This window comes from Hevea brasiliensis, chromosome 14 (assembly GCF_030052815.1).
Source record: "Hevea brasiliensis isolate MT/VB/25A 57/8 chromosome 14, ASM3005281v1, whole genome shotgun sequence".
Lineage (NCBI taxonomy): Eukaryota > Viridiplantae > Streptophyta > Magnoliopsida > Malpighiales > Euphorbiaceae > Hevea > Hevea brasiliensis.
This window is the reverse complement of record NC_079506.1, coordinates 28,954,159-29,026,247: the sequence shown is the minus strand read 5'-3', so window position 1 is coordinate 29,026,247 and position 72,089 is coordinate 28,954,159. Positions and strand designations below refer to the sequence as shown.

General features: G+C 34.3%; 3 protein-coding genes across 3 annotated transcripts; 1 reads left to right on the top strand and 2 right to left on the bottom strand.

The window, feature by feature from the left end:
* Nucleotides 1-20,767: 20,767 nt before the first annotated feature.
* On the top strand, nucleotides 20,768-22,477 carry LOC110669151 (protein FAR-RED IMPAIRED RESPONSE 1-like). The gene is made up of 3 exons (XM_058134559.1): nucleotides 20,768-21,180; nucleotides 21,259-21,456; nucleotides 21,526-22,477. The coding sequence occupies exons 1-3, from the start codon at nucleotides 20,768-20,770 to the stop codon at nucleotides 22,475-22,477; spliced, it is 1,563 nt and encodes a 520-aa protein (XP_057990542.1).
* A 15,781-nt stretch (nucleotides 22,478-38,258) lies between these two features.
* Nucleotides 38,259-40,103, bottom strand: LOC131172929 (disease resistance protein RUN1-like). Its single transcript, XM_058134558.1, has 3 exons — nucleotides 39,909-40,103; nucleotides 38,916-39,824; nucleotides 38,259-38,729 (listed from the first exon to the last, which is right to left on the bottom strand). Exons 1-3 carry the CDS (start codon nucleotides 40,101-40,103, stop codon nucleotides 38,259-38,261), a joined length of 1,575 nt encoding a protein of 524 aa, XP_057990541.1.
* LOC110641709 (TMV resistance protein N) lies at nucleotides 39,269-42,188 on the bottom strand. The gene is given in 4 exon segments (XM_058135300.1): nucleotides 39,269-39,824; nucleotides 39,909-41,409; nucleotides 41,606-41,853; nucleotides 41,855-42,188. Coding segments are annotated over 3 exon segments (1,635 nt in total). The 5' UTR covers nucleotides 42,116-42,188; the 3' UTR covers nucleotides 39,269-39,824; nucleotides 39,909-40,283.
* Between the last annotated feature and the right edge of the window lie 29,901 nt (nucleotides 42,189-72,089).

Sequence of the window (72,089 nt, the reverse complement as noted above, 5' to 3'; positions counted from 1 at the left end):
GTTTGAGGTGACATTGGGGAGGGAACCATTTCCCTCGATCTTCAACCACCCGTTCCGGATTAAAGCGTGCACTCTCCCTCTGAGTGCCCCGCAGTTGTCGGTTGAGTGCCCTTGTGCTCCTCCATGGTATTCACAACGAGCAGTGGCATCATACCATCTGGGATATGGGGGCTGGATTGGGTCCAAGGGGACTGGTACAATTTGGTTTATACCGACAAGGTATCGGTATATTTCACTGAGAGGGAGGGGAAGAGGTGGATCAGGGTTCCTTGGAGGTCTTGGGTTGCTTTGTGGTGGTCTTGGTTGAACGGGAGGAGGAGGTGGTCTTGGTTGAAAATTTGGAGGTGGGGGATATTGTGGGCGTGGTTGCGGATAATTTAGAAAAGGAGATGGAATGTTGGCGATGGTTTGGCCATGAGAGGGAGAATACGGCCGGTAGTTATTTTGGGGAAGTTGGGGGTAATTATTTTGACGGGTGACAGAATGCACATCTCCCTCCTTCTTCTTGCCAAAGTCGGCCTTCTTCACAGGGTTCTCAGCCAACTCCTGTAGTCTTCCTATTCTCAGATTAGCTTCAATTCTCTCACCAGCTTGGATGATATCTGAGAAGCTGTTAGAGGTATTGCCGATCATCAGGTTGAAGTAAGGAGCCTTCAATGTTTCGATGAATAGGGAGCAGAGTTCATTGTCGGTCACCGGAGGGTATACTTCTGCAGCCTTCTCCCTCCATCGTTGAGCGTACTGCTTGAAACCTTCCCGGTCTTTTCTCAGACGTTCCGAGGTCCTCCTTGTGGGTGCCGCATCACAATTGAATTTATACTGCTTTAGAAAGGTATCGGCTAAATCCTTCCAGCAGTGCAGCTTGCTCCTGTCCAATTGTATGCACCATCTCGCAGCCGCCCGAGAGGCTCTCGTGAAAGAAGTGAATGAGAAGTCTATCGTCTTCTGTTAAGGCAGACATTTTGGCGATGTAGGTTGCCAGGTGGATGCGGGGATCTGAGTTTCCGGTGTACTTGTCGAAATCCGGAACCTTGAATTTGGGTGGTACCACCACATCTGGCACCAATCTTAGTGATGACACATCGACTGAACCATACATGTTCAGCCCTCATCGCTTCTCAATCTTTCTTCTAGGGCAGATAGTTTCTCGATTTATATCGCACTATGTTCTCCTTCCACTGTATAATACGCTCCCCCAACTGGGAGCTGAGGGGTGGAGTAAACTGGAGGGATCGGGATTGAAGGGTGAGGCTCGGCATTTGAGACAGCCGGGTAATAGGAAAAAGGTGGGTCATTATTTATGGTCATCGGATTGACAGTGACTGTCGGGTCCGGAATGGGAGACTGAAAGGTAAAAGAGGTTGAAGCTTGATGAGGATCATTTGTTGTAGGAGGCGGAGGAGGTAAAGGTGGGCTAGGCTCTGAAGTAGGTTTATTCTGAGACATTTCCTTCATTAGTCTCATAATTTGAGCGATCTTTCAACTCGAGACCTGCCCGTAGGTTCTCAGACTTGCTCCTGATTTTCCATTATCTTTCTTGTTCGAGATCTTGTTAAGTACACTCGCTTGGGTTGAACCGTGTGCTTGGTCAGACTTGCCTTGTTTGAATCAATATTGATTTCCTGTGAGGAGTAAAAAGAAAATTTTAAATAAAATTTGAATTTTTTGCAGAGAAACTAAAAGTCCTGGTCCGGACGAAGGATACTGTGGCATTTGAGAGCCTGGTTGAAATCTGTAAAAGGATAATCGCATCTACTTTATCATGGCATCGTTCGATAGTCTGACTGCGAATGACGGGATTGAACGTGCATTTATGATACCTGTCCATATAGCGCATTTCAATTTTTCACATAACCCTAGCGAGGGAGTTCCTACGGGAGTCATATTATTCATTCACAAATTTTGCTAAACAATGGTCCAAAAATCACTTCATTAACTGAGTAATTTGTACATCGTATCTTTTACATTGGCCTAGGCTCTGGAAGGTTCTTTATAATAAGATGACACTTTCTGAGATACTCAAATAACCTTTCTCCTTGCCTGGCAGGATCGAATGCTTTCAGGGCATACTCGGATTCCGGTAATAGTTCTTGTTTTCCCTGTGCTATTGTTCTCTCCAACTGATCAACATTCTTTTTCAACTCTTGGTAGAGAGCAGCTTGCTTTTCTTTCTCTTTCCTTTCCTTAGCACACTCCTTCAAGATATCGTTGATGAGTAGTGCTTGTTCTTTTAATTCAAGCTTCTTCTTTTTGCTTTCTTGCTTATATTCTTCGACGAGTACTTCTTGGTATTTCATCTTTTCTTGAAACTTACTATTCTGTACTTTCGCTTTTTTTACCTCAGATTGGAGAGAGTCTCTTTCCCCTTCCCACTGTACCTCTTGCTCCTCGAACCCCATCCTTTCGGCCCTTACCTCTTCCTTAAGTCTTCTTACTCTTCTTTTAAGTTTCTGCTGTTGGTCCTTCAGCTGTTTTATTTGTTCCTGCAATTGTGAGTTCTCAGTATTAGCCCCTCGTAGTAAGTCATCCAGATGGCCATTCGTTTCTTTTAATAGGACATCTCGGGGCGGGTTGCCGTCTTCGAATTTCACCGTTGAATGTTCTCGATCCCTGTCAGCCCTCCATTTAAGATAATCGCCCGAGGTGCTAGGGCCTTTAGGCGATCTCTCCATCAGAGTGACGTTTTCCCAAGATTTGCGAGCATTTTTCAACCCCTCTTCTCCTTTGAGCTCGTGGTAGAAGCGACCTTGGTGGTATTCTTCAATGTTGATCACAGATTGGGTTGAGCCGAACTGCCTCATTACCAATGCCGGAGTGTAATTTGTGTATCCGGTTATTCCGATCAGGGACACTGACTGAATACCGCCTGTACCGATCAAAACGGGTTGGTTTGACGTCCACAGCTTCCTCCAACAGTAATTATGGCTATTGAAACTCAGAATCCGTTCCCACCACTGCCGTTCATTCTTCAGACTGATTACTAACCGGGTCATTCTCTCGATGGGAGTCTGGTCAAGGTACCAAGTCAATCCTTTTGTCTCCACAGGACACATGTGACTGATAGTCCAGAGGTATAACAACTGAGAGCAGCACTTAATGGACCCTTTCCCCTGTTGTCTGCAGTAAGTTAGGGTTAACAAGGTTTCTGCAAGAATTGCTGGTATCAGATTGATCCCCTGCCTTTCTACTGTCCAAAATACCTCCACTGCACTGCAAGTGATGATCCCCAATGGTCCCGGGAACAGGATCAGACCATAGATTCCCAAGGCGAGTGCCACGGAAGCTTGATCCCACTGTTTCTCTTGGAGGTAATGATCTAACCGCTTCTCAAGGTACGTCCAATACCATCCATGCGTGTTCCCTTTGATCGCTTTCTCGACTTTACTTTTCCGGGGAAAACCCAACATATGTGCCAACCGTTTCCAGGTCTGCCTATGCTCGAGGTGTAAGTAGATCCGGTTCTGCAATGAGTATGGGATCCCCAGCAATGCCTGATATTCTTCCATAGTGGGGACCGTGTCAATGTCATTGAAAGAGAATACTCCGAACTTAGGATTCCAAACCGACAACATGGCTCTTAACGCCGGGATTTGGACCTTGACTTGCATTAAGGTTGCAATCCTTCCGTACTTTTCTTCAAACTGTACTTTGACCTGATCGGGAAGCAACCTCCATCTATTAGACAGACCCTCGAGGTTGTTCATTTTGACCTCTACTTTATCCAGATCCAGTGAAGGTATTGAGCTAATGTGTGCCTCGGAAACATCATTTTGCGAGGGTACCGACCGATGAGCTGATTTGGACCAAAGTTCAGTATTCTGAACCTTTTCTGCCGACTGACTCGAGGATGCCATGATAAAAATGATGCCTATCCTTCTACAGACTCTTGGTTTGGTAACGCCTGCGGGAAAATTTGTTAGTAAGACAAATTAGGGTAATTTTGAATCATACCGTTGACAGGGTGACACGTACACATTTATCAAAGTAGGAAAATGTGTAGGTGTTTCAGTAGAATTCAAGATTACCCTCACAAAATGAACGAAAGGAAATCAAAGCAGAGCAAGGTAAGAGTAAACATGTCCCTTTTTGTCTTATAATAGGGAGACTCCTGATACCGGATAAGCGCTACCTATTTGGGATAGTTCTATCTTATAAGGTAGTTTACTACGGCTTTCAACTATCGTGATGGTTTAGCTCAGGATCTAATTTTTCTAATAGCCACAGGTTCCCAAATTGCCCCTACTGTAAACAGTAGAGCCCCATTCTACCCCCATGATATTGTCGGGAAAATTCCACGGATATCACGGCAAATAGAATGAGTTTCAATTTGAGCAGAAGCCTTCACGGATACTAACGGGGTAAAACCCACGGGCACCGCTACATGACCCCCTCCTACTTTCCTAAAAGGGTAAGAAAGCCCGGGTTAGGACCATAGTGTGTGAGGACATTGCGTGAGTGTTCAGTGTGTGAAGGGACACTTTTACCTCTTCCCAATTCAGGGGGATTTTATTTTTCTATTTTTCCTTTTTTTTCTTTTGAAATGAAGAGCACTGTGAAAGATAGAACAAGCAAAACAAAATAGTTAGCAATAACAATAATTAACATATAAGACGTCACCGAGCGAGCCCATCTAACTATGATTTGATCGGACAAAAATTAAATCTAATTTTGGACCACTAGACCGGGTTAAGTCGGTTCGATCCCCAGTGGAGTCGCCAAGCTGTCGCAATGGGATTTTGCGGTCGCCCGGACGATCACTCACCGAAGTGGGAAGAAGTGAGGAGTCGCCACCTTAGTTTTGAGGGAAACTAAAGAAAACCATTTGAGGAGTTAAATTAAAAATGAAACCACTTCAAAACAGAGATTCTAGGTTCGGGGTCCATAAACGGGTGGGGAAGGTGTTAGGCACCCCACCTCGTCCCTTAATAAGGGTAAATAGATTTAATTTTGCGTCCTTTGTAAATCAGTTAGGAGGGCTCGAATGGGAATGTTAATCCTTTTGGTAAAAGGAATGTTTGATTTTTCACTGATTAGGATTACCCAGATACATAAGTAAATGAGACAGCCTTAGTGAGTCGGCGTAACGAATCGTTTTGGTTTTGGGATTATCTTGCATACGGGTTGAAATTTGGTGTGAGAATCGGATAAGAACTCTCCTCCTATCTCTTTTAAATGTTTATTAAAATTTGAGTAGAGACCGGATAAGAACTCTCCTCCGATCTCTTCTAGGTTATTTATTAAAATTCTAATTGGAGATCGGGTAAGGATCCTCCTCCGATCTCTTTGAGGTATTTATAAAATTTTGAAGACGGGAACCGGATAAGAATTCTCCTCCGGTCCCTATTTAATAGTTAATAGAATTTTGAGTTGAGACCGGATAAGAACTCTCCTCCGATCTCTTTTAAATTAGAATTTCGAGTTGAGACCGGATAAGAACTCTCCTCCGATCTCTTTTAAACTAGAAAGGAGCCTGGAAGGATTTTTTGATCTCCCGAATTTTGGTATCCTAAGAACTTAAAGATAAGGATCCTGTAATTTAAAGATGTTGGGGATAAGACTCATCAATAACTTTTGGCTAGATGGGGATAATGAGACTTAATTTACCGACCTCTCATGTATTCATTTTTACCAATATCTATTAATAGCCGATCTATTCTGTTTCGTTTACTTTGGTTTTAGTCCACTTTATGGCATCTTTGCCGAACTGCCGTTTCCTGACGTGTTATTCATGTCCTCTCTTTAAAAGAGACCTCTAAGTTGCAATTACCTACGTTTACCCAACCATTTACATACTACTGGGAGTTAGAAAACTTGCTTTCGAAATGATGAAGATTAATAAAATGAACTGACATCAAGAGATGATTTGGGAGTGTCATTCTTTGGGGATCGTTTGTGCAAAGATAAACTTGAAGAAAATCGCAGATGTAGGAAAAACAAGGAAAATGCGGAAAATAAACGTGGACACTTAATAAAACAGTAGCATGAACTCCTGCAATAACATCTTTTGAGGTTCTCTTGTGCAAAATACTCTTGAAGAAAGTTGCAGATGTATGAAGAATAAAGGAAGTGCGGGAAATAAAAGTAAACAGCAGTATGAGCTCTTACCTGTGAGGAGCCGGATCTACTAAAATAGTTACGGGATGGCAAACAGGGATGAGACAGGGAATTGATTAGCCTGAGGGTGGTGTTCTTCGTGAACTGGAGGGTACTCAACTAAAATGCGAGTGATATGAAGTTGAGCTTAGAGATGATGGAAGACAGAAAATGAGAGTGCGACCAGATAATGAACAAACTGGAAATGTAGAGTTCCAGTATTCAAAATCTCTTCAAGAAAACACTTCAGAAAACTAGTTTCCAAAGTCTTTTAATCAACACTTCTAAATAGCAGAGTAACAAACTAAATGAAATTTCAGAGTTCCTCTTGCTATAATAACAGCCTCTCGTCTATTTTTTTTTTCGTCCCTCTAACAGTTTTTCATGCAGGTATTTATAGGAATCGGGCGCTCTCCGTGAAGGGTCAGGATTTATTTTGAGAGAGATGGAGGGTCAAGATTTCGAAGGACATGATCTGATGTACAGGAATTAAAGAGAATCAAAATGAATGGCTGAGATCTCTTCAGAACATTTGTCCTTTTCTTCTTTCCATCTGACGGTCCCAAATCTCCTTGTCCGGAACGATCTGAGGGCTAGGAGCGAAAGACGCTGGTATTGTCGTCTTTCTCTTGATCCAATGGTTCTGGTTTAGTCCTTACAAGTGAGATCAACGGTAGGGATTGGAATGTACAGATCACATGACATACTCGGCATTTGTCAAGATTATGGCGATTCTTGGGCGTGCGGTGGAGATCTCGTCTGCAACGCTTTAACTACCTCGGCTCTGATTCTGACGACGGTTATTGGGATTTGTCTTATTCCTTTTGTCTTCCGACCCCCCTCTTTCCGATCTCTTTCTCATGTTCTTTCCGACCTCTCATCTTCCGATCTACTATTCCGACCTTTTCCCTTCTTCAGGTCCGGTCTAGTCAAAGTATTAATTGTCCCTCGATTCCCGGCGTTAGCCGCTTTCTCGCTCAAAGAATAAATGCTCATTTTCCCTATATATACCCCGCGACAAAGACATTTTTCATCCGATTTCCTCTCTTCCTTCCTAGTTCTAATTGCTCGTGGTGGTTCCGCCATGTTTGTGGTTTTGATTCCTCTCCGATGGATTTCCTTATTCCTCGACTGAAAATTTATGACCCCGGTGATTGCTTCCTCAAGTTCATTCGGCTTTTCATCGCATTGAGTGTTCCGACAGCGGTTTCCTCCCACATTGGGTGTTCCGACAGCGGATTAAGCTTCCGGTCGGCAATATCCTTGGGATCAGTTATAAACTGATCCTTAAATCGGCCGAGTATCCTTGGGATCGATTATAACCGATCCTTAGATCGGCTGGGAGTATCCTTGGGATCAGTTATAAACTGATCCTTAGATCGGCCTCTTCAGATAGGATTTTTCACCGGTCTCTAGAGATCGTCCAAATGATGTAATTCTTCAATGTAATCAGATCTTTAGAGATCGCCCACATGATGTAGCTAGACCTTTTTTGTAATCCGGTCCCTAGAGATCGCCCAAATGATGTAATCCGATCTTTTGAGATCACAGAAATGATGTGATCCAATGTTAGTGTAATCCGATCCCTAGAGATCGCCCAAATGATGTAATCCGATCTTTTGAATATAAAGACTTTATTTTGTCGGTTATCATCTTATTATTTTTGCATTGATTATTTTCCGATCTCTAAGGTGGTTATCCGATCTGGTTCTTTACCTGAATGACACTTAACTGATTCTTTATTCAAAATATTTAACTCATTATGCCGATCTCCAATTAACCGATCTCAGAACATTCGGATATTTGAGAGAAGTGTCAGAACAGCTGTCTAGTCCCACCAATCGATGCGCTGCCTAGAACCTTGCGAGCATTAAATGCTCGGACTAGTATAAATAGGGGCGAGGGGCTAGCCAGTTGTTCTCTCATTCCTTTCTCAGCTTCTTGTTCGCAACTTCGAAGCTCTCTCATTTTCTTCAGTGTCTCCGACGCCGATCAGACTCCGGTAAGGACTTTGATCTTCTTTTTTGTTTGAGTTCTTTGTTTCTTTTGAAAATGAGCGGTGCCGAAGGTCAGAGAGCGGCGAGCCCTCCTTCCATTCAGTTCTCATGGTCATCGTCTGATGAAGAAGAGGCAGTCGGGCCAAGCACGCAACCTGAACCCCCTAGGGTCCCTGCTCCAGCTCGGGGGCGGATCATACCATCGAGAAGTGTTCGTTCCTCAGGGAGGGAGACTCTCCCCATAGACGAGCTACCGGCGGTTCTTCGAGAATCCGATCTTCAATCGTTTAGCCAAGAGTATAATATTAGCCCTGATTCGTACGAGCTAATCAAGTGCCATGGCGATCTTCGTGTCGATCACTCCTTTGAAAGGAACGACATGGTTATGGTGTATGAGGAACAGTTAAAGGCCGGTCTTCGATTCCCCCTGGATGACTTCTACAAGGAGGTCCTAAAACTTCACCAAGTGCATCGCTCAAATCCACCCCAACTCATGGCGGATTTTAGTAGCCTTCCGAGGCCTATGCCGAGCTAAGGGAATCACCCCACGGCTAAGGTGTTCGCCGAGTTGCACCGCTAACTCGAAAGGACGATGACCACTGGTTCTTTCAGCAAAGCCTCGCTATGGCTCTTTTCCGATCTGCCCTCGTCTCTTAAGAATTGGAAGAATCGTTTCTTCATTGTGAGGAGCAAAGATCCGAGCTGCTTTGAGGACTTCCCCCGCAGCTGGTGGTACCAGGGACCCTTGCTTCCGAACCACATTACTCTGAGCCAAAATGAAAGCCTAATAGTGATGGATTTGAAGAGTGAGGCTGCCACTAAAAAGTATTCTTGTTTGGATGCGGTGACTGCCGAGCTGCACCATTGGACTGTTCAGCTGCTCACTGGCCAAGACCGCGAACTTTCGCTCTCTAACCTCGGCATCGGTATTTTCTATATCTCAGTTCTCATGACCTTAGCGATCTCACTAACCTTTTCTTTGTGCAGGTATGGCGGGTGGTGAGGGTTCTAGGAAGCGGAAGAAGGAGAGAGAGATCTCCCGGAAGATAAAGGAGATAAAGCGTTCGGAACGACTTCGAACACCCGGTCATGAACCTGGGGAGATACAAAGAGACCCACCTCAACCTTCGGGCCCACCGACCATTGAAACTGTCAGATCTCCTCCTAGATCGGAAGAGCAGCCTCCGACTCTTGCAGTTGTTCCAAGCACGGAAGGGGGGCCTACTCAAGCTTCTGGGAGGACCTCTTCTCGTGGCGCTCAAATATTGATCGACTGCTTGAAGAATAACTGGACTGTCAGGGAGAATCCTGATTTTGCCAAAGTCCTGGGGTCTTCCATCTGCCTCCGAGAGGATCGGGACAGGCTATCCCCGAACAGCCTTGATGACATCTTGACTCGAGCCATGAGCCTAAACGTAGAGTGTCTGGTGAACCAGACCATGGTTCGGGAAAAGATTCAGCGTCTGGGTAAGGAGGTCGGGAAGAAGAATCAGGAAATGGCTTCCCTCCGATCCCAACTCTCATCCGCTCGGGATTATATATCTCAAGTCGAGGGACGGGCAAAGCTCCATGAAGACCGGGTGGCCGAACAGAATCGTATTTTGGATGAGAGGGACCGTGCTCTTAGGGAAGTCCAGGCGCTTCACGCCAACGAATCCGCTCAGGTCGCTCAACTCATAGAGGAACTCAAGGCGAAGGATAAGGAGCTTAAGGAGAAAGACGAGGAGTTGAAGGAGAAAGATGAAGAGATGGTGGCAGGAATAGCCGGGGCCTATGTGAATGCTCATAAGGATCTCTTGGCCGAACTCCAAAAGCGCTACCCTGAAGAGGACTTCTCCTGGATGGACGACCTGGCTCCCGAGGGCGATGGCGAAGATAGTGAGGAGGAAGCCGAAGGTGAGGGAGAGAGGGAGAGTGATCCAAATGTAGATCAGGCTGGGGGTGATCCCCCAGCCGAATAACTTGTACAAATTATGACATGAAATGGAATGCCTCTTTGTTCAATGAATGATTGTGATCGGAAAATTTTTAAACCATTGTTTGTCTGAGTATTTGATTGTATGAGCACAGCAAAACTAAATGTGATTATTAATCTAAGTATGAGAGATCGGAAAGCACTTTAAGCATGAGATCGGTAGGAAAAATGCTGAACGGAACTTGATTGAAAATTTAACTCGAACACTTAAGATCAGAATCCTCATTAAATCGAACCAAAACTTTAGCTCTTAAACTTTCGGAAAGGAGGTTGGCAATAAAACTGGTAGGAAAAGATCTAGTGCCAGTTCATTTTATTTATCAACAGAGATCAGGAATATTCTTGACAGGTCCGGAAATTCGACAACGGGTTTGAGAGGACGGTAAATGATTTTGAGAGATCGGCGAGGCTTTAATGAATGTGAGGACTTAGCATTGATTCAAGTCTTTGCGAGGAGAGGTCAGAATTGTGACTGCCTATCAAAGAGGGATCGGGAATGTAACTAGCTGTCCAGAGGGGACTTAGTACCAGGGATCGGATTCAAAGTTTTATTGATTTTGGGGATCGGCCAAAATATGGTGTCGAAAAGTGGGAATAATTGAAGAAATGAAAAATTTGAACCTAGGGCAGAATTTGCACACTGAGTTCAGTGTGTTTGACAGCCCATAAATTGAGCTACACAACTCTAATTGGTATGAAACCAATTGAAAATGAAACCTAAGACATAGTAGAACATTTCATATGAAGAACTTGAGGCCAAATTATGGACTTAACCCAATCAAATTGCTGAGCAAAGTTGAATCACCGAATCTGCAGAACTGCAGATTTACCATATGAACAGTAAACTTTACATGGCCATAACTCTCTCTAGAAAACTCTGATTTATGCGATTCTTAAACCGATGGAAACGTAAGACATAGTAGAACATTTCGTATGAAGAAAATTAGACCAAATTATGGACTTAACTTGATCAAATTGCTGAATGAAATTGGATCGATAAATCTGCCAGAACTGAATCTGCAGGATGAATAGTGACGTGAACAGTAACCATATTTTGGTCATAACTTGAACTACATAGCTCCGAATTAGGCGATTCAAAAAGAAAAATAAAGTTAAGACCTAAATGAACAATTTTCATGAAGAACACCTCACGAAATTATGATCAAAACTAGGTAAAAATTGGGTTCAAAGATTGGGGCACCAAGCTATCCCAAAACCAAAATATTCTAAAATTTTCAAAGCTAACTTGGGATGCATTAGACATGCATGTAATGAGTTCTTGGCAGCAATTGAGATTGATATTGAGGTATTCTATTTGTATATTTTCAGTAGAAAAAGAAGTTGGAACGGACAAGGAGAAGTAGGTAACAAAGAAGGAGAATTATTAAAGGTTTGTGCACAACTAACCTTTTCTTCATTTTTAAACTTGTAAATTGCTTGGAATGTGTTAAATTGAATGAGTTTGCTTTGAGCAAGTTTATTTTAACTGAAATATGATTTTTCTATTGCATTTAAGAAATTTGGGTGTTGCCACCTTTATATGGATATTATGATGAATTTAAATGTGTTTATTGGTTTATAAATGTGATTGTTGAGTGGAAAATTTTTTGGAAATTGTTTTGAAACCACAGTTAGCATGACAGTCCCTTTCGGAACTCCCCAGTAGTAACGGCTACTTGGGGTTGATAATTGATATTGATTATGTCTCCTATTAATAACGGTTAGTGGGGTAAGACTACATGAGTACTCATTAGCTAGCTAGCCCTTCCCTCATTAATAACGATTAGTGAGGTTGAGATTGCTTTGTCGTGGTGTACAACACGGCACTGATTGTGAAATTTTGTCTCATGGCCTAAACTGTGTGTTGATGTTGGCAACACTAATGCTTTGTGAATTGTGATTTATGAAGTGTGATTTCTCATTTGAAATGTTATTCCAATAAATGGCCTTTATGGACTTAGAACTATTGTGAAGTTTTCATGCTTAAGAAAAATGTGATTTATTATGCTTTAATAAATTGTGTTTTATCTTAAGTTTTAAAGTTATTAGTTGTACACTACTGAGTGATATACTCAGCGATAGCTTCTTTATGCTACCGCAGGTAAGGGAAAGGAGAAGGCTGCCTAGTGAGAGACTTGAAAGCAGCATTTTGGTCTTATTTATGGGTATTTACGTTAGGTATACCCTTGTGATTCCTTTGGATGTATTTTGTACCTATATGTATAGATGTACGGACATTGAGCAGTTTGTATTTAAAAGCATTGCATTGCTATCACATTTTGAGTTTGTAACTATTTGTATTTTACTTTGAGACTTATGAAAATGTAACTTTTACAATATTTAGTCTATCATTATTTTCAATGAATGTTTATATAGAATTTTAACTATTCTTATGTAGTTTTCCGCAAAAGAATTGATAAGATAAAAAGCTATGGTTTGTTTTAAAATCCTTTGTAGCATAACTAATGGGTTATCGGTAGGTGGAGTTCGGTGATTCATTAGGTATGCTATGGGAACATGTCGTGCTTTAGAAGGGATAAGGTGTGACATGTTTTAGTGGTATCAGAGCTTTGGTTTTTATACAAGTTTTGAAATTGCATGTTTGAAAATTTTTGATAAGTACAACTGCTCAACTGTCATTAATTGATACATATAGTGCATTACATCATAAATATGGACTAATGGAGGGAAATCTCCTTGTGTTGGTTGTCCAGGGAGTAGAATTCTTTGTGATTCAGTATGGAAGAGGGGGATCACACAGTAAAGCAATCGATGGTACCGAGGCACAGGGGAAGCCTCCTCGGTAATGCCAGTGGATCAGCTGCACCCGTCCCTCCCATGCAGTTTTCTGCTTAGTTCGCTCAGCAGATGACTGCATTATTTCAGCAAATGGCTGGCAATGTACCAGTCCAAGCTCCTGTGCAAGTATTTCCAGTGCAACCACCATCTCCAGCCAGACAATATGACAAGTTAATGAAGTATGGGGCAACAGAGTTCAAGGGTACAGTGGACCCATTAGAAGCTGAGTAATGGTTAGAACGGATGGAGAGGTTCTTCAAGAAATTACACTGCACAGATGAGTTGAAGTTTGAATATTCAATTTTCCTGTTGCATGGAGATGCATATGAGTGGTGGAAGACCATTCCCCACAGTTTGGTTGAGCCGCCAGTGCTGACATGGGATGACTTTCTAAGGGAGTTTAGACAGAAGTATGTTTTTAATACCTATGTGGATATGAAGCTACAGGAGTTTCTCAGTTTGAAGTAAGAGAATAAGACTGTAGCCGAGTATGAGAGAGACTTTTCCCGCCTCAGCCACTATGCTGGAAGCCTACTCACTACCAGTAGAGACAGATGTAAACGGTTTGAGGCCTAGTTTGAGATTGCAAGTGGTTGGGTTTCGACATGACAACTTCTCTGTGTTGATATCACAGGCCCTTGAATTAGAAAGGATAGAACTGGAAGGGGCATCTGAGAAGGTAATCACTGAAAAAGAGAAGAGCAGTAAGCCTACAGGTCAGAGTCCAAGTAATAATTCGGGTAAGAGGAAGAGCTTTGGGGGACCAAGTAACAGAGGATCTAGTAGGAGAAGATTCTCAGGGCAGAGGCCACCTAGATTCGGACAGCAGACATCTAGGGGTTCCTTTCCCACCCGTGCTTGTGAGACTTATGGCAGGACTCATGGAGGAATATGTTATAAGGCCATAGGAGCCTGTTACAACTGTGGTGGAAGTAGGCATTTTGCTAGAGATTACACTAGTGCCCGCAGATCTGGGCCGCCTACCACCATTGAGGGATCTGTTCAAGGTTCTGCTTTCAGAGGACAACAGACAGCTAGTAGAGGCCGAGGCAGGGGTAGAGGTAACACTTCTGGCAGCCAGGGCATAGCGAGCCAACCAGAGCAGAGTGGTGCATCAGCCAGGGTATACACCATGCGCCAGAGGGAGGAAGCTGAGACATCAGATGTTGTGGCTGGTACTTTCTCCATCTTTGGTAGAGATGTATATGTGATGTTTGACCCTGGTTCTACACATTCTTATGCTAGTGCCAGTATTGCATGTTCTGTTGCCATTCCTTGCTTGAAAATGGATTATGATGTGCTAGTGACTAGTCCCTTAGGACAAGAGGTTAGGGTGAAAAAATTGTATGAAGATTGTCCTTTAGTGATCCAAGGACATACATTCCGGTCAGACTTAATTGAAATGCCCTTCCGAGATTATGATATCATCTTGGGCATGGATTGGTTAGCCAAACATCATGCCATGATCGACTGTAGACTGAAGACAGTCACTTTTAATCTTCCCGAGTATGCAAACGTAGTGATACACGGGGAGAGGCAGTTATTGCCATCCAACATCATTTCAGCTGCACTTGCTAGAAAGATGATTAGAAAGGGATGTGAAGCTTATCTAGCTCATCTGATAGACACCCAGGTGGGGAGTCTAGATCTTAAAGATATTCCTACGGTATGGGATTTTTCGAATGTCTTTCAAGAAGAATTGTTGGGATTGCCTCTGGAAAGAGAGGTGCAGTTTGAAATTGATACTATGCCTGGTGTGGAACCAATCTCCATCACTCCTTATAGGATGGCACCTGCTGAGTTGAAAGAGTTGAAGGTGCAATGGCAGGAATTGTTAGATAAGGGTTTCATCTGCCTTAGGGTGTCACCTTGGGGAGCACCAGTATTATTTGTGAAGAAAAAGGATGGTACTCTCCGCCTATGCATAGACTACAGACACTTGAATAAGGTGACCATAAAGAATAGATATCCTCTGCCACGGATCGATGATTTGTTTGATCAATTGAAGGATGCAACTGTATTCTCTAAAATTGACTTGAGATCGGGCTACTACCAGTTGAGGGTGCAGGAGCAAAGTATTCCTAAAACTGCCTTTAGGACTCGGTATGGCCACTATGAGTTCTTGGTAATGCCATTCGGGTTGACTAATGCTCCAGCTGCTTTTATGGGCCTGATGAACACTATCTTCAGGCCATATTTAGACCAGTTTATTGTGGTGTTCATTGATGATATTTTAGTGTACTCAAAGAATGCAGAGAAACACGATAAGCACTTGAGGATAGTATTGCAAACTTTGAGGGAGAAGCAGTTGTATGCCAAACTGTTGAAATGTGAGTTTTGGCTAAAGGAGATTACATTTTTTGGGCATATTGTATCTGCAGAAGGTATCCAGGTGGATCCTAGCAAAGTAGAAGCCATTCTTAATTGGAAGCCACCTAGAAATGTCACGAAAGTTCAGAGTTTTCTCGGTTTAGCCGAGTATTACCGAAGGTTTGTGAAGGGATTCTCCATGCTAGCATTTCCACTGACCAAGCTACTTAGGAAGAATGTAAAATTTCAGTGGACTAATCGGTGTCAGGAAAGTTTTGATGAGTTAAAGAGGCGTTTAACTGAAGCTCCAGTCTTAACCTTGCCCACTTTGGGTAAGGAGTATACCATATACAATGATGCTTCTCATAATGGATTGGGCTGTGTGTTGATGTAAGATAGGAATGCCATTGCCTATGCTTCACGCCAACTTAAACCGCATGAGAGAAATTTGTAACACCCCAAAAAAATTTTAAATTTATTATTTTATGAGTAATATTGATATTTTAATTTTATTTAAATTTTAAGAAATTATTTGAGATTTTTCGGATTTTAAAAATCGGGTTTGATTTTCTGAAAATATAAACTTTGATGATTTTAAAAAAAAAAATATTTAAAGACCATGTGGCAAAACTAAAAATATATTTGGAGTCTACGAATTTTTCTGAGTTTTCTGGAATTTTTTCAGAATTTTTGGACCTCTTTTTCGGTCCCGAGGCGGAGTAAAAATTCAAAATTTTGTATTCTGAATCGAACCGATCGAATCGAACCGGACCAGATCGGACCGGTCGAATCGGACCGGCTTCTTTCTTTTTCTTCTTCCTCCCCGCGCGCGTCCCGACCCCTCTCCCCTTCTCTCCCTTTTTCTCTCTCCTCCCTCCTCCCCTTGCCGCGTCACCGCCTCCCCTGCCACCCCAGCTCGCCGGCGCCCATCCCTAGCCGTCCCAGCCCACCGGTGAGGTAAGCTCTCTCTTTCATGCTTGATTAAACAAATATGCTTTGAATCAAGTTTGGGTGTGATGAATTTACATGAGAAAGCATGAAATTTCATAAGAAAATGAAAGAAAACATGTATGGAATCTAAACTAGGGTTTTGGCCAAATTGGAGAAAAGTTAGGGTTTAATGTCTTTGAATGAAATTTATGATGAGATTAATCTTAGTTGAAGTAGTATACATGATTAGGGCAAAGAAATTGCATGAAATGTATATAAATTTAATTATGGGAGATTAGGGTTCATGGGAAAATTAGAGTTTTGGTACTAGAGAGTGAAATTGGTGTGTGTAGTATTAAATTATGGTCATTTGAGGTTTATTTAGTTTGAATTGACATTGGGTTGATGAATGGAGGTAATGAAATGGTAGGATTAGGGAAAATTACAAACTTTGGTATTTGAAAATTGTGGGGTTTGTGCTAGGAAGTGCCATTGATGTATCAATGCTAAATTATAGTCATTTTGGGTGAATTAAATGTGAATTGAGGCTGGTTATTGGGAATAATTGAAGAAATGAAAAATTTGAACCTAGGGCAGAATTTGCACACTGAGTTCAGTGTGTTTGACAGCCCATAAATTGAGCTACACAACTCCAATTGGTATAAAACCAATTGGAAATGAAACCTAAGACATAGTAGAACATATCAAATGAAGAACTTGAGGCCAAATTATGGACTTAACCCAATCAAATTACTGAGCAAAGTTGAATCACCGAATTTGCAGAACAGCAGATTTACTATATGAACAGTAAACTTTGTATGGCCATAACTCTCTCTAGAAAACTCTGATTTAGGCGATTCTTAAACCGATGGAAACCTAAGACATAATAGAACATTTTGTATGAAGAACATTAGGCTAAATTATGGACTTAACTTGATCAAATTGCTGAACAAAATTGGATTGATAAATCTACCAGAACTGAATCTGCAAGATGAACAGTGACGTGAACAGTAACTGTATTTTAGTCATAACTTGAGCTACACAGCTCCGAATTAGGCGATTCAAAAAGGAAAATAAAGTTAAGACCTAAATGAACAATTTTCATGAAGAACACCTCACCAAATTATGATTGAAACTAGGTAAAAATTGGGTTCAAATATTGGGGCACCAAGCTGTCTCAAAACCAAAATATTCTAAAATTTTCAAAGCTAACTTGGGATGCATTAGACATGCATGTAATGAGTTCTTGGCAGCAATTAAGATTGGTATTAAGGTATTCTATTTGTGTATTTTCAATAGAAAAAGAAGTTGAAACGGACAAGGAGAAGTACGTAACAAGGAAGGAGAATTATTGAAGGTTTATGCACAACTAACCTTTTCTTCGTTTTTAAACTTGTAAATTGCTTGGAATGTGTTAAATTGAATGATTTTGCTTTGAACAAGTTTACTTTGACTGAAATATGATTTTTCTCTTGCATTTAAGATATTTGGGTGTTGCCACCTTTATATGGATATTATGATGAATTTAAATGTGTTTATTGGTTTATAAATGTGATTGTTGAGTGGGAAATTTCTTGGAAACTGTTTTGAAACCATAGTTAACATGACAGTCCCTTTCCGAACTCCCCTGTAGTAATGGCTACTTGGGGTTGATAATTGATATTGATTATGTCTCCCATTAATAACGGTTAGTGGGGTAAGACTACATGAGTACTCATTAGTTAGCTAGCCCTTCCCTCATTAATAACGGTTAGTGAGGTTGAGATTGCTTTGTCGTGGTGTACAACACGGCACTAATCGTAAAATTTTGTGTCATGGCCTAAACTGTGTGTTGATGTTGGCAACACTAATACTTTGTGAATTGTGATTTATGAAGTGTGATTTCTCATTTGAAATGTTATTGCAATAAATGGCCTTTATGGACTTAGAACTATTGTGAAGTTTTCATGCTTAAGAAAAATGTGATTTATTATGCTCTGACAAATTGTGTTTTACCTTAAGTTTTAAAGTTATTAGTTGTGCACCACTGAGTGATATACTCAGCGATAGCTTCTTTATGCTATCACATGTAAGGGAAAGGAGAAGGCTGTCAAGTGAGAGACTTGAAAGCAGCATTTCGGTATTGTTTGTGGGTATTTACGTTAGGTATACCCTTGTGATTCCTTTGAATGTATTTTGTACCTATATGTATAGATGTATGGACATTGAGCAGTTTGTATTTAAAAGCATTGAATTGCTATCACATTTTGAGTTTATAACTATTTTGTATTTTACTTTGAGACTTATGAAAATGTAACTTTTGCAATATTTAGTCTATCATTATTTCCAATGAATGTTTACATGAAATTTTAACTATTCTCATGTAGTTTTCCACAAAAGAATTGATAAGATAAAAAGTTATGGTTTGTTTTAAAATCCTTTGTAGCATAACTAATGGGTTATCGGTAGGTGGAGTTCGGTGATTCATTAGATATGCTACGGGAACATGTCGTGGCTTAGAAGTGATAAGGTGTGACATAATTTTTTTTTTGGCATAAAATAAAAATTTTTGTACAAATATATTTTTTGTTAGTAAATTATCTGTAGTGTTAATTTTTAGTAATTTTTTTGATAATATATATATAGTAATTTTTCATTAATAATGTATTATTTTGGTAATTTTTGAAAAATTTATTTATTTGAATTTATTTATTATTTTGAAATTTAATTTTTTTTAAATAAATGATTGACTTTTCAGTTGCAAAATTAGTTGCAAATAGCAATCGATTTACAAAATAGTTATAAAATTACAAAACAGTTATAAAATTACAAAATTAAAGAAACCAAATTTTTTGCAACTAATTATATTAGCAATCAATTTAACAACATACTAACAATCGATAATTTTTTATCAAAAGTTTTATTTTTTTAAATTTAATTAATTTAATAACCAATTTAATTGTTGGTTGCTATTTACAAATAATTTCGTTACAACTGACTAAATTAATTACTAGGTCAATTAATAACCGATTTTAATGAATTAATAATCAATTCAATCAGTTGATAATTTTTTTTTTTAATGAACACTAAGCATAACAGACACTTTTGTTCTGACTACATCAATTATTGAGGTAACTTATCTTGCTCTTTTTTTATCATTCATTTTAATGAGTCTTAATTAAAATAAATTTATATCCAGTACAGTTAACTACAATAATTAAATTTGTTAATCATTTATATTATAGAAAATTATTATTTATTATTATTATTATTATATATAAGAAAAGGAGAGTGAAATCTGAATGTCCAAGGTTTAATATATGTGTAGCTATCGTTAAATTACACTCACTGCTGCAAAATTATCATTATTTATTAATTAATTTTTATATTTTAATATATTATTATATTTTAAATTTTATTTTATTAACTAAATAATGCTCGTTCAATTTTTTGTTTTTGCTTTTATTCAAGAGTTAAAATATTTTTATTTTTGTTATTGTATATGCAACGATTTAATTATAATTTTAATTATGGTAGAACTCACATGAGATCTATCACAATCAACGATTATAATGAAATTGTTGTACATATATCGATTTCATTATATAATTTTTCCTCGTTCACACCCTACATGCTTTATCCGCCTTTATGAATCACCCAATGATGAATGCAGAAATTTAATTTAGAGGCTTAATTAAAATTTATAATTTATTAATCTATTTATATTAATTAAATAGGTTGATTAACTGGTAGAATTGTTTCATAAAAATGTGTCACCCAACTTCCACTAATAGAAATGATGTATTCTGAAATCAAATTTATATATAATTTCACCAATCAAACATAAATACATGCCATAGAATATAATTTCTTAGCTAAATTTCTTAGCTAACAGATAGAATCGAGCTAAGCTAACCGATATTCGTACTATTAAGACTTAAAACTATGTGCATACACGTATCTTCTCAATGAGGTTGAATAAGAGAAATTGGCATATAATTCATTAATTATATAAAAAAATTAGTTTTGTAATTAATTATTACAATCGACTGGAATCAGTTGGTACTAACAATCAATTTTGTAATCAATTTCAGATTATATTTTTTATAAAATAGTTAATTTTTAAAAATTTAGCAATCGATTTAAAAATCAATTGCTAAATTTGTTGTTATTAACAATCGATTCATAATCAGTTGCTAATTAGCAACCGATTTATAATTTGTTATTAAAATTGATTGCTAATAACAATCAATTTGAGTCGTGTAGCATTTTTGAATTTGAGTGCTGCTAAATAACTCAATTTGAGTTGGCTCAAATGGTATTAATGTATGTAGTTTTACTATTATACCCTTAAAAGAAAGAGAGGAAACAATTTAAAAATGGCTTCAAAGCTTGGAGTTGGTAAGATAGCTCATTTCATGGCTCATGCAAAGGAAAGCGTGCATGCAACAAGCTATTATTGCTTGCAGCCATGCACACCATTCAAGAACTGATGATTCGATGAGTGTGTTTACTGCATTAATGCATGCACATATGAGCTAATACATGCAGCAGTGATGAGCATTCCTTATTTTTGCCTTCCTTAAAATATTTTCATTCTTTGTTTTTGCCTTCCTTAAAATATTTTCATTATTTGTTTTTTCTTTTAAAGTTGATTCATTCTCTTACTTTTTTCAATTTTTTTATGGCGGGGTTAAGTCAGGGAAGGTCATATCGTACCCAATTGTTTAATGAGATATTTGATTTTAGTGAAGATGATAGTTTGTTCGCTGAAGATGTGGAGGAAGATGAATCAGCTGGTGATCAAGATATGAACGAAGGAGGCATTGGAGCAGTAGCAAACACTAATGCTATTGAAAAAGGTCCTCTAACAGGGATGTTATTTCCTTGTATCAGCACTATGTTCAACTTCTATAAAGAACATGCTAGATTGAAAGGTTTTAGTGTTTTCAAAAGATCAGCAGTTAATGTACAGGGTGGATCTGGCAAATATCAAACAATTAGTTGCGATAAAGGAAGGAAACCAATTGGTGCGAAATCATCAAAAAGGATAAATTGTCCTGCAAAGATTAATGCAATCCTAAGAGAAAATGGAATGTGGCAGATTTCAAAAGTTATTTAAAGTCACAATCACGAATTGGAACCTTCTATGTCTAGATTGATGGTTGCTCACAGGTCACTAAATATGGATATGAAGAGGAGATTGGAGGCAAACGATATAGCTGGCATAAGACCCGCAAAAAGCATTAGGTTGCTTGAAGTTCAAGCAGATGGACCAGAAAATTTAAGTTGTTTGTCAAAGGATTGTCGAAACTTCATTGAGCGAAAGAGGAGGCTGCGACTTGGTGATGGTGATGCTGAGGCTATACGTAAGTTTTTTGTGAGAATGCAATGAAACGATCCTGAGTTTTTCTATTCATTTGATCTTGATGATGATTCCAGGCTTTCAAATGTTCTATGGGTTCATCCTCGTAGTCGAGCTGCTTACGAGGAATTCAATGATGTTGTTAGTTTTGACACTACTTACCTTGTTAATCGATACAAGTTGCCATTTGCCACCATTGTTGGAGTAAATCATCATGGGCAACCTATTTTATTAGGATGCGCCTTGATCTCACATGAAGATGTAAACACTTTTAAGTGGTTTTTCATGACGTGGCTTGAAGCAATGGAAGATGTTCATCCTAATTCTATTCTTACAGATCAATGCGAGAGCATGAGGAAAGCCATTAGGGAGGTAATGCCTAATACTAGACACAGATTTTGCTTGTGGCATATATTATGCAAGGTACCTGAGAAGTTTAAGGGTGTTACTGATTATGATAGTGCATGCCTTGAGTTTAAAGCTGTAATATATGATAGCTTAACCATTGAGATGTTTGAGAGAAATTGGAATGAGTTTGTGGTGAAGCATGGGTTGGAAAGAAATGAATGGCTTTCCAAACTATATGTTGATAGGAAGTATTGGGTTCCAATTTATCTCAATCACACATTTTGGGCTGGAATGGTTTCGACTCAAAGGAGTGAGAGCATGCATGCCTATTTTGATGGGTATGTTAACTCAATGAGCACACTAAAGCAATTTGTGGAGCAGTATGAGATTGCAATGTGTGACAATAATGAAAAGGAGTTCTATGCTGATTTCAAATCAAAAAACACAGTTGTAAATTGCATATCTGTTTTTGAATGGGAACAACAGTTTCAAAAGGCATTTACTAATTCAATATTCAAGCTCGTTCAAGAGGAGATTAAACGAATGTGGTATTGCCATGTCATTCAGCCAACTGAAGAGGGAGGCGTGAAGCAGATAATGAGCCAGGAATTGAGAGAAATAAAATTATGGAGAAATCCACAATCAACAACTGGTTTCGTAGGGAGTTTGTTTATGATGTAGAGTACAGGGAAAATGGCCAATATTTCAGCTGCAATTGTAAGAAATTCGAATCAAAAGGAATATTGTGCTGCCATATCATGAGGTTGATGTCACTCAAAGACATAAACTTCATCAACGAACGATATTTGCTTAGGCGATGGAGAAAAGATGTTAACCGTGTCCATAGTAAAAAGTTTTTTCACGGAGGGTACCCACATATGACAGAGGAGTTTGAGAAATACAGGGAGATGGAGAGGTTATTTCAAGAAGCATCCGATTTGGCTTACGATGACAATAAGATCAAATTTGTGAAACAACGGTTGGCTGAATTGAAGCGGGATTTATTGAGCTGGAATGATGGAATGATTGCTCCTACCAGTAATGCACAGGTTACTATTGACACTAACAATGTTGATGAAAACGAAGAAAATGAAAGAGTTATTCTTAATCCACATGTGACTCGTAGTCGTGGACGGCCACAAATAAACAGGCACAGATTAGTAAGGGAGATCACTCAACGAGCAAATTCTGGTAGGAATAGAAACAGTGGAAGCGGCAGGCGTAGAGGTCGACCAAGAAACGATATTAACTCGAATATTGCTGAGTAGGTATATATATATTTTTTTAAATCAGTACTAATATTATTTATTTCTTTTTTTTTTAGATATTTCATGTAACTTGTGTCCTTTTACATGTAAAGGTTGGGCCGCATAATAGCCAAACACCAGGCAGCCAAACACAAGGAAATGTTCCTGATGCTCTAATTAATCCGATTGTCAGTGGAACTATACCAAGCCATCATAGTATTAGGCATTAAGGAACCCATTATACTACTAAGCATTACAATGGAACTGGTTAAGAAATTAGAATAGTATCATCAATGTAATAGCAATTTTTTTAAATTTTATTACAACTTATCTTATGAAATAGCCATAGTTGCGATTATAACTTATCAAAATTAGTTAGCTAATTTTAGTCTGCTTCTGCTTCTTATGTAAGCAAGACGTAGCATATTATATAATTTATTATAACTCGTGTAAGATCATTTTTCTTGTTAAGTTGAGATTACATTTCTGGATTATAATCATAGCCATGGTCGGACAGTGCTAAATGGCACAAATTGTAACAGCCCGATCCTTCTCCAGTTAGTATTGTCCGCTTTGGCCCATGGGCCTCACGGATTTGTCCCTTGGGAGGTTTCATTCCCAAAAGCGCGCTGACCAGGTGAGGAAGGCTCCCACATATATGGCCCAAATCTTTTCTTCCCGTTTCCGATGTGGGACACGAAGTTTCCACCCCAGTGCGTAGCTGGTTGAACAAGCACGTCCCAACCCCATCCCTGGGTCGTGACAAGCCCACCAGCTTCCGCCTGGTGCGTCCTCGCACCACACACCGTACTAGAGGGCCCGGCCCACTAGTGATATTGTCCGCTCTGGGCCGAAGCCCTCACGGTTTTAAAACGCGTCACTAGAGGTTACGAACCACAAACTTATAAACCCAGCATCTCTCCCGTGTTTTGTCAATGTGGGATTTGCCTAGGGTGTTACAATCCACCCCCCTTATGGGACTCAGCGTCCTCGCTGAGGTTTGCCCCACCATCGCTCAAGGTTGCGCGAGCGCTCGATACCACAAATGTAATGGCCCGGCCCACTAGTGATATTGTCCGCTCTGAGCTGAAGCCCTCACGGTTTTAAAACGCGTCACTAGGTGTTACGAACCACCAACTTATAAACCCAGCATCTCTCCCGTGTTTTGCCGATGTGGGATCTGCCTAGGGTGTTATAATTTACCCCCCTTACGGGACTCAGCGTCCTCGCTGAGGTTTGCCCCACCATCGTTCAAGTTTGCACGTGGAGCAGCTCTGATACCACAAATGTAATGGCCCGGCCCACTAGTGATATTGTCCACTCTGGGCCGAAGCCCTCACGGTTTTAAAACGCGTCACTAGAGGTTACGAACCACAAACTTATAAACCCAGCATCTCTCCCGTGTTTTGTCGATGTGGGATTTGCCTAGGGTGTTACAATCCACTCCCCTTATGGGACTCAGCGTCCTCGCTGAGGTTTGCCCCACCATCATTCAAGGTTGCACGCGGAGCGGCTCTGATACCATAAATGTAATGGCCCGGCCCACTAGTGATATTGTCCGCTCTGGGCCGTAGCCCTCACGGTTTTAAAACGCGTCACTATGGGTTAGGAACTATCAACTTATGAACCCAGCATCTCTCCCGTGTTTTGTCGATGTGGGATTTGCCTAGGTTGTTACAACCACCACCACCACCCACCACCACCACTATCACTCCACCACTGCCACTACCACCACCACTCCATCACCACCACCATTATCATTATACCACCACTATCACTCCACCACCACTACCACTCTACCACCACTACTATCACTCCACCATCGCCACCGCCATTATCGCTCTACCACCACCATCACCACCACTACCACTATCACTCCACCACTACCACCACCACCACCACCACCACCACTATCACACCACAACTATCACTGCACCATTACCACCACTCTATCACCACCACCACCACCAATACCCTATCACCACCACCACCACCTCCGTTGCTGCCACTATCACACTACCACCACTACTTCAACAACACCACTCCACCACCGCCGCTATCACTCCTCCACCACTATTAAATAATTTAATATATATTCTTAAATTGATATATATAATTTATATATTGAAATTTATATCATATTTCAATATTTTATATATTGAAAAAATATAAATATAACTAGTTTAACCGTCACCCTATCCACACTAATCTAGCACCTCCATCATTATCACTCCACCACCACTATTAAATTTCAAACCAATTTTAATATGATAATTACTTTAATATCAATATTTATTGTTATAATATTTAATTTCATTTTTGAAATGCTATTTACTTCACTCAAATTAATATATATCAAATTTATATCATATTTCAAGTTAAAAAAAATAAATATAACTTATAGTATAACTTATCATTAAAAATCAATATCTCTTATCTTATAACAAACATATTATATGTCATAACTTATAGTATATAATATCTCTATATTTGCATATTTCCCATAGCATTAAATCAAAGATATTAGTCGGATTGAATAACGCAATTCCCTTGCTTTTGGAGATAGAACCACCATAACTCATCTCTTATCTCTACTCTCTCCCTATTATCATTCTACGCTCCCTATTATCATTCTACGGTTTCTCAATTCCAACAGAGCAGATAGTATTAATTATTATATCTTTATATATTAAAATAATATTTTTAATTTATTTAAAATATAAAATAAAATAATTAAAAATTTAAAGAAAAGTTGGACGGTACTATAAGTAGTGTCCAACTTTTCTTAAATATTTTTAATTATTTATTTTTTTAATTTTAATTTTTTATTTTATTAAATTTTAATTTAATTTTAAATTAAAAAATAATATTTATAATAAAAATATTATAATATATAATATTATATATTATAATTTTATTTATTAAACTAATAATTATATTTTATTTAAAATATAAAATAACATAATTAAAAATTAAAAAAAAGGTTGGACGCTACTTATAGTAGCGTCCAACCTTTAAATTTTTTTTAATTAATTTTTTATTATTTAAAAGAAAGCTGGACGCTATTTTGAATAGCGTCCAGCTTTCCTTTAAAAATTTTGATGCGGACGCTATTATAAATAGCGTCCGAACCTTAAAAATGCTATTATAATTAGAGTCCCGCACTCATCTCGTCCAGCTCAGCGTAACTCACCCCTTTTTGGTAATTATCTTCGAACGCACCTTTTTTTGGTATTATTTTGTTTTCGATTACACCTTTTTGGTCAAAAGCCCCTTATTTCAGCCTTGTGTGTTTTCTTTGTTTGGCTAAGGGACAATAGGATTATTTTAGTTGGATGTGATGGGTTTTTAAACTATCTTTCATAAGACAATATGCTCTGTTTTCCTTTGTTTTTTAATGTCAATGTCAAACATTATAAATAATCATTGTTGTTACTTCTAATGTTCTTCCTTTTCTTTTATAACCAGATAATCCATTGCTTATGTTAGTAAATCATAATAATTGAAAAACTATAATTTTTCTACTTGTTTGCTATAAAGCACTAAGAGCACCATCTGCTTATCTGGCATTCAACATTTCTTTATCTAATTTGAAAGTGGTGTTAAATATCTCCTGAAGCAAAGATTGTAGAAGAATATTGAACTAAAGCCTAGCATAAAAGGCACATAAAACAACAACCATAACCAGGTAAACCACAATAATTTTAAAACAACCCAATAAAGCACACCAAATGCAACCAATAATAACAGAGACTCCACCAAATTAGAAGAAGCAAGTACACACCAACAAGCTGACAGGATGAGAAAAGCAAACAAGTGGATGACAAACAACCTAAGGACACTGGACAAAAAATAGAAAAAACAATCTCATAACCATAGAATGAATAAGCCAACACAATCAACAAAATAACTTTTTCATGATCTGTTTCTCATAAGCATAATAATTAAAATAGAATCAGTATATCCACCACAATGAATGTCCATTGCATGTTTATCATACATGCACGTTAAACTAAGCTAAGAACCCTATATGAGAGCTACTGTACTCCAGCCACCAACATGTCTTATTAAATCTCACGTTAAACAATGAAACATTCATTCCCAGTGTAAAAGTCTCCACATTCAACATATATATATGGAGATTAACTGAGTTTAGTGGTATCAATCTAATTACATTCATTAGCTCAATTCTTTCCCATGGATACAACACCACAGATAAGGATTAGGAGGTCCATTAACTTGCCTGCATCTCCGGCAACGCTGGAAACAATGTACAATAGCACTAAGCAACAGTTGGAAGAGCTAAAAACTGAAGTGAATCAGCTACTGAAAAGATTGGTTCTTGATCTGGGTAAGGAATACATCACTGCTACCTTATTGGATGAGCCACCTCTCTTGAAGTCTTATGATATCTTCCTTCAGTTGCCTCAAACAAATGGAAATGCAACAAACAATGACAACAATGTTATTGTCATCTCTGATACCTCAGCATCTGCTCAATCATTACCCGGTGTTGAGTCATTACCTCATGCTGAATGAAGAATGTGTCAAGTTGGCGTCTTGTGTGAAGCTATGGAAAGGATTTGTTTTCTAATTCTATGTTTCGTGGATATGTTTTGTTATCTATGGTTATGTTTCAAAAATTAGCTTGTTATCTTGTTTATCTTATTCCCTTGTCATGTTTCTCTATTATCATGTTTCATTTGTGTTGTTTTTGTGTTTACTTTTTTGTTAATGAAGAGCTATGTTCCATGTTGTGTTAAATAATGTCTTATTTTGCTCAAACATGAAAAATGATTATGTTTTATAAAGATAAAGATTTGAAACTCTAAATGTTATATGTAAATATAAAACTAAGACCTTAAAATCTAAAAGCTATAGCCCTCCATGATTCAACAAGAAAGATTAGTAAGGTGATCCTTCAAACGTGGCTATCATATTTTTTTTTACAATTGTTTTCCTTGTAACTTGCTTCATTTTATGCAAGCAATTTTGAATTGTCTTATAATCTCCTATGCTTCTTTGGCATTGTAATTCAAATCATTTTGATTGTAAAAAAAAATAAAGAAACACAATTTGCAAAATTTTTGCAGATATTTTAAATTTAAGGAAGTCATACCACAATTAAATATTTCTAGAAAATGAGAAAAATATCATGACAAAATCTTTAATCCACCAAAACAATTTCATAATTTAAATCTACTAATATATACATTAGGCTTTAAGATAACACATCAAAAGGGTAATCACTTCATTTTTTCCATCACTATAAACTACATCAAGTAACATCCAAATAAAACCCCAAAATGATCCAAAGAACAAATCCATAGAAAAAAGCACTATAATCCAATTTTTTGGACTCCATATTTCTTAACTGCAGATTACTTATTGAAGGAGATTCTTCACGTGGGTCTTCCTTTCCAAACATTAAGGATTTCTTTGACTCCATATTGATTTTCGAAAGATATTGTTGACATGGCTCTTCATTACCCAAAGTTGTTGAGATTCCAGATGAAGCAACAAGAGACATTCCATCACCACCACGATATGAATTCATAGGCAGATTGTTAGCATGATTGAATGCATGCAAGGCCTCCTCCATTGTGTCATATGATTTGTACAAGCTCCTGCTTACAACAATAACATGTGGGGCGCATTCTTGCCATGAGGTATAAATCCAAGGTTGAAGACCATGGAAGACAACATAAAATTTTTCTTTTCTTCTGTTGCTTGTGACCCTCATATTTTGAGAGTACAGTAGGATATGAACGTTAGATGAATGGAAGAATGAAGGTTATTCATCTCCATAAGCCATGAAGTAGGTTATAGTCATAAAGAGTTTTCATGGAAGCTTTCAATTTTTAGAGTTCCAACAGCTACAAATGTATTAATTTGACATTGAAAAATGTTGTTTGGTAAGTAGATATTAAATGAACAGACTTTATAGTTAAGTGGCTTATAAATGAGCTAAATGGCTTATAAATAGCTAAATGGCTCACAAGTCACCCTAAATGGCTTATATCTTAAAAGGGTAAAATGATAATAAATTTCAATTTAATTACCAATATGCCATTTTAAGCTACCTCAATTTGAGTCGTGTAGCATTTTTGAATTTATAATTGGTTATTTAAATATACAATTAGAAACCGATTTTAAAATTAGTTGCTATTAGCAATTGGTTAAGAAATCGATTATTAAAATCTATTATTATTAGCAACCGATTAAGAAATTGATTGCTAACCCCAATCGATTTAGGGAATCAGTTGCTAAATTAAAGAATTATTTTAATTGACTTTAAAGTTAGCAACTGATTTGTAATCAGTTATTATTTGCCATTGATTTCTTGTCGGTTGCTAATAACAACCGATTTTCACAACTAATAGTAAATCGGTTGCTAAATTTTTCCCTTCAAAAATTTCTGCTCAAGTTTATTTCTTTTTATTTACAACCGATTTGTAAATTAATTCCTAACAACAATTAATTTTGTAATTGATTAAAATCGGTTGCTATTAGCAATCAATTTTGCAACTGATTTTTTCTCCTAAAGATTTTCACTCAATTTTTTTTTATTTGCAACCAATTTATGGATCAGTTGCTAATAGCAACCGATTTTTGAAATCAATTAAAATTTATTACTATTAGCAATCTATTTTTCCCTTGAAAATTCCGTTTATTTTTTTTTATTTTAATTTGTAACCGATTTACAAATCGATTGCTAATAACAACCGATCTTTTCCTCCCCTAAAAATTCCTGCAAATTTTTCTTTTTTTTTTTTTTAATTTTGATTTGCAACTCATTTGCGTTAGCAACCGATTATGAATCGGTTGCAAAATTTTCCCCACAAGAAATTCCCAACAAATTTTTTAAAAAAATTAGCAATAGACAATCAATTATTAAAATCGATTATTAATTCGCTTATGTGAACAACTACTCATTTTCTTTTCCTACTATTTTTTTTTTCTCTTTTTCTTTAATTTTTTTATCATCTTTTTCATTCTCGTATATTTTATTCATCATCTTCTCCTTTCTAATATATTTTTTTCATTATATTTTTCTTTCTCATCATCTTTTTCTTTCTTATCTTTTTTATTTAATTTATTTTTCTTGGACATAAAAAAAATTTTGTATAAATATATTTTTTGTTAGTAAATTATTTGTAGTGTTAATTTTTAGTAATTATTTTGTTATAATATATATATAATTAATAATTTATTATTTTAGTAATTTTTGAAAATTTTATTTATTTAAATTTTTATTTATTATTTTGAAATTTATTTTTTTTAAATTAGCAACAGACTTTTTAATTGTTAAATTAGTTGTAAATAGCAACCGATTTAAAAAATGATTGCAAAATTAAAATTTTGAAATCAAATTTTTTGCAACTGATTATGTTAGCTGCCAATTTAGCAACATACTAGTAACCGGTAATTTTTTACCAAAAGTTTTATTTTTTCTAAATTTAATTAATTTAGCAACCGATTTAGTTATTAGTTACTATTTACAATCAGCTTTATTGCAACTGACTAAATTGGTTGCTAGATTGATTAACAACTGATTTTAATAGATCAGCAACTAGGGATGACAATGGATAGGGTACCCACAAAAATCACCCTACCCAAACTCAAACACGATAATATTATTAAAACCCAAACTCGTCTCAAATCTGTTTAAAATTTATTCTCAACTATTCAAACTCGTCCTAAACTCTATTATTATTATCCGGAAAAAGTCCAAACTCGTTTAATTTTATGTATTTTAATTAATATTTTGTATAAAAATTATTTTAATTAATAATTTATATTTTAAAAATTTAAAAATTTTATAAAATATTTAAATTTCATTTTATATAAAATAAAAAATATAAAAATTTATAAATATTATTATGTAAATATATATTTTATATTTAATTAAATATTTATATAAATATGTTCGAATAACAGATACTCAATATATAAAATTCGAATCTGATCAAAATTCATCATAAATATTATTTTTTAAATTTAAACTCAATTATATAATACTCAAATTATCTTATTAAAATTTAATCAAATTAAATATCTATAAAAATTTAATCTATTTTCACCTTATCAGCAACTGGTTCAATCAGTTGCTAATCTAATTTTTTTCAAGTGAACAGTAAGCATATGAATGGCAAGATAAGCCCTTAATAATTGATGTAGTCAAAACAGACACTTTTGTTCTGACAACATCAATTATTGAGGTAGCTTATCTTGCCCTTTGCATTAAAAGATAATTCCACGTAGCCCTTAGCATGTCATCTAGAAGATTTTAAAATTTTGCTGACATTTTGGGAAAATCTCCCATTAAAACTCATTATTACATCACTACTCAATAAGAATTCCCATACAATTTCTACACAAGTAAATTATTTAAAAAAAATAAATAAATTACCCGTCCAATTTAATAATTATTCACAACTCATTCTTTTAAGACTTATTCTTCCTTTATTTTCCAATTTAATAATTATTCACAACTCATTTCAGAATCTAGTCATTCAGTAACCCTTGGTCATCAATTCATGTTAAAACATGTTTGTTATAACTATCTTCACACATTTAACTCCATGGCAAAATTTCTATAATATGGTCTACTTATATAATTTAGTTCTATATAATTTTCTAATTAACACGAAAATAATAATTTATTCTCCTTAATTTCTTCCAACATCACAACCCAGCATAATTAGCAATAACAGAATAAACATTTACCATTTTATTGTACACCACAATCTCATCAATATTTTACCATGTAATCATAATTCTTCAAGAATCACTAAATTTAATAATTTATTTTAATTAATTAACTTAATATTTGAATCTCTAATAATTTTTAAATCCATGATTCATTAATTATTTCAAACCGCATAATGATACAAGAATTAAAGATATTCATAAACATGTATACAATCTAACAAAAATGTTAAAAAATAAAATTTTTGCGTGAGATCTAATTTCTTTTTCTAACCGAAACTATTTATTTCTCTCTATAAAACCTACGATCTCTCACGATAAACTCTCATTTTCTACCCAAAATTTTGTTGATTGTCCGTGAAAATGAAGTTTAGAAATCTTTTTTTTTTTTTAATTTTCTTTTCTTCTTTTCTTTTCTTATCTTTCTTCCTCTTTTCTCTTTCGGCTCCACATTTTTCTTGTCTCTCCTGAGACAAGAAAAAATGCAGCCATGTGCTGAAATGAATGATAGAAAAGCTGTCAAGTGTCAATCAATAATAATAATAATAATAATAGCAGCAATAGGGAGCAGAACACCCATTTGGGAAAGTGTCTGCCGTCCCTTTTGTGAGCAGAAAAATAAAAGCACTAAAGACCTCAAGTTTCAATTTCCTTTCTTCATTCACTCCTCACTCAAGCCTTAAATTAAACACTTATTTTCAACACAAACTCTAACTCAAAACCATCTTCCACTCACAAAAGCTAATAGTTTCTTTCAAGCAAGTAAATTCTTCTTTTCGTCCTCTCAATTTCTCAAGCTTACTTTGATATTCCATTGTTCTATGATAATTTTTATGGCATAAGACTAATAGGGAGATGAATTTTATTTTGGAATAATGGGTGCATATGGGTTAAAAGAGATGTGAAAATTCTAACTTTTAGGTAGGTGCTCTTTAATGGGTTGAATTGAAAGATGGTGTTTCTAGAGGAAGAGATGAAGTTAAGTTGGTGCAGTAAGGATTAAATTTAATTTTAATTAGAGAATATGACCCATGAATGAACAAATTTGGGATGGATGGTCAAGTTACTAATGGTTTGATAATTGTTGAGTATATTAAATCTTAACTAGAAAAATGCAAGAAATTTAGCATATTGTGTACATAAGAAATAGAGTTAAATATTTTTTCTCTAGTATTATTGGAAGTTATAAGCTAGTAAAAAATTTTAAGTGTTGTTAGAAATAGGAAAATTTGTGATTGGAGAGGTGGATTTAAGTTCTATATCTTAATTGTCAGGTGGATAATGAAATGTTTAAAGAATGATGTGATTATTGTGGAGCTATTAATAGAGATTAATTGTAATTAAATTTGTAAGAATTTTATGTAGTGAAGGGGAAATAATTTTAGCATGAAATTCTAAAGGAAAAGAAAAACATGTCGAATGGAGAAGGAGAAATAAATGGAGAGAATGTGAAATTTGTTATATTATTTTGTGTAGGCCACCAATGAACATTCTAAATTCATTTGTGATGTATTGTGGCTTGTTGAGAATCAGTTGAACTATTGAAATTTTGGGAAATGTTCAGGTTATGCCGAGATGCTGCTGGTTTTCTTTTAAAATTCTCATACATAAATAATGTATTTTATATTCTACAGTTTCAGATAGGATTTAAATTCTTTTCTTAATGCCATGTTATCTTTTTAACTTTAGGCGATGATCCAGCTCTTGTAGTAGATACTAAGGGTGCTCCAGTGATCTAGGCCTTAATTTGTCTTCAGTACAAGTGAGTGGATAAATATATAACACTATTATTTAATTAAATGTAAATTATTTATATTATTATTTTTGGGTATGAAAATGGGAACAAATAATGGTAATTTTATGTTTTATTATTGACTAAAACGAGATTTATAATTACGGCTGAATAAATGGCTGAATACTGTAACACCCCTGCTCTAACCACTAGATGAATTGTCCGCTTTAGCGGACCCCATCCTGAGCCTCACGGTTTTGTCCCATAGGTGGAATGGAGAACTTCCTAGGAGGTCACCCATCCTAAGATTTCTCTCAAGTGAGCACGCTTAACCCCGAAGTTCTTCCAACTCTCTAAGCTATTCTACCAAAAGGCGCCTCTAGTGATTAGTTTCCCCCATTTTAATGTATGATTTGATTCATTCCTGTGCTCTGTATTCCACTACCCTAAGTAGCCTCACCATCCTAGAAGCCTGTCGGGAGTTTACTCTCTTATGCCACTCTTCGCCCTCATCGGACTGCCTTTCCGGGTCAGGTCATCACAAATACACTCAATATATGCACCAAATAGATAGCAACTTGATGACAAGTGAATTTCTTTTAGCTCAACTTATATTTATACTGTTTTTGGGACAACACTTGATATACACATAGCCTTTGGGCGCGTATATCAGGTGGTAGCCCTTTGGGGATAGCTCTGCACATGTGTATGACCAGCATGTTTATTACTCTTGGGTTATTATTGTGTCATTATAGAGCTCAAGATGCTAGCATTGCTCTCAGACTGTCAGAGTTTATTATTGTACCTGAGATGCTAGCATTATCTATAGGAAGCATATTGTGAGTGTATAAGGATATTACAGATTTTATGATTTTAATATATTTATTTCAGTAATATTATTACAGCATGAATTTTTTTTCAACTCAATTACATGATTTGGATTAAAGGATATTTATTCAGCTGACCTGTTCTAATATAGTAGAATTGGTACTATTAAGTACCAAAACCTTATTTGTTCCCCTTTGTTATTTATTTATTCACTCACTGAGTAGTTATACTCACCCTCTTAATTTTTAATATTTCATATTCTTTTTGTTGACTCTACCACTAACAGCCTCTCTTCAGTATTGTCCTCTCTTCCACTTCACCAGTTATAAAAGTCTAGTGGAGGTCAGGCCAATATATTTCTTTTGGATACTTATTTTGTTTTAGTTTACTGTAAATCTGTAAAAATAGCAAGAAACTTTGACCGTAATTGTTTTTTTTTAATCCTCACAGAGAAGGTGTATGAATATTAGAGTATGTAACTATGTTGATGGGCACATATGTCATATTTTATACATCAGATTTATTCTCACAGGTTTCTGAATTTCTTTTAGCTATAAATTTAAGGGAAACTCTGTCAATTTCTTAGGTTACACTAGTTTTTATAGGTTAGAAATGGGTGTGACATATTAAATCATTCCTTATGAAAGGAAGAGATACAGAGATCTCCAGGGCTTTTTGAATGGCAAACAACCCTGCAGAATTAGAGTCCATACATCCAATAGGACAAGAAAAGATACAATGAAATTCCCCTTTTATGTCTCGAAGCATTCCACAAATAGCACTGGTACCCAGCTTCCCAAGAGAGGAGGAACAGTCCAAACAACCTTTTTACGTGCTTTAGATGGATTAGACCATGATTTTATCGCTTCAATTGTGATTAAAAGATATGTAGCAGTGAATAGAAAGCTTGCATTCAGTGCCCTCATCCACAAGGACATATGAAACATCGATTACATTTTATTAATTAACGAAACATAAACACTTTAAAGTAGTAGTAGTAGCAATAATAATAATGATAATAAATTTGAAAAAAAATGTTGGCTGTTACATATAATGATTAACACTTTAATTTTTTTAAAATAAAATTGAATTGCTAAAAATTAAATAAAATTGCTATTAACTCAAAATTATAATAAATGTTTAATATTATGAATTACTAAAGTTAAAATATATTAATGGCCTATGATTAAAAGGCTCGTGTAATTTATCTCAAATTTAATTTTTTCAAACAATTATGAAAAATAAATTTAATTAAAAATATAAATTAAATAAAATAAATAATATAATTCTAACTTTTATTATTATGAAAAAAAAATCTAACATGAGCATGAAAGCAGTAAATAAATATAAAGAGGTATTAAAGAAATCATAAGCATGTTTAATAATAAAACACTATATTTTCAATTAGGAATGCATTAGTTATATTAGCGAACTAGCATTATCCTTTTAAATATTGAGAATTAGATTTCTCCTCTTGTATAATATAAGTTGTTCACACACACCCATATATGCATGCTTATTTCACATAGATATCATATCACAATCCTAATTAACATGATTCGCCTCTCTTTTTAACTAAAAAAGAAAGTGAGAAAGGTGTTGAATTTAAAAAAAAAAAAAATTATAAGGATAGAAATGTGAAAATTACTAAATGGAAAAGGAAGAAAATTAATTATTTTTATGGTCTAAAATCCAATATAGCTTTGTAACTGCAAAAAGAGGAAAGCACGATGGAGTATAATGATTACTCACTAAAACTTAATACCACCAAGTTAAAATTTATTAATTTGTATTTAATCATAATTAATAATTTTATTATATTTACATATATAATTTAAAGTTGTAGTAATAAGTTCTCTCACATGATCTTGAACAGTATTAATTGGATATTTCGTATACACTTATAACTTTAAAAAATTAAAAAAAAAAAAACTATTATGAGTAGCGAGTTAATTAAACATGATCAGCAATACGCAATTAAGGCTCCAATTGTTTTACAGAAAATATTTTTTTAAAAATATTTTTAACATTTTTTAGCCTTTAAAAAAACTAAGCAAATAAATCGAGAGAAAATATTTTCTTAATTAAAAGGAATACTAAATCATTTTTTAAAAAATAACTTTCTTTTTTTTAAAAAAGAAAGTCATTTTCTAAATTTTAATAATTTTACTCAAATGTGAAAATACTTATTCATAGGTAATATAATCACATATCATTAGTTTAACAATACAACCAAAAATTTTTGACATATTGGCCCTTTCACTAAAAATTTTCAGAGGAGATAAAAGAACGAATTGCATTCTAGAACTGCATCTAACAATACTCCAAACATGTTCCTTAATGTGCAAGAGGAAGCTGCAACTAATCCAGTGGATTATCCATTTGATGCTAAGGAAGTGGCTTTGCAAACTTCATTAATAGGAAAGCAATTGGGTCTTGCCTTTTCTGAGGATGATAATACTATGGTGAAATTCTTTTTAGAACAAATTGAAGCTGATAATACTATGGATTTTTTTATTGCCTACCTTTATATATTTTGTTTGTAGGTGCTATAGGTGTCGTAATAGTGAGAGTTTATGGGTGAGTGGAATTATGGAATTGGTGGGTAGTGCAGGTGGCATAAGGTTGAGACTAAAACTTTGGTTTTACTGCTCTTATGGATCTTTCTTTGCTAGTTCTTGTCTCTTTGTTATAAGAGATGGTAGGGCAATGTATTTTTTAAGAAGATAGATTATTGTAATAGATAGGCATCAATTTATGAAATTGGTTTGATTTTGTGTGGAATTGGTTTTTTTTCGGTGGCATTTGTTAGGCTTCTTGCGTCTCTTTTGTGATCTGCAGATAGATATTGACTTCGTTTTTCACCATAAAGTAGTTGTTTTCTTAGTTCATGGTGGTCTTGTTTGCTTAGGAAACAATTTGACTAGTTAACGGTTTAAAAAATACGGGCGTGTCAAATACTAGAAATATCAACGGTATACTTCTTTAACTTTTTTTAAATAATTATAGAAATTTGATTGCACTGAATGCACTTTCATTAAAAATCTCACTTCAAATTGAATAATAATATTAATTGCTGAAAATTTAAGTATAAAACTTTAAAAATAAATACAAAGTTTTAAAAATTAAAAGATAAATAAAATTAAACATAAATAAATTATTGAAGTCTGTTATTGTTATTATTATATTGAATGGTTGGGGTTTTCCCATTGCTACATATCTGACTCTGAAAAGCATTTTCTTCACATTCTGCAATTACTTGCTCGCTCTTTGAAATTGCTTGCAATTGCGATCAACCTTCTCATCTCAGATAATGATCAAATCCTTACTTAATAATTATCTTAGGTCATAGATTAATTAAATTAATAAAATAAAATTAATTAAATTAATTTTATAAAAAATTAACTTAATTAATTCTTAAGTTTAAAAATAATTAATAAATAAATAAATTATTTTAATATAAACAATTGCCCCCGCAGGCTATTTAAGTCATTCTGGATGAATAAAAACTGAACTTAGCTCTCCTTGCTTGCTTGTTCAAAATTTGCAAAAAATAATTCAGTACCTCTTATGCATTTCCATTTAAAATTTAAACTAACTTTATCCTATAAGAGTCTAATTTCTGATAGCAGTCTATAATTCAGTACCTCTTTTGCATTTCCATTTAAAATCTCTTAATTACTGTTGATTACACCTCCAACATTAATGACTATTGCTTAAATGGCTCCTATTTGAACAATTGCAACATGAAAATGAACTCCAAGCAAAAGATTACAATCAAACCTTATAACAACTCAAACAATCGTTTTAAAAAAAAAAAAAAAAAAAGAAAACTCATCAATCGCCTAGAAGCCTCTTTCTGGAGGGTCCCTCTCAAGAATCAATGCACTGCTTGGGTTATTATTTCCTTTCTCCTTGTTTCTTCTTGGGACTTTGTCTTCCTCTACCCTTCTTCACTTAAAACACTTAAACTTTCCAAAGGTTTGTTGGATTGGATTAGCTCTTGTATTTCTTCGTCGTATACCACACGGATTCCACACTTCTTGATTTCCTCTTCTGTGAAATCAAGAACCAGCTCAGTTGGACTGAGTTCCTTGTGCCTATCTAGCTTGCGACTTACAATGAAGAACAGGCTAAGGTGATCCAATGCAACTTTCGAATCTCCAGGAATGGGGACTGTGAATTGCCACTCACTTATACCATTGACTGCAATGCGACAAATAGGTTCACGACATCTTCTCTCCCCAACAATAGCACAAACTGCAAAACCCGCAATATTCCACCAATTTTCATGTGGAGGTAGTTGCATTCTCAAAGGGCTCTTGACTCCCTGATTGCTGAACCAATCAGGAATTACACTTCCGGGTACGTATATATAGAAGTCAGGGAGTCGAGGGTATGGACTACCGCATCTCTGTAACAAAATTGTTGCTTGTAAAGTTTTAGAAATTAGAATGCAAAAATGGTAAAATGAAAAGAGAGAGAGAGAGAGAGAGAGAGAGAGAGAGAGAGAGAGAGAGAGAAGAAAACGCAAGTATTTTGAGAAAGAGGGATCAGAGAGAGAGGAGAAAACGCAAGTATTTTGAGAGAGAGATCAGACCTGATAGCAAATTTCTATGAACTCTTCATAGCAAATTTCTCTGAACTCTTCACTTAGGATACTATCCCGTACCTTCAGTAGCTTCCGAATTTCATATAACCAAAGCAAGTAACTCCTCAGCCATGTAAATGCCACAGTAATTTTACTTTGAAAGTAATTCAATTTGGAGCAATTGGAGAAACCGATGTAAAAACTCTTCTGGATATTGTGTTTTTCAAATATATTTGGAAGTGTTTGCAATGCAGTGCAATTTTCCATATCTAGACGTTGAATATTAGATGGAAGAGAAGGCAACGACTCAAGTCTTGTGCAATTAGAAAAATCAACATCTATAAGGTTAGAAAGTTGGATGATGCTTGAAGGTATGCTCAAAAGATGATTTCCACTTAAATTTAGTTGTACCAATGACCGCAAGCAGCTCAGATCATTTGGAACTTGTGAAAGGTTGCAGTAACTCATATCCAGTTTCCTTAGAGCTTGTAAATTTGGGATAGCTAAAGCCAGTAGATTTTCGTTCCTCTTAGTAGGCTGTAAGTAATTACTTAGAAGATCCCATGCTTTAGCCAATTTCGCTTGTCCAGAACCAACTCCAGCTACATCAAGCTCCTCCAAACTCGTCATACTCACCAACCCCTCGGGTAGTTTGCTAAGCTTCGAGCAGCCACGTAAATTAAGAATCTTGAGGGACTTCAAATTCCAATTGCCACTTGGAAGAGTAACTAAGTTTTCGCAGCCTTCCATGTTCAAACAAACCAACCTTGTCAATAATCCAATGGATTGGTGCACCTTAACTAGGCTTTTACAACCTTCAAGATTCAACACCTCAAGATTTGGGACATCTCTAAAGTCTGGGGTCTTGATTAAACATTGAGAATAACTAAGATCAATGATCTTCAGCAACTGCAAAGGCTGTCAAAACATAAAGAGTTACACTCAACTATGAAAGAATGAGGCTAGTTAATGTTTATATATACTCACTCTTTACATACTCACCTTTATTGCTTTCCATAATTTTTTCAAGTTGCTGTGTTGCAAGTGGAGCTCAACAAGTTTATTTGGTTGAAAAGTTGATGGCAGTGATTTAAATGGATATTCATGCCATTCCAAATATCTTAATTCATTTGAAAGATATTCAATGTCACAAAAAAAGCGCGCATTTTGAAGAATGAGCATCCTTAGATTTTTCATCTTTGAGAAACCTTTAGCTCTTATCAATTGTCCCTTTTCACCAGGTAAATCCAAGACTATGCCTTCATTTACTTCTGATCCCTAAACATCAAAGGCAACAATTAACAATAGAGAAAAACAAGAAGAAACAATTTCCAAAAAGTTAAATTATGTTGATGGCTTCTAAATAACTAAGTACTGTCACATTACAATCGATTTACGTACTGTATTATTAATGAAGACATGACGGACATCTGTATAAAGCCATATCCTACTGCGTTGTCCTGGTTCCATAGGGGATTCTTGACGAACAATTTTTTGTCCCATTTCTCGAAGCAAATCATGCATCCACACACTTTCATCTGAAACACTTATTAAAGATCTGTTGATAAGCTCTCCTATCCCACTGTCTGGGTAGAATTCGCAACTGTCCAATATTTTTTTCACATAATTTTCCTTCATTCCATTGAAAAAACATGCTATGTCGAGGAAAATTTTCTTATCTGTCGCATCTAACCCATCAAAACTTATTTGAAGTTTTCTTGAAATTTCTTCATTGGGTATTTCTCTCAGCCTATCCAATGCACTCGTCCATTCTTTCCTAGATTTAGCATATAAGTATGAACCTAAAACAACGAGAGCTAATGGGAGGCCACTTGCATATCTTACAAATTGGTTAGACAACTCCTTATAATCATATGTTGGACGATCATTCTTAAAGGCTTTCAAATGAAAGAGTTTAAGGGCTTCCTCATGATCCAACCCGTCAACCATATATTCATTATCTACTCCATGTTGGGCCAACAAATGTTTATTTCTAGTTGTTATGATGATTCTGCTTCCCACACCAAACCAGTTTTCATCTCTCTTTCCAATTAAACACTCTACATGCTGCAACTCATTAACATCATCAAGAATGACCAAAACCTTTTTATGACATAGCCTCTTTCTTATCTCATCTGTTCCCTTGTGAACATCATGTATTTCTAAATCCCGATTTAAGATTGCAGATAAAAGTTTTTTTTGCAAAGAAACTAAACCATCATGTGTTTCAGAAGCTTTTCTAACATCTGCAAGAAAAATGCTACCTTCAAATTGAGAATACATTTGCTTGTAGACAACACTAGCAATAGTTGTTTTACCTACTCCTCCCATCCCCCAAACACCTATAATTTTAACCTTATCTGACTGCCCTAGATCCAGATAGAGTCTCATTTTCTCCAATCTTAATTCCATTCCAACGAGACCCTTAGTTATGTCACTGCTAAATGGTCTCAACTTGCTGATTATGTCTTTAACGATCTCACGAATAAACTCTGCCTCATCCCTGCAGCATAAAAAATCTGACACTGAATCATATTGGAATAAAAAGCAAAAGGAAATATCAGGTGATTATATTCATGCTGCAAGTAGGGAAAATGAATAATATGCTGTTGAAAGGAATAAACTATAGACTAAGAAAGTTATTTCTTAACAATATGCACCAGGATCTAAAATTAAATTGGAACAGAAGTTACACTGACCTGTCTTGCAGATCCCATCCCGAGAGATCAGCCACTTCTCTCATTGCAGCTCTCCATTGTTGCACTTTCTCAATATTATCCTTGAAACTTCCTTCATGGACAGCAAATGCCTCTTCAAAATTCCCCGACTGCTTTCGCACTTGAGATGGAGTTACATCATAGAATATTGGCAAAACTGTTTGCCTCCCAGCTTCCTTGCATTCAAGAATTCGTACAAGTTCATCCAAACACCATGTTGAACAAGCATAATTTTTCGAGAAAAATGATGATTAGGATTCTGGATTCTGCTATTGCTTTAGGAAGTGCTTGCGAAATACTTTGGCCTGTCTCAAGTTCTCTATCGTCCTTGAAAGTGTTGATTCCCTCATGATACAACCGTTCATATAGATAACTGATAAAACTTCTGCGGGTGTCTGCACCTCGGAAACTAAGGAATGCATCATATTTCCATTCTGAAGAAGAAGAAGAAGAATAAGAAGAAGAAGAAGAAGCCTCAGTAATTAAAGCCATGTAACTAAAACTGGTGAAATTCTTCTTTGTGTTTATTAGCGATGAGAATTTGCTCCAGCACTGGTAGTGGCATTTATAATTAAAGCACTAGTAGTGGCATCTACAATTAAAGCTGCAAGTTCAGCTTCTGTCCTGGAAAATAATAATGACTAGCTGAGCATGATTAATGTGTTTCTCTGTACTATACTGTTTTTTAATGACAGCAGGGACCCATAAGCATAATAATAGACACAATATTAATATTTTAATTTAACTAATTATCAAACCAAAGTTATTCAAGAATCTATGTTTCTTTATTGAAATTAATCAAAACTCTTTTATTTCTTGAAATGATTAATTAATATATTATATAAATAATAAGATAACATAAAAGAATTTGGTATGGCGACGAAATAGGTGATGTAAATATATATGATGCAGTGTCTCAACTAAAGCAATCTTTTTCTTACTCGTTTTAACCTTACCCTACTCATCATGCGCACCGACACTATAGGTATGCCCTACTCATCATGCCCTCTCATCATGCGCACCGACACTCATCATGCCCTACTCTACTTTCTAATCATTCATTTTTATGAGTCTTAATTAAAATAAAATTATATTCAGTACAGTTACCTACAATAATTAAATTTATTATTCATTCACATTACAGAAAATTATTATTCAATCTATAATTATTATTATTTTTATTTTATATATATATATATATATATATATATATATATATGGGGAAAGGAGAGTGGATTCCGAGTGTCTATATTTTTAGCTATTATTAAATTACACTCGACCTCCAATATTATTAATATTTATTAATTAATTTTTATATTTTAATCTATTATTATATTTTAATTTTAATTTTATTAACTAAATAATTCTCCTTGAATTTTTTATTTTACCTTTAGCCAAGAGTTAAAATATTTTTATACCCTCAATCATAAGTTTTTATTTAGCGTAACCATTATACATACAATGATTTAATTATAATTATTTATTATAGTAGAACTGAAATCTGTCATAATCAATAATTATAATGAAATTATTGTACATACATTAATTTCATTATATAATTTTTCCTCATTCACACCTCACACGTCTTTATCCACCTTGCTTCTATCTCCTTGCATAATTCAAATTCCAAATCTAAGCCCTCAAAACTAGATTCTCATTGTGAATTCACCTAATTATGAACATAGAAATTTAATTTAGAGGTTCAATTAAAATATATAATTTATTAATCTATTTATATTAATTAAATAGGTTCATTAACTGGTAGAATTGTTTCATAAAAATGTCACACCCAACTTCCACTGACAGCAATGATGTATTCTGAAATCAAATTTATAGCATTCTTCCATAATTTCACCAATCAAACATAAATGCATGCCATAGAGTATAATTTCTCAGCTAACAGATAGAATCGAGCTAGCCAATATTCATACTGTTAGGACTTAAAGCTATATACATACACGTATCTTCTCAATGAGGTAGAATAAGAGAAATTGACATATAATTCATTAATTATATAAATTTCATTTCAAAAATTAATTTATTAAAAAAATAAAATCACTATAAAAAAAATCAGTTTTATAATTAATTATTACAATTAATTGAAATCAATTACTATTAATAATTAATTTTACAATCAATTTTTGATTCTTTTTTTTTCTTTAATAAAATAGTTAATTTTTAAAAATTTACAACTGATTTAAAATCGATTGCTAAATTTATTGTTATTAACAATTTATTTATAATTAGTTACTAAAATCGGTTGCTATTAGCAATAAATTTATAATTGATTGCTAAAATCAATTACTAATAGCAATTAATTTATAATTGGTTGCTTAAATATATAATTAGCTATGATTTTAAAATTGGTTGCTCTTAGCAATCGGTTAAGAAATTGATTATTAAAATTTGTTACTGTTAGCAACCGATTAAGAAATCGATTGCTAAAATCGATTACGAACAGCAATCGATTTAGGGAGTCAGTTATTAAATTAAAGAATTATTTTAATTGACACTAAAATTAGCAATCAATTTGTAATCAATTACTAAAATCGATTGTTATTCGTAATTAATTTCTTATCGGTTGCTAAGAACAATCGATTTTTACAACCAATAACAAATTGGTTGCTAAATTTTTCCTTCAAAAAAATTCTGCTCAATTTTTTTTTTATTTGCAACTAATTTTTGAATTAATTGCTAACAGCAACTAATTTTTATAGCTGATTAAAATTGATTGTTATTAGTGTGACGCCCCTTACCCGTCTATTGTATAGCCGAGCAAGAAGTGCCACATTCGGTGCCGGAGCACCCTATCTTGTCTTGTCATGTCTATTGTAAATTTTAATGTCCTTTAAATCAGGTAATTTACGTGTAGAAATTTTTTTTTTTTTTTTATATCTTATTTTTGTGAAGACCCGAACAGATCCTCCTCTGTTTTATTAGCATCTGGCGGGTTCCACTATCACCTGTTAACATATTCATAGTCATCTCACATATTTCCATATCATATTCTCTTTTATCATATCATTCGCAACTATTTATGAGATCTCAAAATGAAGTGTCATCTATTGCATTCATATTGAAATTCATAGATAATAAATTATAAGTTTTCATTTCAAGTCCAAAATAAAATACATCATAAACTAGTAATTACATAATGACTAGACATAATGAACCAAAATACTAGGCTACACATGGGCCCTACCAAAATACAAAAGACTGATGAGGTGACTCTGATCGGTGGCAGATCTGGTCAAAACTCTGTCCGAATACTCTTGTGGCGGTGGCGATCTTGATACCCTACGCGATGGAAAACCAACGCGATAAGCATAATGCTTAGTGGTGCATAATTTATAATAATAATAATAAAACAATTGAAATAATATTTACAAATCATAAATTCTGGGTCTTTTACATTTTTTTTACACTTTGGAATCAATTAAAATTATTGGGGTCTTTCCTGTTTACTTATTGTATATTCAGTATTAATTAATTATTATCAATGCCCAAGAATCCTATAACAAATTATAAAAGCTGGATACACGGGAGTATACGGGTTAGACGACCATATGTCTACCAGATACATCCATGTGCACGAGGCGGTATCGAACGCGGACCCATTGTCGAGCTTGTAAAGCCGAAATAAAGTAGGCACAATGGCGATGAAGTAGGCATATAGCTGTAGAACAATCATATCGGACATATATTGTCGGTTCATGATTTGCTCTATAAGCGATCGCTATCTGTGGTCCCTAATTGGTATACCAATTTATCCAAACTAAATAAATAAGTCTAGGTATACTATGGGCAATTAAACATTTTTAATTATTTTAGCACTATTCATCATTACTATTTCCTAGTACTGTTCATTGGTACCATTAATTTCATATTAATGGGACATTAGTCCCAATTTACATATTCATATCATTTTTAATATTTAATTATCCTTATGAGTATTTTAATTATTATATATAGCATTTTTCCCATAAACCTTTCTTTAGGTTCATGTTGATGTGTTATCTTTATCTAGAAATTTGACTAGGTTAGGATGTCTATTTAGTCACACTTCCTTCATAACAATTGTTCCTCTATGTTTAAACTTGAATTTCAGTTTTTGAATCACTGAATTTGGAGTTATAGAACTCAAGTTATGGTCAAAATACCATAACTGATCCCTTTGCCTCTAAGCTGTCCAGAATTTACAATTTCTAGTCAATAAACTTTGACCAGTCATTTGATCATTTTATGGTCATTTTTAGACTTACGTTCCTTCACAAGATATGTTCCTCTATGTCTTAGGGACTCCCAGGTACAATTTCATAATTTTTCAAGCTTGGTATAGTGAGTTATGGTCAATGTATTAACCTGGACTCTCAGTCCTATAAGGGCAAAAATCAACTTCAGGGCAGTATGTTTGACCCTCTTTTTAGTGTCTTTACACTTAGAATTTGGCAAAGGTGTCTAAATCAATATTGTATCCCTAAGTATCATGTTTCTACATCATATTGGCAAATCTCAAATGGAATTTCCTAGTGGGAGTTATGGCCAAATGAACACACAGGTATCAAATGGCATTCTGGGTTCAACTTAACATTTTCTAGATTTCAATTCCTAACTTTGGCTAATATTTTCCCTAGGATGCAATGGTTTCTAGAGCTTGGTCAAAACATAAAAATTGTTGTGCTATGTCTTATAAAACTTTTGGCACTAGTTTCACTCAATTTACAGCTTTGGAGACCAAGTTATGGCATTTTTGCCAAAACTGGTCAAGCATACCAAAGGAACAGTATTTTGGTCATTTTCTGGGTTGGCAGTTTCAGTGACCCAACTTGTGCTAATAATTTGAATTGGTTAAAGGCAAAACTGGGTTAAGTGGTCTTCATGAAAAGTGTAGCCCTATGTCTAAACTTTCCATGGGTAAAATTTTAGGTCATTTGGACCAGTATGGAGAGAGTTATGACCAAATGAACACGTACTGTTCATTTGGTCATTTTCTGGGTTGGCAGTTTCAGTGACCCAACTTGTGCTAACAATTTGAATTTGTTAAAGGCAAAACTGGGTTAAGTGGTCCTCATGAAAAGTGTAGCCCTATGTCTAAACTTTCCATGGTTAAAATTTTAGGTTATTTGGACCAGTATAGAGAGTTATGACCAAATGAACACGTACTGTTCATTTGGTCATTTTCTGGGTTGGCAGTTTCAGTGACCCAACTTGTGCTAACAATTTGAATTTGTTAAAGGCAAAACTGGGTTAAGTGGTCTTCATGAAAAGTGTAGCCCTATGTCTAAACTTTCCATGGTTAAAATTTTAGGTTATTTGGACCAGTATAGAGAGAGTTATGACCAAATGAACACGTACTGTTCATTTGGTCATTTTCTGGGTTGGGTTGCAGGGAAATCTGAATTTGGACAGTATTTAGGTCAAGTTTTGGACAGAATTTGGGCATGGTTTCTTCATGGAAAATGGGCTATTTTGGGTCTAGTTTCACCTCCAATTGGCCTCATACCAATTGGGGTCACACAATTTTATTTATGGCCTAAAATGTACACTGCCCTCAACAAACACAACCTGCAGAAAATTGACACTTCCAAAACTCAACCTCCTCCAACTTCCTTACTTCAATTTGCATGCAATACACTTCTATAAGCAACAATCTCATCCCAATAGATCAATTTCAACATTTTACACAAAGTCCTCAACATTTACACAAACCCTAGTTTTCAAAGTTTCAAATTTACACAAACACTACACAATCAAACACCCAAACATTTCGACTAATTACACATTCTCATAGAACCATTTTTCATCACTTAAAAGCAATAAATTTCAAGTTCCATGGCTGCCAAAAATTCAAGGGTTCTTTCCTCTAGATTTTCTTTTTGTTTTAATGGTATTTATGCTTAGCTAAACATGCTTTTCATGTTTAATAAAGAGAAGAAGAGGATTAGTGCACTAACCTCTTGTGACCCACTTCAAACTTTAATCTTTCTTCTTCTAATGGGTATCTAAAGCTTCCTTATGGTGTGGGCTAAATTTTTTGTGAAGGGGTCTATGGGTTTTGGGGAGGAGAAAGCTTGGAAAATCAAGCTTTAAGAAGAACAAAAATGGAGGAGGAGACACTAAGGAGACGGCAAGGAGGGAGAGAAGAGGAAGAAGAAAGAGGGTTGGTGGGTTTTGTCTCTTGTGGGTATTTATATATATATTTATGTGTACTTTATTGTTTTTAAATTTCATAAATCTATTTCCTTTCTTTTCTTTTCTTTCCTTTCTTTTCTTTTCTTTCCTTTTCTTTTCTTTTCTTTTCTTCTTCTTTCTCTTCTCATTTTTCAATTTCAAATTCATAAAATTAATTTATGTTAATTATTCTATTTCCAAATTTTAATTTGACATTTAAGTCAAAATTCACATCTAGGGGTGAAATGACCAAAATGCCTTTCATGGTGCATATCGGGTTATTTTTATTATTTTTGTACCAAATAAATAAATTCTCTAAATTTTATTTTATTTCTCAAAATTTTTTCTATATTTTTTTAATATTTATTTCATTAATTTATGCCTCCTCACTATAGTTTAAGTGTAGTTCCAGACATTTTTATTGTCCGTATAGACATTAGTCATCAGAACAGTAAAATGTACGGACTACCTTTGGTGAGGACGTTACAATTAGTTATCAATTTTGCAACTGATTTTTCCCTCAAAAATTCTTGTCTAATTTTTTGTTTTCTCTATTTGATTTGCAACCAATTTCGAATCAGTTTCTAATAGCAATTGATTTTTGAAATCAATTAAAATCGATTACTATTAGTAATCGATTTTTCCTTTAAAAATTCCTGCCCATTTTTTTTTATTTTGATTTATGACCGATTTACAAATCGGTTGCTAACAGCAATCGATTTTTCCTCCCTAAAAAATTTTTGCCTATTTTTTTTTTTTTATTTTGATTTGCATTAGCAATCGATTTTTACAACTAATTGTGAATCAGTTATGAAATTTTTCCCCCAAAAATTTCTACCCAATTTTTTTAAAAACAAAATTCTGCCTAATTTTTAAAAGAAATTAGCAATTCACAATAGGTTACTAATTCACTTTTATAAACAACTAATCATTTTTTTTATCCACTATTCATTTTTTTTTTCTCTTTTTCTTCTCTTTTCTTTTATTTTTTTATCATCTTTTTTATTCTCATATATTTTATTCATCATTTTCTCCTTTCTAACGTATTTTCTTCATTATCTTTTTCTTTCTCATCTATTTTCTTCATCGTCTATTTTTTCATTAATTTTCTTTTTCATTATCTTTTTTTTTCTCATCTATTTTCTTTTTCATTTTCTTTTTCTTTCTCATCTTTTTTATTTAATTTGTAACACTCCGAACCTCTGAGTTATGAATAGTATCATTTTTGGTATGTGACTAATACTATTCAAAGACACCTGGAGGACCAAAAATAAATAGAAAATTAATTGAGATAGACACAATAAAAATTCAAGTGACCCAAAAATATAAGGACTCACCGGGTATATTATAAAAGAGGGATTATGACCCGATAAGGGGCATTTTGATCAATTCACTTTAAGAGTTGATTTTTGACCAAAATGTCAATTTAATTAAATGAAAATAAAATATTGAATTATGAAGAAATATTGAGGGAAAAATTAGAGTAAAAGTGGAAAAAAAATAAAAGAGGAAAAAATCTAGAATTTAAATTCCATTTTTGACTTAATTAAAATTAATGAATTATGGGCTTTTGACAATTAAACTTAATTATTTAATTAAAAAGGAATAAATAAGTATAAAAGAAGACAAGTCTCCTTCTTTCCCTTCTTCCATGCCACCACCCATCTTCCCTCTCCCTCTCTTTTCTTTTCTCTTCTTTTCCAATCTTCTTCCACCATTGTTTTCCCTTCCAAGTCTTGATTCACTTCAATTCCCTTCATAAATTCCATAGCCCACTAAAAGAAAACATCAAAGAGATCTTTAATTGAGAGATTAAAAACAAGAAGAGCAAGATTTGGAAGAGATTGAAAGTGGAAAAAATTATCAAGCGAGGAAAGCTCTCTCTTTCATGCTTGATTAACCAAATATGCTTTGAATCAAGTTTGGGTGTGATGAATTTACATGAGAAAGCATGAAATTTCATAAGAAAATGAAAGAAAACATGTATGGAATCTAAACTAGGGTTTTGGCTAAATTGGAGAAAAGTTAGGGTTTGATGTCTTTGAATGAAATTTATAATGAGATTAAGCTTAGTTGAAGTAGTATACATTATTGGGGCAAAGAAATTGCAAGAAATGTGTATAAATTTATTTATGGGAGATTAGGGTTCATGGGAAAATTAGAGTTTTGGTGCTAGAGAGTGAAATTAGTGTGTGTAGTATTAAATTATGGTCATTTGAGGTTTATTTAGTTTGAATTGACATTGGGTTGATGAATGGAGGTAATGAAATGGTAGGATTAAGGAAATTTGCAAACTTTGGTGTTTGAAAATTGTGGGGTTTGTGCTAGGAAGTGCCATTGATGTGTCAATGCTAAATTATAGTCATATTGGGTGAATTAAATGTGAATTGAGGTTGGTTAGTGGGAATAATTGAAGAAATGAAAAATTTGAACCTAGGGCAGAATTTGCACACTGAGTTCAGTGTGTTTGACAGCCCATCAATTGAGCTACACAACTCTAATTGTTATGAAACTAATTGAAAATGAAACCTAAGACATAGTAGAACATTTCATATGAAGAACTTGAGGCCAAATTATGGACTTAACCCAATCAAATTGCTGAGTAAAGTTGAATCACCGAATCTGCAGAACTGCAGATTTACCATATGAACAGTAAACTTTGCATGGCCAAAACTCTCTCTAGAAAACTCTGATTTAGGCGATTCTTAAACCGATGGAAACCTAAGACATAGTAGAACATTTCGTATGAAGAACATTAGACCAAATTATGGACTTAACTTGATCAAATTGCTGAACGAAATTGGATCGATAAATCTGCCAGAACTGAATCTGCAGGATGAACAGTGACGTGAACAGTAACCGTATTTTGATCATAACTTGAACTACACAGCTCCGAATTAGGCGATTCAAAAATAAAAATAAAGTTAATACCTAAATGAACAATTTTCATGAGGAACACCTCATCAAATTATGATCAAAACTAGGTAAAAATTGGGTTCAAAGATTGGGGCACCAAGCTATCCCAAAACCAAAATATTCTAAAATTTTCAAAGCTAACTTGGGATGCATTAGACATGCATGTAATGAGTTCTTGGCAGCAATTGAGATTGGTATTGAGGTATTCTATTTGTATATTTTCAGTAGAAAAAGAAGTTGGAACGGACAAGGAGAAGTAGGTAATAAGGAAGGAGAATTATTAAAGATTTGTGCACAACTAACCTTTTCTTCGTTTTTAAACTTGTAAATTGCTTGGAATGTGTTAAATTGAATGAGTTTGCTTTGAGCAAGTTTACTTTAACTGAAATATGATTTTTCTATTGCATTTAAGAAATTTGGGTGTTGCCACCTTTATATGGATATTATGATGAATTTAAATGTGTTTATTGGTTTATAAATGTGATTGTAGAGTGAAAAATTTTTTGGAAACTATTTTGAAACCACAGTTAGCATGACAGTCCCTTTCGGAACTCCCCAGTAGTAACGGTTAGTGGGGTAAGACTACATGAGTACTCATTAGCTAGCTAGCCCTTCCCTCATTAATAACGGTTAGTGAGGTTGAGATTGCTTTATTGTGGTGTACAACACGGCACTGATTGTGAAATTTTATCTCATGGCCTAAACTGTGTGTAGATGTTGGCAACACTAATGCTTTGTGAATTGTGATTTATGAAGTGTGATTTCTCATTTGAAATGTTATTCCAATAAATGGCCTTTATGGATTTAGAACTACTGTGAAGTTTTCATGCTTAAGAAAAATGTGATTTATTATGCTTTAACAAATTGTGTTTTACCTTAAGTTTTAAAGTTATTAGTTGTACACCACTGAGTGATATACTCAGCGATAGCTTCTTTATGCTGTCGCAGGTAAGGGCAAGGAGAAGGCTGCCTAGTGAGAGACTTGAAAGCAGCATTTTGGTATTGTTTATGGGTATTTACATTAGGTATACCCTTGTGATTCCTTTGGATGTATTTTTGTACCTATATGTATGGATGTACGGACATTGAGCAGTTTGTATTTAAAAGCATTGCATTGCTATCACATTTTGAGTTTGTAACTATTTTGTATTTTACTTTGAGACTTATGAAAATGTAACTTTTACAATATTTAATCTATCATTATTTTCAATGAATGTTTACATAAAATTTTAACTATTCTCATGTAGTTTTCCGCAAAAGAATTGATAAGATAAAAAGCTATGGTTTGTTTTAAAATCCTTTGTAGCATAACTAATGGGTTATCGATAGGTGGAGTTCGGTGATTCATTAGGTATGCTACGGGAACATGTCGTGCTTTAGAAGGGATAAGGTGTGACATGTTTTAGTGGTATCAGAGCTTTGGTTTTTATACAAGTTTTGAAATTGCATGTTTGAAAATTTTTGATAAGTACAACTGCTCAACTGTCATTAATTGATACATATAGTGCATTACATCATAAATATGGACTAATGGAGGGAAATCTCCTTGTGTTGGTTGTCCAGGAAGTAGAATTCTTTGTGATTCAGTATAGAAGAGGGGGATCACACAGTAGAGCAATCGATGCGGTGAGTGGGGAAGCCCGGCTCCTCGAGAATGCCGATGGATCACCGCACCGTCCCTCCCATGCGATTTTACGCTCGATTCGCTCAATGAATAACTGCATTATTTCAGCAAATGGTTGGCAATATACCAGTCCAAGCTCCTGTGCAAGTATCTCCAGTGCAACCACCATCCCCAGCCAGACAATATGACAAGTTAATGAAGTATGGGGCAACAGAGTTCAAGGGTATAGTGGACCCATTGGAAGCTGAGCAATGGTTAGAACGGATGGAGAGGGTCTTCAAGAAATTGCACTGCACAAATGAGTTGAAGTTTGAATATTCAATTTCCCTGCTGCATGGAGATGCATATGAGTGGTGGAAGACCATTCCCCACAGTTTGGCTGAGCCGCCAGTACTGACATGGGATGACTTTCTAAGGGAGTTTAGACAGAAGTATGTTTTTAATACCTATGTGGATATGAAGCTACAGGAGTTTCTCAGTTTGAAGTAAGGGAACAAGACTGTAGCCGAGTATGAGAGAGACTTTTCTCGCCTCAGCCACTATGCTGGAAGCCTACTCACTACCAGTAGAGACAGATGTAAACGGTTTGAGGCCGATTTGAGGCCTAGTTTGAGATTGCAAGTGGTTGGGTTTCGACATGACAACTTCTCTGTGTTGATATCACAGGCCCTTGAATAAGAAAGGATAGAACTGGAAGGGGCATCTGATAAGGTAATCACTGAAAAAGAGAAGAGCAATAAGCCTACAGGTCAGAGTCCAAGTAATAATTCAGGTAAGAGGAAGAGCTTTGGGGGACCAAGTAACAGAGGATCTAGTAGGAGAAGATTCTCATGGCAAAGCCCACCTAGATTCGGACAGCAGACATCTAGGGGTTCCTTTCCCACCCGTGCTTGTGAGACTTATGGCAGGACTCATGGAGGAGTATGTTATAAGGCCATAGGAGCCTGTTACAACTATGGTGGAAGTAGGCATTTTGCTAGAGATTACACTAGTGCCCGCAGATCTAGGCCACCTACCACCATTGAGGGATCTGTTCAAGGTTCTGCTTCCAAAGGACAACAGTTAGCTAGTAGAGGCCAAGGCAGGGGTAGAGGTAATACTTCTGGCAGCCAGGGCACAGCGAGCTAACCAGAGCAGAGTGGTGCATCAGCCAGGGTATACACCATGCGCCAGAGGGAGAAAGTTGAGACATTAGATGTTGTGGCTGGTACTTTCTCCATCTTTAGTAGAGATGTATATGTGATGTTTGACCCTGGTTCTACACATTCTTATGCTAGTGCCAGTATTGCATGTTCTGTTGCCATTCCTTGCTTGAAAATGGATTATGATGTGCTAGTGACTAGTCCCTTAGGACAAGAGGTTAGGGTGAACAAATTGTATGAAGATTGTCCTTTGGTGATCCAATGACATACATTCCGGTCAGACTTAATTGAAATGCCCTTCCGTGATTATGATATCATCTTGGGCATAGATTGATTAGCCAAACATCATGCCATGATCGACTGTAGACTGAAGACAGTCACTTTTGATCTTCCTGAGTATGCAGACATAGTGATACACGGGGAGAGGCAGTTATTGCCATCCAACATCATTTCAGCTGCACTTGCTAGAAAGATGATTAGAAAGGGATGTGAAGCTTATCTAGCTCATGTGATAGACACCCAGGTAGGGAGTCCAGATCTTAAAGATATTCCTACGGTATGGGATTTTTCGGATGTCTTTCAAGAAGAATTGTCAGGATTGCCTTCGGAAAGAGAGGTGCAGTTTGAAATTGATACTATGCCTGGTGTGGTGCCAATCTCCATCACTCCTTATAGGATGGCACCTGCTGAGTTGAAAGAGTTGAAGGTGCAATGGCAGGAATTATTAGATAAGGGTTTCATCCACCTTAGTGTGTCACCTTGGGGAGCACCAGTATTATTTGTGAAGAAAAAGGATGGTACTCTCCGCCTTTGCATAGACTACAGACACTTGAATAAGGTGACCATAAAGAATAGATATCCTCTGCCATGGATCGATGATTTGTTTGATCAGTTGAAGGATGCAACTGTATTCTCCAAAATTGACTTGAGATCGGGCTACTACCAGTTGAGGGTGCAGGAGCAAAGTATTCCTAAAACTGCCTTTAGGACTCGGTATGGCCACTATGAGTTCTTGGTAATGCCATTCGGGTTGACTAATGCTCCAGCTGCTTTTATGGGCCTGATGAACACTATCTTCAGGCCATATTTAGACCAGTTTATTGTGGTGTTCATTGATGATATTTTGGTGTACTCAAAGAATGCAGAGAAACACGACAAGCACTTGAGGATAGTATTGCAGACTTTGAGGGAGAAGCAGTTGTATGCCAAACTATTGAAATGTGAGTTTTGGCTAAAGGAGATTACATTTTTTGGGCATATTGTATCTGCAGAAGGTATCCAGGTGGATCCTAGCAAAGTACAAGCCATTCTTAATTGGAAGCCACCTAGAAATGTCACGGAAGTTCGGAGTTTTCACGGTTTAGTCGGGTATTACCGAAGGTTTGTGAAGGGATTCTCCATGCTAGCAGTTCCACTGACCAAGCTACTTAGGAAGAATGTAAAATTTCAGTGGACTAATCGGTGCCAGAAAAGTTTTGATGAGTTAAAGAAGCGTTTAACTGAAGCTCTAGTCTTAACCTTGCCCACTTTGGGTAAGGAGTATACCATATACAATGATGTTTCTCATAACGGATTGGGCTGTGTGTTGATGTAAGATAGGAATGCCATTGCCTATGCTTCACGCCAACTTAAACCGCATGAGAGAAATTGTAACAGCCCGGCCCACTAGTGATATTGTCCGCTCTGGGCTGTAGCCTTCACGGTTTTAAAATGCGTCGCTAGGGGTTACAAACTGCCAACTTATAAACCCAGCATCTCTCCCGTGTTTTATCGATGTGGGATTTGCCTAGGGTGTTACAATCCACCCCCCTTATGGGACTCAACGTCCTCACTGAGGTTTGCCCCACCATCGCCCAAGGTCGCATGCGGAGCGGCTCTGATACCATAAATATAACGGCTCAGCCCACTAGTAATATTGTCCGCTCTGGGCCGAAGCCCTCACGGTTTTAAAACGCGTCGCTAGGGGTTACGAACCGCCAACTTATAAACCCAGCATCTCTCCTGTGTTTTGTCGATGTGGTATTTGCCTAGGGTGTTACAGGAATTATCCTACGCATGACTTGGAGCTGGCAGCCATTGTCTTTGCCTTGAAGATCTAGAGACATTACTTGCATGGGGAGAGATGTTATATATACACAGATCATAAAAGTTTGAAGTACTTGGGCACACAAAAGGACTTAAATTTGAGGCAGAGGAGCCGGTTAGAGCTGATAAAAGATTATGATTGTTTGATAAACTATTAGCCTGCAAAAGCTAATGTTGTAGCTGATGCTTTAAGTCGCAAGACTATGGCTGGTTTGAGGGTTTCTCCATTGTCCATGGTGCATGAGTTAAGGGCATTGCATGCTAATTTGGAGATTAATGAAGATGGTCAGATGGTAGCTACTTGGCAAGTGAAGCCAATGCTAGCAGAATAAATTAAAGCAGTTGCACAAAAGGATGATAAGTATGTGAAGTTGATGGAAGAGGCTCGAGATGCCAGAATTATCAGTAAATGATGAGAGCTTGTTGTTATATAAGGGCAGAATGTGCATTCCTGAGAATGTTGAACTGAGGCAGACCATTGTAAAAGAAGCACATGATTCACCATTTGCAATGCACCCTGGTGGAACCAAAATGTACAGAAGTGTGAAAGAGCACTATTAGTGGAGAGGAATGAAGAAAGACATTGCAGAAAATGTTGCCAAATGCCTAACTTGTCAGCAAGTAAAGGCAAAACAACAAGTGCTTGCAGGGTTGCTACTGCCGTTGCCAATTCCCGAGTGGAAATGGGAAAGAATCATAATGGATTTCGTGACAGGACTTCCACGTACATAAAAGAATCATGATGTAGTTTGGGTTATTGTTGATAGATTGACCAAGTCTGCACACTTTTTGGCAGTGAGGATGGATTACAGCCTGGAAAGATTGGCCAAAATGTACATTGATGATGTGGTGAGGTTACATGGAGTGCCAGTGTCTATTGTGTCGGACAGAGACCCAAGGTTCACTTCTAGATTCTGGGGTAGTTTCCAAAAAGCTCTAGGAACTAGATTGAACTTCAGTACAGCATTCCATCCATAGACAGACAGCCAATCTGAAAGGATCATTCAGATTTTGGAGGATATGCTTCGGGCCTGTGTGATTTAGTTTGAAGGGAGTTGGGACACACACTTGCCTTTAATTGAATTTGCCTACAATAACAGTTATCAGTCAAGCATCAAGATGCCTCCATACGAAACACTTGATGGCAAAAAGTGTAGAACTCCCTTGTGTTGGGATGAAGTGGGCAAGAGGAAGTTGATTAGCCCAGAATTAGTGCAGCAGACAGAAGAGAAGGTTAAGCTCATTAGAGACAGACTCAAAGTTGCAACAGATAGACAAAAGTCTTATATTGACCTAAAGAGAAGAGATATTCGGTACAGTATGGGTGACAAGGTATTCCTAAAAGTTTCCCCATGGAAGAGGATCATGAGGTTTGGTAGAAAGGGGAAACTAAGTCCTCGCTTCATTGGACCGTATGAGGTTCTGAAAAGAGTGGGTCTATTGGCATATAGACTTGCATTGCCTCCAGAGTTGGAAAAGATTCACAATGTCTTCCATGTCTCCATGTTGAGGAGGTACGTACAGATCAGACCCCTCTCACATTTTGCTAGTAGAGGAGATCAAAGTGAATCCAGACCTGACATATGATGAAGAGCCCATAAAGATCTTGGCATATGAGACAAAACAGCTAAGGAACAAGTAAATACCTCTAGTGAAAGTGCTGTGGAACCATCATTCAGGCCAGGAGGCTACATGGGAGCGTGAGGAGGACATGAGGAGACAACACCCACAACTATTCAGAGACTGAGACCAGATAAATTTCGAAGACGAAATTTATTTTTAAGGAGGGGAGAATTGTAACACTTCGAACCTCCAAATTATGAATAGTACCATTTTTGGTCCGTGACTAGTACTATTCAAAGACACTTGGAGGACCAAAAATAAATAGAAAATTAATTGAGATAGACACAATAAAAATTCAAGTGACCCAAAAATATAAGGACTCATCGGGTATATTGTAAAAGAGGGATTATGACCCGATAAGGGGCATTTTGGTCAATTCACTTTAAGAGTTGATTTTTGACAAAATGTCAATTTAATTAAATGAAAATAAAATATTGAATTATGAAGAAATATTGAGGGAAAAATTAGAGTAAAAGTGGAAAGAAAATAAAAGAGGCAAAAATCTAGAATTTAAATTCCATTTTTGACTTAATTAAAATTAATAACTTATGGGCTTTTGATAATTAAATTTAATTATTTATTTAAAAAGGAATAAATAAGTATAAAAGAAGACAAGTCTCCTTCTTTCCCTTCTTCCATGCCACCACCCATCTTCCCTCTCCCTCTCTTTTCTTTTCTCTTCTTCTCCAATCTTCTTCCACCATTGTTTTTCCCTTCTAAGTCTTGATTCACTTCAATTCCCTTCATAAATTCCATAGCCCACTAAAAGAAAATATCAAAGAGATCTTTGATTGAGAGATTAAAAATAAGAAGAGCAAGATTTGGAAGAGATTAGAAGTGGGAAAAATCATCAAGTGAGGCAAGGTCTCTCTTTCATGCTTGATTAACCAAATATGCTTTGAATCAAGTTTGGGTGTGATGAATTTACATGAGAAAGCATGAAATTTCATAAGAAAATGAAAGAAAATATGTATGGAATCTAAACTAGGGTTTTGGCCAAATTGGAGAAAAGTTAGGGTTTAATGTCTTTGAATGAAATTTATGATGAGATTAATCTTAGTTGAAGTAGTATACATGATTAGGGCAAAGAAATTGCATGAAATGTATATAAATTTAATTATGGGAGATTAGGGTTCATGGAAAAATTAGAGTTTTGGTGCTAGAGAGTGAAATTGGTGTGTGTGTATTAAATTATGGTCATTTGAGGTTTATTTAGTTTGAATTGACATTGGGTTGATGAATGGAGGTAATGAAATGGTAGGATTAGAGCAAATTACAAACTTTGGTATTTAAAAATTGTGGGGTTTGTGCTAGGAAGTGCCATTGATGTATCAATGCTAAATTATAATCATTTTGGGTGAATTAAATGTGAATTGAGGCTGGTTATTGGGAATAATTGAAGAAATGAAAATTTTGAACCTAGGGCAGAATTTGCACACTGAGTTCAGTGTGTTTGACAGCTCATAAATTGAGCTACACAACTCCAATTGGTGTGAAATCAATTGGAAATGAAACCTAAGACATAGTAGAACATTTCATATGAAGAACTTGAGGCCAAATTATGGACTTAACCCAATCAAATTGCTGAGCAAAGTTGAATCACCGAATTTGCAGAACTGCAGATTTACTATATGAATAGTAAACTTTGCATGGCCATAACTCTCTCTAGAAAACTCTAATTTAGGCGATTCTTAAACCGATGGAAACCTAAGACATAGTAGAACATTTCGTATGAAGAACATTAGACCAAATTATGGACTTAACTTGATCAAATTGCTGAATGAAATTGGATCGATAAATCTGCCAGAACTGAATCTGTAGGATGAACAGTGACATGAACAGTAACCGTATTTTGGTCATAACTTGAACTACACAGCTCCGAATTAGGCGATTCAAAAAGGAAAATAAAGTTAAGACCTAAATGAACATTTTTCATGAAGAACTCCTCATCAAATTATGATCGAAACTAGGTAAAAATTGGGTTCAAATATTGGGGCACCAAGCTGTCTCAAAACCAAAATATTCTAAAATTTTCAAAGCTAACTTGGGATGCATTAGACATGCATGTAATGAGTTCTTGGCAGCAATTAAGATTGGTATTAAGGTATTCTATTTGTGTATTTTCAATAGAAAAGGAAGTTGAAACGGACAAGGAGAAGTACTTAACAAGGAAGGAGAATTATTGAAGGTTTATGCACAACTAACTTTTTCTTCGTTTTTAAACTTGTAAATTGCTTGGAATGTGTTAAATTGAATGATTTTGCTTTAAACAAGTTTACTTTGACTGAAATATGATTTTTCTCTTGCATTTAAGAAATTTGGGTGTTGCCACCTTTATATGGATATTATGATGAATTTAAATGTGTTTATTGGTTTGTAAATGTGATTATTGAGTGGAAAATTTCTTGGAAACTGTTTTGAAACCATAGTTAGCATGACAGTCCCTTTCGGAACTCCCCAGTAGTAATGGCTACTTGGGGTTGATAATTAATATTGATTATGTCTTTCATTAATAACGGTTAGTGGGGTAAGACTACATGAGTACTCATTAGTTAGCTAGCCCTTCCCTCATTAATAACGGTTAGTGAGGTTGAGATTGCTTTGTCGTGGTGTACAACACGACACTAATCATAAAATTTTGTGTCATGGCCTAAACTGTGTGTTGATGTTGGCAACACTAATACTTTGTGAATTGTGATTTATGAAGTGTGATTTCTCATTTGAAATGTTATTCCAATAAATGGCCTTTATGGACTTAGAACTATTGTGAAGTTTTCATGCTTAAGAAAAATGTGATTTATTATGCTTTGACAAATTGTGTTTTACCTTAAGTTTTAAAGTTATTAGTTGTGCACCACTGAGTGATATACTCAGCGATAGCTTCTTTATACTATCGCATGTAAGGGAAAGGAGAAGGCTGCCGAGTGAGAGACTTGAAAGTAGCATTTCAGTATTGTTTGTGGGTATTTACGTTAGATATACCCTTGTGATTCCTTTGGATGTATTTTGCACCTATATGTATGGATGTACGGACATTGAGCAGTTTGTATTTAAAAGCATTGAATTGCTATCACATTTTGAGTTTGAAACTATTTTGTATTTTACTTTGAGACTTATGAAAATGTAACTTTTGCAATATTTAGTCTATCATTATTTTCAATGAATGTTTACATAGAATTTTAACTATTCTCATGTAGTTTTCTGCAAAAGAATTGATAAGATAAAAAGCTATAGTTTGTTTTAAAATCCTTTATAGCATAACTAATGGGTTATCGGTAGGTGGAGTTCGTTGATTCATTAGGTATGCTACGGGAACATGTCGTGGCTTAGAAGTGATAAGGTGTGACATAATTTATTTTTTGGCATAAAATAAAAATTTTTGTACAAATATATTTTTTGTTAGTAAATTATCTGTAGTGTTAATTTTTAGTAATTTTTTTGATAATATATATATAGTAATTTTTCATTAATAATGAATTATTTTGGTAATTTTTGAAAAATTTATTTATTTGAATTTATTTATTATTTTGAAATTTAATTTTTTTTAAATTAATGATTGACTTTTCGGTTGCTAAATTAGTTGCAAATAGCAATCGATTTACAAAATAGTTATAAAATTACAAAATAGTTATAAAATTACAAAATTAAAAAAAACCAAATTTTTTGCAACTAATTATATTAGCAATCAATTTAACAACATACTAACAATCGATAATTTTTTATCAAAAGTTTTATTTTTTTAAATTTAATTAATTTAATAACCGATTTGATTGTTGGTTGCTATTTGCAACTAATTTCGTTACAACTGACTAAATTAATTACTAGGTCAATTAATAATCGATTTTAATGAATTAATAATCAATTCAATCAGTTGATAATTTTTTTTTTTTTTAATAAACACTAAGCATAACAGACACTTTTGTTCTGACTACATCAATTATTGCGGTAACTTATCTTGCCCTTTTTTTATCATTCATTTTAATGAGTCTTAATTAAAATAAATTTATATCCTGTACAGTTAACTACAATAATTAAATTTGTTAATCATTTATATTATAGAAAATATTATTTATTATTATTATTATTATATATAAGAAAAGGAGAGTGAAATCTGAATGTCCAAAGTTTAATATATGTGTAGCTATCGTTAAATTACACTCACCGCTGCAAAATTATCATTATTTATTAATTAATTTTTATATTTTAATATATTATTATATTTTAAATTTTATTTTATTAACTAAATAATGCTCGTTCAATTTTTTGTTTTTGCCTTTATTCAAGAGTTAAAATATTTTTATTGTTGTTATTGTATATGTAACGATTTAATTATAATTTTAATTATGATAGAACTTACGTGAGATCTATCACAATCAACGATTATAATGAAATTGTTGTACATATATCGATTTCATTATATAATTTTTCCTTGTTCACACCCTACATGCTTTATCCGCCTTTATGAATCACCCAATGATGAATGCAGAAATTTAATTTAGAGGCTTAATTAAAATTTATAATTTATTAATCTATTTATATTAATTAAATAGGTTGATTAACTGGTAGAATTGTTTCATAAAAATGTGTCACCCAACTTCCACTAATAGAAATGATGTATTCTGAAATCAAATTTATATATAATTTCACCAATCAAACATAAATACATGCCATAAAATATAATTTCTTAGCTAAATTTCTTAGCTAACAGATAGAATCCAGCTAAGCTAACCGATATTCGTACTATTAAGACTTAAAACTATGTGCGTACACGTATCTTCTCAATGAGGTTGAATAAGAGAAATTGGCATATAATTCATTAATTATATAAAAAAATTAGTTTTGTAATTAATTATTACAATCGACTGGAATCAGTTGATACTAACAATCAATTTTGTAATCAATTTCAGATTATTTTTTTTTATAAAATAGTTAATTTTTAAAAATTTAGCAATCGATTTAAAAATCAATTGCTAAATTTGTTGTTATTAACAATCGATTCATAATCGGTTGCTAATTAGCAACCGATTTATAATTTGTTGCTAAAATTGATTGCTAATAACAATTAATTTATAATTGGTTATTTAAATATACAATTAGCAACCGATTTTAAAATTAGTTGCTATTAGCAATTAGTTAAGAAATCGATTATTAAAATCTATTATTATTAACAACCGATTAAGAAATTGATTACTAACAGCAATCAATTTAGGGAATCAATTGCTAAATTAAAGAATTATTTTAATTAACTTTAAAGTTAGCAACTGATTTGTAATCAGTTATTATTTGCCATTGATTTCTTGTTGGTTGCTAATAATAATCGATTTTGACAACTAATAGTAAATCAGTTGCTAAATTTTTCCCTTCAAAAATTTCTGCTCAAGTTTTTTTCTTTTTATTTACAACCGATTTGCAAATTAATTGCTGTTTAATTCCTAACAGCAATTAATTTTGCAACCGATTAAAATCGGTTGCTATTAGCAATCAATTTTGCAACTGATTTTTTTTCCTAAAAATTTGCACTCAATTTTTTTTTATTTGCAACCAATTTATGGATCAGTTGCTAATAGCAACTAATTTTTGAAATCAACTAAAATTTATTACTATTAGCAATCTATTTTTCCCTTGAAAATTCCGTTTATTTTTTTTTATTTTAATTTGTAACCGATTTACAAATCGATTGCTAATAACAACCGATCTTTTCCTCCCCTAAAAATTCCTGCAAATTTTTCTATTTTTTTTAATTTTGATTTGCAACTCATTAGCGTTAGCAACCGATTATGAATCGGTTGCAAAATTTTCCCCACAAGAAATTCCCAACAAATTTTTTTTAAAAATTAGCAATAGACAATCAATTGTTAAAATCGATTATTAATTCGCTTATGTGAACAACTACTCATTTTCTTTTCCTACTATTTATTTTTTTTTCTCTTTTTCTTTCATTTTTTTATCATCTTTTTCATTCTCGTATATTTTATTCATCATCTTCTCCTTTCTAATATATTTTTTTCATTATATTTTTCTTTCTCATCATCTTTTTCTTTCTTATCTTTTTTATTTAATTTATTTTTCTTGTACATAAAAAAAATTTTGTATAAATATATTTTTTGTTAGTAAATTATTTGTAGTGTTAATTTTTAGTAATTATTTTTGTTATAATATATATGTAATTAATAATTTATTATTTTAGTAATTTTTGAAAATTTTATTTATTTAAATTTTTATTTATTATTTTGAAATTTTTTTTTTTTAAATTAGCAACAGACTTTTTAATTGTTAAATTAGTTGCAAATAGCAACCGATTTAGCAAATGGTTGTAAAATTATAAAATTAAAGAAATCAAATTTTTTGCAACTGATTATGTTAGCTGCCAATTTAGCAACATACTAGTAACCGATAATTTTTTACCAAAAGTTTTATTTTTTTTAAATTTAATTAATTTAGCAACTGATTTAGTTATCAGTTGCTATTTACAATCAAATTTATTGCAATTGACTAAATTGGTTGCTAGATTGATTAATGACTGATTTTAATAGATCAGTAACTAGGAATGACAACGGATAGGGTACCTACAAAAATCACCCTACCCAAACTCGAATACGATTAATATTATCAAAATCCAAACCCGTCTCAAATTTGTTTAAAATTTATTCTCAACTATCCAAACTCATCCCAAACTCTATTATTATTACCCAGAAAAAGCCCGAACTCATTTAATATTATGTATTTTAATTAATATTTTGTATAAAAAATTATTTTAATTAATAATTTATATTTTAAAAATTTAATAATTTTATAAAATATTTTAATTCCATTTTATATAAAATAAAATATATAAAAATTTATAAATATTATTATGTAAATATATATTTTATATTTAATTAAATATTTATGTAAATATGTTCGGATAACAGATACTCAACATATAAAATTCGAATCCGATCAAAATTCATCATAAATATTATTTTTTAAATTTAAACTCAATTATATAATACTCAAATTATCTTATTAAAATTTAATCAGATCAAATATCTATAAAAATTTAATCTATTTTCACCTTATCAGCAACTGGTTCAATCAGTTGCTAATCTAATTTTTTTCAAATGAGCAGTGTGCATATAAATGGCAAGATAAGCCCTTAATAATTGATGTAGTCAAAACAAGATGTAGTCAAAACAGACACTTTTGTTCTGACAACATCAATTATTGAGGTAGCTTATCTTGCCCTTTGCATTAAAAGATAATTCCACGTAGCCCTTAGCATGTCATCTCCAAGATTTTAAAATTTTGCTGACATTTTGGGAAAATCTCCCATTAAAACTCATTATTACCTCACTACTCAATAAGATTACCCGTCCAAGGTCTGCACATGATTTAAGACTTATTCTTCCTTTATTTTCCAATTTAATAATTATTCACAACTCATTTCAGAATCTAGTCATTCAGTAACCCTTCATCAATTCATGTCAAAACATGTTTGTTATAACTATCTTCACACATTTAACTCCATGGCAAAATTTCTATAATATGGTCTACTTATATAATTTAGTTCTATATAATTTTCTAATTAACACGAAAATAATAATTTATTCTCCTTAATTTCTTCCAACATCACAACCCAGCATAATTAGCAATAACAGAATAAACATTTACCATTTTATTGTACACCACAATCTCATCAATATTTTACCATGTAATCATAATTCTTCAAGAATCACTAAATTTAATAATTTATTTTAATTAATTAACTTAATATTTGAATCTCTAATAATTTTTAAATCCATGATTCATTAATTATTTCAAACCGCATAATGATACAAGAATTAAAGATATTCATAAACATGTATACAATCTAACAAAAATGTTAAAAAATAAAATTTTTGCGTGAGATCTAATTTCTTTTTCTAACCGAAACTATTTATTTCTCTCTATAAAACCTACGATCTCTCACGATAAACTCTCATTTTCTACCCAAAATTTTGTTGATCGTCCGTGAAAATGAAGTTTAGAAATCTTTTTTTTTTTTTAATTTTCTTTTCTTCTTTTCTTTTCTTATCTTTCTTCCTCTTTTCTCTTTCGGCTCCACATTTTTCTTGTCTCTCCTGAGACAAGAAAAAATGCAGCCATGTGCTGAAATGAATGATAGAAAAGCTGTCAAGTGTCAATCAATAATAATAATAATAATAATAGCAGCAATGGGGAGCAGAACACCCATTTGGGAAAGTGTCTGCCGTCCCTTTTGTGAGCAGAAAAATAAAAGCACTAAAGACCTCAAGTTTCAATTTCCTTTCTTCATTCACATCCTCACTCAAGCCTTAAATTAAACACTTATTTTCAACACAAACTCTAACTCAAAACCATCTTCCACTCACAAAAGCTAATAGTTTCTTTCAAGCAAGTAAATTCTTCTTTTCGTCCTCTCAATTTCTCAAGCTTACTTTGATATTCCATTGTTCTATGATAATTTTTATGGCATAAGACTAATCGGGAGATGAATTTTATTTTGGAATAATGGGTGCATATGGGCTAAAAGAGATGTGAAAATTCTAACTTTTAGGTAGGTGCTCTTTAATGGGTTGAATTGAAAGATGGTGTTTCTAGAGGAAGAGATGAAGTTAAGTTGGTGTAGTAAGGATTAAATTTAATTTTAATTAGAGAATATGACCCATGAATGAACAAATTTGGGATGGATGGTCAAGTTACTAATGGTTTGATAATTGTTGAGTATATTAAATCTTAACTAGAAAAATGCAAGAAATTTAGCATATTGTATACATAAGAAATAGAGTTAAATATTGTTTCTCTAGTATTATTGGAAGTTATAAGCTAGTAAAAAATTTTAAGTGTTGTTAGAAATAGGAAAATTTGTGATTGGAGAGGTGGATTTAAGTTCTATATCTTAATTGTCAGGTGGATAATGAAATGTTTAAAGTATGATGTGATTATTGTGGAGCTATTAATGGAGATTAATTGTAATTAAATTTGTAAGAATTTTTATGTAGTGAAGGGGAAATAATTTTAGCATGAAATTCTAAAGGAAAAGAAAAACATGTCGAATGGAGAAGGAGAAATAAATGGAGAGAATGTAAAATTTGTTATATTATTTTGTGTAGGCCACCAATGAACATTCTAAATTCATTTGTGATGTATTGTGGCTTGTTGAGAATCAGTTGAACTATTGGAATTTTGGGGAACGTTCAGGTTATGCCGAGATGCTGCTGGTTTTCTTTTAAAATTCTCATACATAAATAATGTATTCTATATTCTACAATTTCAGATAGGATTTAAATTCCTTTCTTAATGCCATGTTATCTTTTTAACTTTAGGCGATGATCCAGCTCTTGTAGTAGATACTAGGGGTGCTCCAGTGATCTAGGCCTCAATTTGTCTTCAGTACAAGTGAGTGGATAAATATATAACACTGTTATTTAATTAAATGTAAATTATTTATATTATTATTTCTAGGTATGAAAATGGGAACAAAGAATAGTAATTTTATGTTTTATTATTGACTAAAACGAGATTTACAATTACGGCTGAATAAATGGCTGAATACTGTAACACCCATGCTCTAACCACTAGAGGAATTGTCCGCTTTGGCCCATCCCATCCTAAGCCTCACGGTTTTGTCCCATAGGTGGAATAGAGAACTTCCTAGGAGGTCACCCATTCTAAGATTTCTCTCAAGTGAGCACGCTTAACCCCGAAGTTCTTCCAACTCTCTAGGCCATTCTACCAAAAGGCGCCTCTAGTGATTAGTTTCCCCCATTTTAATGTATGATTCGATTCATTTCTGTGCTCTGTATTCGACTACCCTAAGTAGCCTCGCCATCCTAGAAGCCTGTCGGGAGTTTACTCTCTTATGCCACTCTTCGCCCTCATCGGACCGCCTTTTCAGGTCAGGTCATCACAAATACACTTAATATATGCACCAAATAGATAGCAACTTGATGACGAGTGAATTTCTTTCAGCTCAACTTATATTTATACTGTTTTTGGGACAACACTTGATATACACATAGCCTTTGGGGCGTATATCAGGTGATAGCCCTTTGGGGGTAGCTATGCACATGTGTATGACCAGCATATTTATTACTCTTGGGTTATTATTGTGTCATTATAGAGCTCAAGATGCTAGCATTGCTGTCAGAGTTTATTATTGCACTTGAGATGCTAGCATTATCTATAGGAAGCATATTGCGAGTGTATAAGGATATTACAGATTTTATGATTTTAATATATTTATTTCAGTAATATTATTACAGCATGAATTTTTTTTCAACTCAGTTACATGATTTGGATTAAATTATATTTATTCAGCTGACCTGTTCTAATATAGTAGAATTGGTACTATTAAGTACGAAAACCTTATTTGCTCCCCTTTGTTATTTATTTATTCACTCACTGAGTAGTTGTACTCACCCTCTTAATTTTTAATATTTCATATTCTTTTTGTTGACTCCACCACTAGCAGCCTCTCTTCAGTATTGTCCTCTCTTCCACTTCACCAGTTATAGAGTCTAGTGGAGGTCAGGCCAATATATTTCTTTTTGATATTTATTTTGTTTTAGTTTACTGTACATCTGTAAAAATAGCGAGAAACTTTGACTGTAAATGTTTTTTTTTGAATCCTCACAGAGAGGGTGTATGAATATTAGAGTATGTAAATATGTTGATGGGCACAGATGTCATATTTTATACATCAGATGTATTCTCACAGGTTTCTGGATTTCTTTTAGCTATAAATTTAAGGGAAACTCTGTCAATTTCTCAAGTTACACTAGTCTTTATAGGTTAGAGACGGGTGTGACATATTAAATCATTCCTTATGAAAGGAAGAGATACAGAGATCTCCAGGGCTTTTTGAATGGCAAACAACCCTGCAGAATTAGAGTCTATACATCCAATAGGACAAGAAAAGATACAATGAAATTCCCCTTTTATGTCTCGAAGCATCCCACAAACAGCACTGGTACCTAGCTTCCCAAGAGAGGAGGAACGGTCCAAACAAACTTTTACGCACTTTAGATGGATTAGACCATGATTTTATCGCTTCAGTTGTGATTAAAAGATATGTAGCAGTGAATAGAAAGCTTGCATTCAGTGCCCTCCTCCGCAAGGATATATGAAACAACTTTTACATTTTATTAATTTACAATAATAATAATAATAATAATAATAATAATAATAAATTTGAAAAAAAAAAGTTGGCTGTTACATATAATGATTAACACTTTAATTTTTTTTTAAATAAAATTGAATTGCTAAAAATTAAATAAAATTGCTATTAACTCAAAATTACAATAAATGTTTAATATTATGAATTACTAAATTTAAAATATATTAATGGCCTATGATTAAAAGGCTCTTGTAATTTATCTCAAATTTAATTTTTTCAAACAATTATGAAAAATAAATTTAATTAAAAATATAAATTAAATAAAATAAATGATATAATTCTAACTTCTATTATTATGAAAAAAAAAAAATCTAACATGAGTATGAAAGCAGTAAATAAATATAAAGTGGTATTAAAGCAATCATAAGCATGTTTAATAATAAAACACTATATTTTCAATTAGGAATGCATTAGTTACATTAGCGAACTAGCATTATCCTTTTAAATATTGAGAATTAGATTTCTCCTCTTGTATAATATAAGTTGTTCACACACACCCATATATGCATGCTTATTTCACATAGATATCATATCACAATCCTAATTAACATGGTTCGCCTCTCTTTTTAACTAAAAAAGAAAGTGAGAAAGGTGTTGAATTTAAAAAAAAAAAAAAATTATAAGGATAGAAATGTGAAAATTACTAAATGGAAAAGGAAGAAAATTAATTATTTTTATGGTCTAAAATCCAATATAGCTTTCTAACTGCAAAAAGAGGAAAGCACGATGGAGTATAATGATTACTCACTAAAACTTAATACCACCGAGTTAAAATTTATTAATTTGTATTTGATCATAATTAATAATTTTATTTTATTTACATATATAATTTAAAGTTGTAGTAATAAGTTCTCTCACATGATCTTAAACAGTATTAATTTGATATTTCGTATACACTTATAACTTTAAAAAATTAAAAAAAAAAACTATCATGAATAGCGAGTTAATTAAAAATGATCAGCAATACGCAATTAAGGCTCTGATTGTTTTACAGAAAATATTTTTTTGAAAAATATTTTTAACATTTTTTAGCCTTTGAAAAAACTAGGCAAATAAATCAAGAGAAAATATTTTCTTAATTAAAGGGAATACTAAATCATTCTTTAAAAAAATAACTTTCTTTTTTTAAAAGAGAAAGTCATTTTCTAAATTTTAATAATTTTACTCAAATGTGAAAACACTTATTTATAGGTAATATAACCACGTATCATTAGTTTAACAATACAATCAAAAATTTTTGACATATTGGCCCTTTCACTAAAAATTTTCAGAGGAGATAAAAGAACGAATTGCATTCTAGAACTGCATCTAACAATACTCCAAACATGTTCCTTAATGTGCAAGAGGAAGCTACAACTAATCCATTGGATTATCCATTTGATGCTAAGGAGGTGGCTTTGCAAACTTCATTAATAGGAAAGCAATTGGGTCTTGCCTTTTCTGAGGATGATAATACTATGGTGAAATTCTTTTAGAACAAATTGAAGCTGATAAGGCTTTGTTCATGGAATCTGATTCTTTAAAGTGACTCTTAAGAAGGTTTTTTTTTGCTCAATGCATGTGTGGATAAGAAGTGCTTTTTACTCTGGTCAAACTACCCTTCCAGATGATGGATTTGTTTATTGCACACGTTTATATATTTTACTTGTAGGTGGTATAGGTGACGTAATGGTGAGAGTTTATGGGCGAGTGGAATTATGGAATTGGTGGGTAGTGCAGGTGGCACAAGGTTGGGAATAAAACTTTGGTTTTACTGCTCTTTGGATCTTTATTTGCTAGTTCTCGTCTCTTTGTTATAAGAGATGGTAGGGCCATGTATTTTTTAAGAAGATGGATTATTGTAGTGGACATGGGTTTTATGCAAGCTGTAAGCTGGTGGGTTAGGTATCAATTTATGAAATTGGTTTGATTTTGTGTGGAATTGGTTGTTTTTATGGCATTTGTTAGGCTTCTTGCGTCTCTTTTGTGATCTGCAGATGGAGATTGACTTCGTTTTTCATCATAAAGCAGTTGTTTTCTTATTTTATGGTGGTCTTGTTTACTTAGGAAACAATTTAACTAGTTAACAGCTTAAAAAATATAAGCATGTCAGATATTAACGGTACACTTTTCTAACTTTTTTTAAAAAATTATGAAAATTTAACTAGATCGAACACAATTTCATCAAATATCTCACTTCATTTTGAACAATAACAGTAACAGAAATTATATTAATTACTAAAAATTTACATACAAAATTTAAAAAATAAATACAAAGTTTGAAAAATTTAAAAACAAATAAAATTAAATATAAAGAAACTATTGAAGTATGTTATTGTTATTGTATTGATTGATTAGGGTTTTCTCATTGTTACATATATGACCCTTGTAGTTCTTCTCGCAAGTACTTGAAAGACTCTATAAAATACATTGTTCATGTTCTACCGGTACTTGCTTACTCCATGAAATCGCTTACAACTATGTTAACCTTCTCATCTCATATAACCATCATATCTTTACTTAATAATTATCTTTTATCATAAATTAATTAAATTAATTTCACAAAAAATAATTTAATTGATACTTAAATCTAAAAATAATTAATAAATAAATTAATTATTTTCATGTAAACAATTACCTTCACAGGCTGTTTAAGCCATTCTTAATGAATAAGAACTAGACTTAGCTCATCTCTTGCTGCTTGCTCAAAATGTGTAAAAAATAATCCAACAACCCTTACGCATTTCCATTTAAAATTTAAGATAACTTTATCCCATAAGAGTCTAATTTTTTATAGCAATCTAATCACCGCAAGTCTCTTAATTACTGCTGATTACACCTCCAACATTAATGACTCTTGCTTAAATGGCCCTTAATAAAAGTTCTTCTCTCACTTTGAACTTCAAGCAATTACCATTATCACAAAACCCATCTTATTTCTTTCTCTTCTTTTCTGTTCCACAAACCATCACTATCGCAGGGTTGATCGTTCTCCTTCATTCCTCCCATCGACTTGTTTATCCATTCATGCAGCTCGTTTCCCAATCCGACGATTCACGTTTCAGAAAGCAGGAAAAGAATCTCGAGTCTCAGTTCTCCCCCATATTTGTCCGGCATACGTACAGTCCCCAAGTACATGAACCACAAATTCTTCCAACTCACCACAGCACACACAACTTGGGTCATTAGTAAATCTCCCTCTAAATCTCTCCAAGTTATTCATCAATTTCCCATGCAAAGTAACCCAAACAAACATAAGTATGCGTTGAGGAATCTTAATCCACCAAACAGGATGAGAGGGCAGTACACCAGCACCACAAGAATAAAGGTTGGCAGATTTAACACTAAACATACCCAAATTAGTAGCTTTCCAAGCTAACTGACCCATCGCCTCAACATCAGCAACAATAAAAATAGCTTCTAATCTACGATAGTCATCTGCGGAAGGAAATGGCCGGATGATATCGCAATCCCAACCATTTCCCTTCCAGTATTGATAGTCAATTCACACAAAGCCTTCTCTCCCGCCCAAAGATCCGTCCAAAAATTGGTTAACAAAACATGAGAGACCAGATTAGAGAAGCATTCGGCTTATCAAGGAAAACATCTATACCCAATCCCCCACCACAATACTTTGGCTTTAATAATAATAATAATAATAATAATAATTAAATTTAAAATAAATATGAATAATAAGAGATAAATTATAATTGAATGTAATATATATATATATATATATATATATATATA

What these genes read in the sequence shown, in the direction of transcription:
- LOC110669151 (XM_058134559.1), top strand. Translation starts at nt 20,768, where the DNA reads ATGGCGGGGTTAAGTCAGGGAAGGTCATATCGTACCCAATTGTTTAAT. An exon ending in ATCCTAAGAGAAAATGGAAT is followed by an intron (nt 21,181 to 21,258) that starts GTGGCAGATTTC and finishes GGTTGCTCACAG; the next exon opens with GTCACTAAATATGGATATGA. An exon ending in GATGCTGAGGCTATACGTAA is followed by an intron (nt 21,457 to 21,525) that starts GTTTTTTGTGAG and finishes TGATGATTCCAG; the next exon opens with GCTTTCAAATGTTCTATGGG.
- LOC131172929 (XM_058134558.1), bottom strand. Translation starts at nt 40,103, where the DNA reads ATGAAAAATCTAAGGATGCTCATTCTTCAAAATGCGCGCTTTTTTTGT. An exon ending in AATTATGGAAAGCAATAAAG is followed by an intron (nt 39,825 to 39,908) that starts GTGAGTATGTAA and finishes ATGTTTTGACAG; the next exon opens with CCTTTGCAGTTGCTGAAGAT. An exon ending in TCATAGAAATTTGCTATCAG is followed by an intron (nt 38,730 to 38,915) that starts GTCTGATCTCTC and finishes ATTTTGTTACAG; the next exon opens with AGATGCGGTAGTCCATACCC.